Source organism: Marmota monax, unplaced genomic scaffold (genome assembly GCF_021218885.2).
Source record: "Marmota monax isolate L192 unplaced genomic scaffold, Marmota_monax_Labrador192_F-V1.1 WCK01_AAM20220418_F8-fsc00215, whole genome shotgun sequence".
Taxonomy (NCBI): Eukaryota; Metazoa; Chordata; class Mammalia; order Rodentia; family Sciuridae; genus Marmota; species Marmota monax.
In genome coordinates this window covers 624,800-676,695 of record NW_026695214.1, presented here as the reverse complement: position 1 = coordinate 676,695, position 51,896 = coordinate 624,800, and the positions used below count along the sequence as shown (strand labels likewise).

Genomic DNA, 51,896 nt, shown 5'->3' with positions numbered 1-51,896 from the left:
ACAAAACATATAAATGAAAAAATAAATAAAACATCCTGAACATTCTTTACTGAGAAACCTAAGGTTAGAATGATAAATCCTTGTTGAAGTATGTGCACAGTGTTCATGGTCAGTCTGGTGTAGAATGACACTACAGAAGATATGGCCACCGCATTTGCCATAGTACCAGACAGTATTGACATAAGGGCTCTTCAAACATGAGCAGATGATGACATGGACATTCAAGTACATCCAAGACAACAGACCGCTAGCCAGGCAGGTGGATTAGGAGACACCACGTGTCCTTGCTCTGCAGTAAGAGAGGACCTGAGAGACGGGGGTGTCACTGATGATGAGCACAAAGGGGCTGAGTGCTGGGACACATGAGGACACCAGCACAGAGCTGTTCATGACCCACTGGCCTCTCCTGGGGGCAAGAGTCATCCAAATGGTCAAAACAGTGTAGACGGAATAAAAGGCCACGAAGGAGCTCACCAGGATCAGGATGGTGCGTATGGCTCTGGCCTCGTGAGAAGGTGGCGGGTAGAGGACGCGGCTGTGGATGTGCTGAACCTGCTGCCTGTGTCTGTGCAGGACAAGGACCATGGAGCCGCTGGCCCAGGCCATGAGGACCAGACTCAACAAGTCGGGGGAGAAGTACAGGACAGTGTATAAGGTGCTGTGTCTCTCTGGCACTACCCAGAAACAGTACCCATGATTCCCATCCACACTGAGATTTTTCTTATTCAATGGGCCATTCACTATTAAAGGCAGAAACGAATTTATCACGAGATGCAGGGCCCAGCAGAGGAGACAGCAGAAGCCAATAGATCGTAGTGATCTCATCTTGAGCGTGATCCACCTGCAAATTCTGGGGTTTAGCTTTAGGGCCTGGAAGCCATTGAACAGGCACCAAGTGCTGAAGGAGACACCAGTGCTCACTCTATAAAAATAGAAGACAAGTTTACATCTCGTGTCATCCAGGAAACGTTTCCATCCCAGAGCTGCCAGAGTCTGGGGGACTCCTTTAGCCAAAAGAACAATGGAATTGGCCAGTACCACTTGATTGAGAATCAAGTCTGTGGGTCTAAAGTGACGTCCAGTGAGCAAGGTGAAATTATAGAGACCAAGGAGGGAGAAGTTTCCCACGAATCCTACTCCTGTCTGAATGAGGAAAACCATCCCCATATCCATGCTGAGCAGATCACGTCAGCACTCGCAGGGTCGGCTTGTACCTAGGGCAGGGGATGAAGAGATAGACCCATGAGATTAAGTGTGTCGGCATCAATACATCCCCCAATGTAATACTGACCATAAACTAAACCCTCTCAGAAAAATAGACCAAGACTTCATGCCCAGAAACTCAAAGACCCACCGTGAGACCTGTGCTGCACCAAGCTGCAGTGTCCCCCTCCAAGGGGAAAGTGAGCGTGAGGAAGAGCCCTGTGCCCTGACTCAGGTTGTTTCAAAAATACATTTTACAGGGCAATGGCAAGACACAGACATGTGCAGATGATTTCTTTCTATAAAAATGGATAGAAACGTAAGTATAGGGATGGCAGCTGAGAGGGAGGTATGGTCAGAGCACATATCCCTGTCCACCTGGGCACTGTGGTACCTGCAGAATTTTCACAATTGACCACTTGAAAGCATCTACAAGATAGGAAAGGGAGTTTGAAACTCACTGGCGTAGTAAAGATGCACAATAGGTCTACAGCTGTGAGGTAGACCACACAGAGGGGACGGAGAGAACAGGGATGTTTCAGAAGACCAAGCCTGAGATGAGCCAGAGGACAGGCTCAGGCTGCAGTGGAGTCTCCAGGTCTGCCTAGCTCACCCTGTGCTCCACACCTTCCTAGGACTGTGGGAGACTGTGAGTCCTCCCCGCCCTGAGAATTTCCATGGTGTGTATCAGCACAGCCCCACTAACCAGAGCCTGTGGACATTGAGGCTGTCCTGAGACACGACTGCAGACATTCACAGCCAGGAGACTAAGGGTCTCCCACAACCCTAGGATGTGTGCAGACACAGGGGATCTAAATAGATGCTCCGAGCCCTCATGAAGGGCGTGTGCTGCCCATCTACAGTATCCCTGGCAAGAATAGAAATATCATCTTCTGCTTCATGAACAAATGGGGTGGGTAAGTCAGAGAATAGATTAATAGTGGGTGTAAACAGCAGTTCAGCACATTCACAACCTGCTTACAAGCCGGGGTGCCAAGGGGGATACAGCCAGACTGGAGAAGCTGACACCCACATTTCCTTTTGCTCTCTTTCCCTTCCTCCAGTTTTTCTTCCTCATCAGGGTGAGCCACACGTTTTTGCTGAGTAGCCTTTTTATCCCCAAATGGAAAACACAATCAGGCCTTTTCCCTAAGGGATGTTAATGTGACTCTAACAGAACAGAATTCTAAATGGACTCCTGCAGACTCCCTTGGGCTCCACATGCTGACCTGAGAAATCACGGTGGCCACAGCATGGACCTGGGCCCCGGGGACTGAGTGCCAGTCACATAGTGGACAAGATCCCTCAGAGGCTCTGCAGGGTCTCCCCTGACACCCCTTTAGCAGAGAGTCCATTTGTGGGGGACACTGGTGCCACAGAAGGGACACTTAACAAGGAATATATTCCTGCTCAGAGACTCCTGTGGACAAGATGAGAGAACACAGACCTACCCAACAGGCATGGAGGACCCACTGAGGGTGGCCCAGAGCGATAGTAGGCGCTGGCACGGAAAAGATGTGTGGAAAGCAGACTTGAGTGGGTTCCCTAACGTCCAATATGGAGAACCCAGAGTTCTAACCAATGTAAAACCTCAGGATGAAAAAAATAATAAAAGACTAATCTGGTAAATTGACATGGATTAGTTTTATGACTGATTAGAAGCATCAAGATACACATAAAATTTACAACTGTCCAAAGAAGGAAAAAAATCCCTGCTTACCTGACTGTGTGTGCTGTCTGCAGTGGTTCTGAGGCAGCATCCTGCAGGTTGGGCATGGGAGGTGATAAAGTTTAGGACTCCATGACCTCAGCGCCTTGCTGGGAAGTGTTTGTCCTTTCACCTGCAGGTGTAGTGACAGTGCCAGCATGGGGACTGGAGATCACCTGGGCCCACACCTGGGGGCTGTGCATTTCTCTGCAAGCCTGTCCCTGTGAGAAGCCCTTCAGGAGAGGGGAAACAAGTGGGACAGGCCTCACCCTGGGACAAGCAGTGACCCCCTGGGAGCCTGAGCAGAAAACACAGAGACCTGCTAAGTGAGGAGTGGAGCACGCAGCCCTGTGGGTTTCAATCGTGTGATTGTCTTAATGCCTGAGAACTCCTAGGACACCCAAACTCACATCAGGCAGCATGTGGTGAGTTTGGAGAAGCAACCACAGTGGTTCAAATAGGTGGGAGTATCACAAGGACTTATTCATTTGCTGCTTCAAGAGTATTTATTTCCTAACCCACGTAGGTCAGGCACTTTTATGGGCACTGGGATATATCAGCACAGGTGACATTGCAACAGCTTTGTCCCCACATTCTGTCTGCTTTCCTTACTCACATGCACCCCAGTAATTAAGTTGCACAGTCTCTTGTCAGAATCCAGTGGTTCCACCGGAGAGAGAAGGGTAGAAACTACATGCTGTGTAGGTGGGCTCGAGGGTGGGTCCCACACTGATCAGGATGCTCACAGGGGGATCCATTGTGATGGTGCTGTCACAGGAGTTGCCTTAGTGAGTTCAGGAGAAGAGGGAAGATTCCATTCCCATTCCCAATCTTGGTCCCTTTTTTTGTCATAACTGAAAAAGTACTTCTTATGTTATAGTTAAAGCTTCATCCCAGGGTTTCATAAACTGACTTCCAGACCACTCACATATAATCGAATCAAGCCTTTATTGAAGCACACCGGTGGCGGCTGACCAGAACATAAAGCTGTTCCCCTGATCAGCCCCGAACAACTGCAAGGGCCCTCCTTGTAAGCCTGAAAACCGCAAAAGGGATGTTCGGGGGTCCAGCCAATGCAAGCCAGCCAGGTTACAGAAGCAGGAGACTGCAGTCAAGTGGAGGGAAGCCTAACCAATCCCACTTAGCCCAGTCACACCAGTTACAGAAACAGAGCCTGTTACCCTAGTTACAGAAACAATGCCCCATTAGGTAGTTCCGTGTTCTTTAAGGTTTCTATAGCAAAAGGAAAAGAACATCTTGCTCCAGTCACGACTCTTCTACTTGGCATGGTTGTTTTACAGGATGGAGTCATAAAACAAAATGGAGTCACATTTGCTCCTACTATCACATTCCCCACTGGTTTTAGGAGGTTTGATGTCAATCTTGCACATCATTAGGCCTCAGGTTTTGTTCCATCCTTCTGTGTCTAAGGGACTATACTGGGCTCGCAAGACCATAAGTCTGACCTCACCTACATTCTTGTGTATATGGTTTAGGAGGGTTTTTAAGGGGGAGGGTCCTACAGTAATCCCAATCAGGAGAAGTACTAGGGGCCCAACTATGGCTGAAATGATGGTAGTCAACCAAGGGGACCATGAGAATAGGTTTTGGAACCAATTGCCTGAAGTTTCTAGTGCTTCATCTCTTTCCTTTAACCTGTTTCTCACAAGCGCCAAACTGTTCTTTATTACCCCAGAATGGTTTGCAGAGAAACAGGTTTCTCCTGGAGCCATACAAAGTCCTCCTTGTTTCAGAAAGAGACCATCTAGACCTCATCTGTTTTGTTAGACTATTTCTGTCAGAGAGTCTAGTGAAACCTCTAGTTTGGAGATTGACCTTTCTAGTTTTTCTAAATCTATATCTATTTGATGGCTGAGGGACTTCCCAAACCAGCCAGGAGGGGAACTAAAATGGGGGCAGCCAGTCTCTGTTGATAAATCAGTGGGCTCTGGCCTTTTAATAAGTCCAGGTGTTCTTTCCCTTTTATTCCATCAAAATAGTAGGTTACATAGTTCAGAGTTATTGACAGTTTGGAGATATAGGCAAGGAGTTTGAAATGGGACCCAGGAAGCACAATTTTTGGTGAACGGGGAGTTGTCCCACTTATAAGTTGGGTTGTGGAAGCAAGTGTCTCTTTATGGGAGATCACCCAGTGTAATCTTGGGAGCAGTTTCCCAGATACATCTTCCTGAGCTAGACATATTGGTGAACATCTATGTTGACCTTAATTTTTCCTCTAATATTAGGGACCTCCAACTGCCATAAGGGAAAAGGGTGATGACAGTTCTTGCTACTTCCAGCTTAAAGGGAGCGATGTGCAGTGGGCAAGCAGTTTGGAGTCCTTTTTTAGAAACTGAGTGGGTCAAGGAGTCCATGGTAAAACATCTGGTTCAGGAAGAACAGGATATAAATTCACCTGGGGTGGGCACTTCTATGAGAGAAACAAAAAGACATGAGTGCTGAAGTAAGATTAATACAAATAGCAGTTGTAGCATCTGGAACCTGTCCATGAATATCATGAAAATGACAGAAATTAATATTTGTTTACCAGAAGGTGGAAGACCTGAGAAAATGTCCCCATAACAAGGCCTAACAAAGCCTAATAAGGCACTTTTTTAGGGAATGTAAATTTTTAACATTGTAAGAATTATCAGGAATGTAGACACAACATTTATTTAAATTAGTTAATGTCATCTGATTTTTGAAACAAATACCTTTTTGGCATGACCTCTGTGTTCAGTAAAGATCCTTTTGTTACTTAGGGCTATATAATTATATTAATAAACATTGATTACATCTACTTGTGTAGGAAGTTAGGAAGATCTGTAGGCTTTAAACTGACTAAAAACTTCTGGCAGTTTTTTATTGATAGTTATCAGGCATTTTTGTCTAGAATTTTTCTTTGTTGCCTCCAGTTTTACTTATTTTTGAGGATGCTCACACTAGTGCACATTTTAAGTTACATTAAAATAACTGTTGTTTCTTTTTAAATGTCCGGGAATGGTTGTGCTTTGGTTTTAACTGTTTTTTGCTAAGTGTTTAAGACCAAACTGGTAAAACTGAACTTATTCCTATCTATTGATAAGAGTCAGTTGAGTTTCCTCGGAGGACATTCTTGGGGAACTTGTGAGCAGCATTTTAGTTCTGTTAGTGTCATCTGCATTAGAATGGGTCAAGGTCTTGCTGACCATATGGCTTCCCATGGAAGCATCAGGCATGTCTCCCCTTTTTAATGACCCTCCTCTTTTGCAGCATGGAGACTCATTGGCTTTCTGTTCTCCAGGGGTCTCATTAATCTCCCTTATCGGGAGGTTATGTGGCCTGGAGTTGCAAAGCTTTCCCCCTGTCCTGGGTTCAGGCTGACTCAGAGGGCAAGAGCCAAATATTGGTTTCTTTGGCCCCTTTATTTTAACCTTAATATTTAAATTTGGCCTTAAACATCCAGCAAGTCAGTTTTACCAGTTTAAAGTAAGAATGCTGGGCTTTAACTTTAATGTTTATAACTTTACAGTTGATTTTTACATAACACAATATCCTTATTTTATGTATTAATTTATGTAATGCTGAAGACCTGCCTGAAGGCAGAAGATGACACCTTAGCATCTACTGTGATCCAATCACTGTACGCCAACAAGGCAGCTTGCAGACCCAGAGACCCCATTAGATTTTTGGCTATAAAAACTCTCTCTTGCCAGGTCCTCCCCTCTTTCTCTCCTTTTTCTCTCACTTTCCCTGTCTCTCATTTCCCTTTCACTTTTTTCCTCTCTTTTTCCTTCTCTCCCCCGCTCTCTCTTGCACTTTCCTTTCTATCTCTACTTTCCATTCTCTCTCTTTCTTTTGCATCTCTCTCTCTCTCTCTCTCTCTCTCTCTCTCTCTCTCTCTCTGTCTCTCTCTCATGTTAATCAACATTGTCACAGTAAAGGTCTCTTTCTTGGTTGCTCTAAGTGTAGTGGTCACATTTTTTTTAGTTATAATGAAAATGCCAAGTGAAATTAACAATAGAAAAACACATTTTGCTTGTATATAATTTTGAACTTTGCCTGAGTTATACATTATATTTTTTATTTGAGATCACAGTAATCTTTCCAATAAAATTAATCTTTGAATATAACTTTAAATTAACTGAAATCTGGCCTACTTTGAAGTTATTCTGACAAGTTGTAAGGTGAGAGGCAGAGCCTTATCTCAGGTAAGGCAGGGCTCTTCACAAACTTAGGTAAAGTGTTTTAGTTCTAAAGTTGATCTTTGTCTTTTTTTAGTATCATTTTATAAAGTTTACATATATTGTTTTCTGACTCTGCATGAATGTTAGTAGTACAATATGACATACATCTGAAACATTAATTAAGGAAAGGCTGAGAGCCCTTAACATTTTTTTATGTGGAAAAGTGGCAAAATGTTTTATATTATTTAACCTTTAAAAAATTAGGCTTTCATTACTTTTTAAAATATCTTTAATTTTTTGTATTTTAGTATAAAAGGTAACATAAGATTTGGTTACTAAACATCAAATGATATAAATCCCCAATAAAATCTATTATCTTTATAAGTTTAAATTACCATTACAGACAAGTTTAGTTTGGAGAATACCCGCTTGATAAAATGTTCTTTAAACCTTTTTCCTTAAAGACTTGTATACCTGAAAGATATGAACATATTTAATCTGTAAAGAAGAGTAATGTACCACACTTTTATTGATGTTTTTATATTAACCAAGGTTAGCTTTTAAAGGAAAATCTAGACTTTGTAATGTAGGACAGTATTTTAAAATAACAGTTGCTGTTTAGCCACAGATGTATAAACCTTAATTTCTCCAAGATTACTTGTTCTAGGGGATAAACCTTAACAGACATAATGTAATTAATATTTTTAGAAGTTTTTGTCATTTTAACATATAAATATATCAATACATTATTATTTGTCCTTAGGGAACAACCTTGAATAGTTTTAAATATTTGTGTTACATATATAACCAACTTAGTTACATATAAACCTTTTAATATTTGTCTTTTATTTATAGACCTTTATATTACTTAATTAGACCCTTTTGTTGTTTACTTAAATGCATTATAATTATACTTTATCACATAAAGACTTTTTACCTGGAAACGTTTTTCATTAAATATATTTTTATATTTAGAACTTTTAAATAATTTTTTTAACCCATTGATTTTTTTGTTTGTACCTTGAAATAACCCTTATAAACTTTTGAGTTTAGATAAATTAATCCATTTTAATAAGATGAAATATTTGTTATTTACAGTACTTTAATTGAAATACAGTTGAAACCTCTTGACTCCTTGTATATAGAATTATACCTGTTGGGACTTTGTAATTTAGAGTAATCTTGTTTTTATAATAACACAATAATTTCAAATTTCTTTTTTAGTTTACCAATTTGTGAAAACACCAACATTGTTTAAGCATTTTACCTTATGGAATTTAAGGAGTTAAAAGTACTTGATATTATATTTAACAGTCAGCATTTTTAACTTTGTACCAATTAGATGTCTCTAACAAACACATCCATGATTAATTTTATATACGTTTAGATAAAATTTATGTATCTTTTTTTAAAAAAAAAAACAAGGTATCAGACAAGTGCATTGAATAGTATTAGTAATCTTTTTTTGTTGAATAAAAATCCTAGAGACAATGGATATCAGACACTTTATAGACATTAACATTTTAACAGCTGTTTAACCATCTAGAAACAAAACTGTGCATTAGTAACTTTAAAGACATTTGTACTTTTATTTATTTTTCCAATTTAAATTGAACCTTTTAAATTATATTAACCAAAAGTATTTGGATCTATTTTTTAAAAATTTTAATTTATGAGCTCATATGTCAAGTTTTTGTACCAAATATATGTAGACATGGCAATACATGTAGACAGACAGTACACTGGTGCACCCACACAAAGCAAACAGACACACAAAAGCCTTGTAGCTTATTTTTTAAAACCTATTAGATTGTGAGTCAAACCTTGTAAATTGGCCTTAGAATAAAGCAGAGTGTCATCAGAAAAACATATTAACCTAGGCATATTGGATCAAAATTATGAGTTTAACAAATATAGAATTTTAAAAGTTTTCTGATCTTTTTCCTGAGGTGGTCCTGTTCATGAACGCTGAAAAGAGTTGGGGGAACACAGACAAACGAAGGGGGCTTACTTTTCCCTGGAGGAACTTCCCAGAGATGCAGCTTCATCGGTCTCCTTGGGAGAGTCCCCCAGGGTGGGGTTCCATTTTAAACTGGTTTTTCTCGTTTCTTGGATAAGGGCCACCAACTTTTAGCCTGACATTGAAAAATCTTTAGACCATTTTTTAGTAGTTGGGAGTTATTTATGCTTGCAAATACTGAGAGACAAAAGCTAAATTTCTAGACAAAATTATGCTTTTTGTTATACAATTTAGGAATAATAATTTTATAAAACACTTTAGTTTTAATGTGTCCTCTATAGGAAGTCACATGATTTACCCAGTTGGCCATCTGGCCCAGTTTCTAAATGAAGACAATCTCTAGAATGCCTTTATCTTTTTACCTTTAGCCTTTACTTTTGACAATTTTTATTCCTGTTGGCAGCACTTTACATTCTAATGCAAGCTGTAGTGAGCACAGTTAAAACCATTTTAACCATTTTTTCCCATTAGAAACAAACTGAGGTAGAAATTAACACAGAACACAAAGGGAACAAACAAAAACAAACCAACAGACAAAGTCCTGAAAAGTGTTAAGAAAACAAATTAAAGGGGTCAGTAGAACTTCCTTGTCTCTGATGTCGGTGGAGCGAAGGAGTCCTGATGAAAGAAGAGCGGTTATGGGAACAAGAAAAGGGCCCAGCACAACACATGGTCAGATACACACAAGACAAACGGCCGGCCAACAGACACAGGACAGATGACAAACAGTAAGAAGATGCTAGAAAAATGACAAACAGCAGAACAGACACAGGACAAGCAACAATCGATCACACAGGGAGACCTCTAATGGGGCAGAGATCACATCTCCTCTTGCCCCCAGACAGATGAGGCCCCACAGGGAGGCCTCCAGTGGGCCCCAGAAACAGACAGATGAGGTCACACAGGGAGACCTCCAGGGAGACAGTGACGATGTCTGGTCCTGTCCCGGGGAAGGTGTAAGCGACTGAGTCCAATCTGACATTTTCCCCCAGAAGAGTCGACTCACCAGAACTGACAGCCAGCAGGAGGCTTTTCAGAGCGTCCTAGGATGGAATGGAGTCGTCCTCAGAGTGAGGCTGAGGAACATCTCTCAGGAGCTCCCCTCTACTCCGGGGCCGAGGTCCAAAGGCCCGTCATTGGAGGCAAATTTGGCATGAGGGTAGGGAAGAAATTGATCCTGGACGAGCCCCCAAATGTTATAGTTAAAGCTTTGTCCCAGGGTTTCATAAACTGACTTCCAGACCACTCACGTATCATCGAATCAAGCCTTTATTGAAGCACACCGGTGGCAGCTGACCAGAACATAAAGCTGTTCCCCTGATCAGCCCCGAACAATTGCAAGGGCCCTCCTTATAAGCCTGAAAACCGCAATAGGGATGTTCGGGGGTCCAGCCAATGCAAGCCAGCCAGGTTACAGAAGCAGGAGAGTGCAGTCAGGCAGAGGGAAGCCTAACCAGTCCCAGTTAGCCCAGTCACCCCAGTTACAGAAACAGAGCCTGTTACCCTAGTTACAGAAACAATGCCCCATTAGGTAGTTCCGTGTTCTTAAAGGTTTCTATAGCAAAAGGAAAAGAACATCTTGCTCCAGTCACGACCCTTCTACTTGGCCTGGTTGTTTTACAGGATGGAGTCATAAAAAAAATGGAGTCACCTTTGCTCCTACGATCACACTTACAGTCTAATGTTCAAGGACAATATGGACAATGATGCTTCCTCCTTTATTCTTGACTTAGATGAACTAATTTAACAATGTATTATAGGTTTTCTTTATTTCTTTTAGTGAGACTTTTTTCATTCTACTGTATTCTAATTTATTGTGAAATATATGTACACAGATATATACATAAATGCATATTTCACACGTGTCTTAGTCCATTTTGTGATGCTTTAATAGAATGCTACTGACGAGGTGATTTTTAAAGAACAGAAATTTGCTTCTCACAATTCTGAAACACTAAAGTTTAAGGTCAGGTGGTCAGAGGTTCTGTTTTCTGGTGAGGGCTGCACTCTGCTTCCCAGTTGGTTCCTTGGGTGCTGTGTCTTCTGGAGGGGACGATCGCTGTACCCTTACATGGCAGACGGAAGAAGGACAAAAGGACTAACACTCCCCTCACAAGCAAGCCCTTCTTAAGAGCACGTAATCCCTTTAGTGAGACTTATTAGCAATTTAAGGGAGGTATTTTCTACTCTTAGTTTGTTTATATCCATTATAAAGGTGATATTATATTACTATAGAACATGTATTATGTGACTATAATATGTAATTATCATATACAATTATATATGAATATATTATCTGAACAACTGAACTTAATAGGAAAGTATTTTTGCTATTTATCCGTGTATAGAGTCATCCTTCAGTACTGTTAGGGCTTCAGTTCCTAGACCACTGTGGATACCAAAATGGACAGATGCTCCAAGTCCCAAATACAAAATGGTGTAACACTTACATATATCCTAAATGCAACATGCTGTATATTTGGAATCACCCCTATATTATTCATAATACCCAATGCAATAAATGCTATGCAATACTTGCTGTACTTACTGCTTAGGGAAACATGCCAAGAAAACCTGTGTACACGTTCCCTACAGACACAATTGTTTTTTAAAGTGATGTGACCTCTTGTGGCACTCTAGCAGGAGCAATGGGACACCTGTGTATGAGAATAGTGGCTATGTGCTTTCTGCTCAGGTTAACCTTTCATGTCTTGACTTGATGCTTACTAGTTTTCCTTTGTATTTAGGGAATAGTTGGTGATATTTTGAACTGTGTAAAGATCCTGGTCCATACCAGTGGTACTCCCACACTTTTAGCCACCATGATGATTTCTGACCTCAGCCCACATTCATGAGTGGACAGTGTACCATGAGGTAGACTTTTCCATCCTATCAGTTTCCATTTGGGGCCTTATACATTTCATCATTCTATTGATGTGGATTTGTGAACTTTTAATTGTCCAATTTGGTGTAATTGCATTTCTCTTATTTACTCTGATGATCACGTTTCTCCAGATAAGTCAGTGATTTTCTCCCAGTTGGTTTCTTTGTGTTTGATCATGTCACCATTTTCCTTAGCACTTCATCTGGAGCAAAAAAAAACAAAATATAGACCTTAAAGAGGCATCTTGTAAGGTCCTTACTCTGATCAGGAATCAGCCCTTTGTTCCCCACAGAATTTTGCTACCTCTTATTGCAGGATGGTATTGAGGAGCTTTGGTTCAGTCCTTAGATGGGTTTGATTCTGTTGGTGAGTCATGTCTTCAAGGTCTCTCAGAATCTGATGAAACCAGGTTCACAAATGCCATGTCTGCAAAGCACAAGCAAAGCCATTGCCAGAGATAAATGGTTCTGACAGCAGTGTGTGTGTTAAGGAAAATGAACAAGCTGTGAGTACGTGAAGATCAATAGGTCCAATACCCAATACCCAGTTAAGTCTCACAGTGTTCATGAGGCAGTGTATTTCCCATTTGCCAGTTCATTTACCAAATTCATCACCAAAATTAATCAATATGCACTTCCATTAATAATCTTGGATACTCCTTCAGCATAGAAGTTTGGGAGTCTCTTCTCATGCCTCCTGAATCTCTGGACCACCTAGGTGACAAGACATCCAACGGCTCAGAGGCAGGAAGCTGCCCTTCTCACTGCTGTGTTATTCATTAAAACAACAAATGGGCTGGGGAACTGAAGCCTTCCTGTGATCCTAGCTACTTGAGAGTGTGAGGCAGAAGGACTTCACGTTCAAGGCCAGCCTGGGCAACTTATAAACATGCTATCTCAAGAATGAAAAATGGTAAATAAACCATGGAGCTGAGTGTGGTGGTACACTCCTTTAATCCCAGTGACTTGTGAGGCTGAGGCAGGAGGATTGGAAGTTCAAGGCCAGCCTCAGCAATTTAGGTAGGCCCTAAGTAAGTTAGTGAGACCCCATCTTAAAATCATATATCTATGGAACCAGAATACACACACACACATACACACACACACACACACACACACACACACACATATATATATATATATATATATATATATATATATATATAAAAGGACTTGAGGGTGTGGCTGAGTTACCTTGTCCCCTATGTTCACTCTTCAGTGCCAAAATAATAATAATAATAATAATAATAATAATAATAATAGTAATAATAATTCTTCACTGGCAATGTAGCCCAGTTCTAGAGTGACCCTGCATTCAATCCCTAGTAACAGAGACACACACACACACACACAAAATGACTGACTGCCTATTGGAATCTCTTGAAGATATACGTTCTCATGGAACTTTAGCCTATGACTCTTTATAGCAGCTTCTCAAACAAGATGAAGACAAACAAGAGCTCTGTCATAATAATCTAACTGTAGGAAAGTGTGGCCTCACTTGAGTCCCTTGTGAGATGCCATGGTAGTGAGGGTCACCCCTCCTTTGTACCCCACAGGTCCCAGATGAAACCCTGGGATTCACTGATGAATAGCACTGCAGGCTCATGGATTATACAGATTATCTACAAACATGATGGAGCTCTCTGAAATGTAGCTTTCTATCCCTTGGTCAGAATATCCCTGAGAAGGACAAAATCCATCTGCAGGCAATCATAAACAAATGGGGGGGTAAGTCAGAGTAACAGATTAATAGTGGATGAAAACTGCAGTAGAGCACATTCTCAATCTGGTTATGAGCCCGGGTGCCAAGTGGTATCACAGCCAGACTGGAGAACACTGTTAACATGTTAACACTGAATGCCTCGACTACAAATGCTTCCATCTTTGCATGTACTATAAAAGATTAGGCCCCTGCATTAAAGGTTTCCTCCTCTAGTTGAAGGACTTTGGACATCTCCTGCCTCACAGACACCCAGAGAAAGAGAGAGAGAGAGAGAGAGCGCACATGCTGACCGCTTTTATTGAGGAGAAGCCATTCAAATGAGGTAAGGTGTCAGGTTTCAAGGGGCTGAGTCTAGCTTCATGATGTCTGCTGTCAGCAGGTTGACTGACATCTAGGAAGGCCACACCCAAAGGCAGAGTAAGAGAAGGGCGTTTCCATGGAACATTCTATCCCCAGTAGGGCAAGGGGTTAATATCACAAAGAAACAGGTGAGCGTAGCTGGACCCATGGGGCTGCAGGAAGGCAAGCCTACACATGAACACACATTTGGTTGCCTTATTTCTTCCCTTAATATCAAGACTACCGTCTTTAGCAACTTAAGAGTAGCCAGATCATCGGCAGGATGACCCACAGTGCCTCATCCAATCAGGAGAGGAAAAACGCTGGGCTCCTGACATGGGCCTCCCACAGACGCCCATATCCTATACACCCCCACGTATAATAGAGCCAGAAAACAAAGCCCTTTCAGGACAGTGCTCATTAGCTTTGGATTCAATGATGTAAGAATCAAGACACACAATTCCCTTTCGATATGCACAATGCTGATGTTAGTTATCTTGTCATCACTGTGATAAAAAAAAACTATCAAGAACAACTTAGAGGAGAAATCATTTATTTGGGCTCCTGGTTTATCCATGAGCCGTGTTTAGCTACCTCATTGCTCTGGCCTAAGGTGAAACAGAAATTTATGGCAGAAAAGAGTGATGTAGGAAATTTCCTCAGCTAATGCAGTTGGATAGCAAAAAAGGACCAGAGAAAATACAAACCCTTCTAGAATATGTGGTCAGTGACCTACTTCATCCAACTAGGTTTCACCTCTTAGGAGTCCATCCAGCTAAGATGCACCAATCCATCCATTTAAAAAATGGATTAATCCATTGTTGAGTTCAGAGCCCTCATGATCAAATCATTGCCTAAAAGCTCCACATCTGAAATGTGATACACTGAGGAATACACTTTCAGCACTTGAGATTTGGGGAGCATTCCAGATTCAACCACAACAGATGAGATCTTGAAAAATGTATTTAATAAAATTTTCACATTCCCAATAGTACCAAACTTCTGTTTTAACTGAGTTAATGATCTTCTCCAAAAATTCCCTTCAAAATTGCAGACTGAAAAACAATTTCAAAGTGAGTATCTCAAGCCGTTTGCCAGCTCACACCTCTCACCAAATCTCCAAATTTAATAGGATATATATCATAAGTCAATAGAGCACTTGGTTAGCATGGGGAAGGCGCTGAGTTCCATCTTTAATACTGCAGAGACACAGAAAGAGAGGAAGAGAGAACTTATCATTGTGCTTAATAGTTTGGATCAAAAGTAGGGGCTTGGAAAACAGATGATAAAAAAAAGTGGTGACAAAAGCATTTGGGGATAAGTTGTTGAATAGGAGTGAATCCTGCCTGAATGGCATAGAAGGACTTTAATAATGAGGAAGAGAGGGTGACCTGCTTTGTGAATATGAGTCAAACTCTGGCTCCAGTCACCCTGACACTACCCTATAAGACTATGAAGAAAGTGCTAAGGTGGCCAAGTTAGAAGTCATGCATGGCTTCAGCAGCACAGATTCCAGCCAGCAAGGCCCACTGAGTACCCAGTCACTAAAGGCAGATACCAACACTGGATCCACGGTTGATCAGCCAACTACCTGATGGCAGGTTGATTGCCATGATTACGCTGTACTTATTCAATCATGGAAGAAGCAGCATTGTTTTTACTGTAATACATATTTTGAATATAGTGTGCCTTCTCTGCATGTGATGATATACTATCACCTGGGAACATACAGAATGTCTTGTTGATGGTCAAGGAATTCTGCACAGCATTGCTTCTGATCAAGAAAACCACTGAAACTAAATTTATAGACAGTCAGATTCTCCACTTCTGCTGCTGCAGTTACTGGAAGAGGTATACCCTTCTACCTCACTGGCAGCTTTTTATATCAAGGGGTGCCTACCAGCCTTAGTGCTGGTCTCAATATCGGGATCAGATTCTTTGGCAGAGGTGAGCAGGATCTAATTGTTGCAGAATACCCCAGCCATACTCAGCGACTTATTTTCAGGTTCTTGTCTCGCAAATTTGAAGAATGAAATCCACAGTGAAGAGTGAATGTAAAGAGTAGGATTTATTCAAGTGCAATGAAAAGAAACAGTAGTTTGCCACCTACGACGTGTACTAGTCTAGTGGTTAATAGAGATAATGCATAGGGACATTTATCAATATCTGTGTTAATCAGGTATTGGAAAAATGCCAAGGCTATTGGTTTGGCCTGTGGCCTTCTGATTGGTTATGCGCCCCTTTAGCCCTTGAGTCTGTAGCCTTCACTCAGGTCCACCCTGCTTCCTCTTTTCCATGCTCCAGCACAAAGGAGTTGGCTGGAGTGTTTGGAAAGTTTCTAAAGGTTAATTTCATGGAGTGGCCTTTACATTTAGAGAAGCTTTTATGGTGCCCATTGCCCTAACTGCCTGTTTCACTCTTTGTCTGTCCTATCTATTCACTATATCACAGCAAGTAACACATGGCAGTGGTTTGATGTGCATGGAATGCACTTGTCTTCCCATGTTTCTCATCAGCCTGATGTAACTGTACTGAAAGAACGGTGGAATGGCCTTTTGAAAGGCACTGGCTAGTTGGAAACACCTTACAGGTGTTCCAAAAACTCTACATGCTCAGATTCAGTATCTGATACATAACATGGTTTCCCCCATAACTGGGGCTCACAAACCCAGGAATTGAGAGGTGCAAATAAAGGTGACACCACTCTCTAGAACCTTAGTGATTCATAAGCAAATAAATGTTTTGCTTCCCCTTCCTGCAACTTTACATTCTGCTGGCCTAGTGGTCTTTATCTGAAAGGGAGAAATGTCTCCATAGGAGACACAGCAATGATCAATTATTCCATTTATAGGATATTATGACTCCAAACTGGTCACTTTTGTGTGTGTGTGTGTGTGTGTGTGTGTCATGCTGTGATTCAAATCCAAGGCTTTATGCATGCAAAGCAAGCACTCTACCAACTGAGCCATATCCCCAGCCCATTTTTTAAAACATATTTTTATTGTCATAGTTATATATAATGGAATTTGTTACACATTCACACACACAATATAACCATATAAATTGGACAATGCCACTTCCTAGTATTTCCTCTTTCCCCCATCCCCTCTCCCCCTTGGTCCCCTTTCTGTGACCTCTGTTCAATTTTCACTAGATTCCCCACCCCTAACGTATACCTTTCTTTCCCTTTATTCTCTCTAGCTTCCACATATGAGAGAAAACATCACCCTTGACTTTCTGACTTCAGCTTACTTTAACTTAATATAATGCACTCAAGTTCCATCCCCATTTCCTGAAAATGACATAATTTCATTCCTCTTTATTACTGAAAAATTTATATTGTGCAATTAGAACTCCATTGTGTATTGGAAAATGTATTCCACATTTTCTTTATCCATTCATTGATGGACACCTAGGCTGGTTCCATAGTTTGGCTATTGTGAATCATCCTACTTCAAACATGGCTATGCATGTTTCACTGTAGTCGAATGACTTTAGCTTTTCAGGATAAATACCAAAGAGTGGTATAGCTGGGTCATATGGTGGTTTCCATGTTTAGTCTTTTGAGGAACTTCCAGGCTGATTTCCATGGTATCATACTCATTTACAATCCTTCCAACAGTGTAAAGATTTCCCTTTTCATCACATCCTCTCCAACAATTATTATTGTTTGTATTCTTCATGGCTGCCATTCTAATTGGAGTTAGATGTAATCTTTAGTGTATTTTAATTTGCATTTCTCTAGTAGCTAATGACATTCAACATTTTTTCATATATGTATTGTCCATTTGTATTTCTTCTTTTGAGCAATGTCTGTTGAAATCATTTTTCCATTTATTAATTGGGTTATTTGAATTTTTGGTATTAAGTTTTTTGACTTCTTTGTATATTCTAGGCATTAATTCTGTCAGAAGAGTAGCAAGGAAAGATTTTTTTTTTCATTTTGTAGGCTCTCTGTTCTCATTCTTAATTGCTTCCTTTGCTGTGCAGAAGCTTTTAAATTTGATGCCAATGCATTTATTAACTCTTACAATTATTTCCTGTGTCTAGGGTCCTATTTAGGAAGTTGTTTCTTGCACCTCTTTGGTGAAGTGTAAACCCTATGTTTTCTTCTAGCAGTTTCATTGTTTCTGTTAAAATTCTTAGGTCTTTGGTCCACTTTGTGTTGACTTTTGTGCAGATTGAGAGATAATCATCTAGTCCCATTCTTCTATGTATGAATGACCAGTTTCCCCAGAATCATTTGTTTAAAAAGTCTGTCCTTTTTCCAATGTATGTTTGTGGCACCTTTGTCAAAGAGTTGGATGACTGAATTGTGCAGTTTTGAATCTGTGTCTTCTATTCTGTACTATTCTCTTTGTGAATTTTAATGTCAATACAATACACAATATCATTTGGTTGCTATGGCTCTATGGTTTCTATTACTATGAAACCACCCCCAATGGTTTGCTTGCAGATGGCAGATATTTGGATTTGTCACCCTCCATAGTTGCATGAGTCAATTCCTTATAATAAATAAATAATTCAACTTCCACACACATGCACAGAGGCTCACATGCCATTGGTTCTGTTTCTCTGGGGAATTCGGATAAATACGTAAGCTTTTACAATGCTCCTCCCACTGCCTTTTTCTTCCCAAGTTAAAGCACATCCTCTAGAACTATTAATCATTGTGTATTAAGTGTGTGTATTTCCAAAAGCCTCACACACTGATACACCATCTTCTGGGCCAGGTTCAAATTTCTACCAGGTGAAGGTCATGGTCACTTCCTTGAAAGGTACTATGTCTAGCAAGTCAGAGGTAGGAAGTTGGCTTTGGGCTATTGGACATTAGAATCTGTCACTGTCACTTAGAAAGTTGCAGAGAGCCAGGACTTCTGAGGGCCAAGTCAGGTGGACAGCATTTCAGGATGATTGTGCCTGAGAAAAAAGGCCTCTGGTGGGGAATGTCATTTGAGTCTTCTTCAACCCAAAATCCTTCAGATTATCTGTCCTAGCCTGTTCTGCACTCATGTGGAACCCTCATTAAGTCATCAGGTTGTGCCAAGGTGTGCACTCAGCCCCAGGCTCTGACAGGTATCAGTTCTTTATTATGCCTACAGGATGTGGGGTTGTTCTATCCAAGCTAAACTGTGAATGCACTGTCAAGCTTAATACACAGAGATCACGTGACTGTGTGTGCATGTCATGAAATGAAAGAGTATGTATGCACTTTTACAAGTGTCAGTCCACTTGTTCTGCTGTCGGATCTTCCAATTCCAATTAATTTCACCTACTATTTCTGTACCAGTTATGGTGCATACCTGGCTCCCATAGGGTTGACTGACACTATGGAATTATAAACACAAGGGCACATTACCCTTGTAGAACCTAAAAAAGGCTTCCCTTCAACAGTGTTGGGCACTATGTGAGAGTCTATGGGAACTGAAGAAATTCATGATACCCCTCTTCATAGTGATCTGTTTTCACCAAAAACAGAGACATGAAGGCTACACATAAGACTATATACAGTTCTGCAGGTTTTTCTAGGTCCTGGGCAGCAAAGCAAATTAGAGTAAGAAATAATAATTACTTTTACTCATAATATCTGTATTAAGATATTAAAAATGGGGGCTCTGTAAAACTACTGATCATTCACACAGAGCTCAATTTTGTCTCCTCTCATCAGAAACTGTGAATAGAACCACAAAGACTATAGGTAGATTAAATAATAAAGCATTTATTAATGCATAAGCTAGAACAGTATGAAGAAAATTTCATGTTGGTGAATGGGAGACCGATAAAACTTTTCCGTGAAGGTAAGGTAAGCCATTCCTAGAAGACTCTAGCAGACCGCAGATCAGCTCCTCCTGGTTAAAAAATAGGTCAGATATATGTTTTAATCAGTCAGAAAGCAGAAAGAATTGTCCTTGAAGGCCCAAGTTGTTCAAGAATTTCTCCTGGGCATAAGCAAACATGTACCTTCTTTTACAAGCTCAGATGACCAGTGAACACTGTGTTAGGTGGTAGAAGATGCCTTCTGGCAGTGATTTAACTCTGACAAAGGCTCCTGTAAGCTTTACCTGTCCCTGAATGAGTGGGACTCTCACCCCAGTGTGGGTGTTAGGAAGTATGATGTTCAACTTCAGGCAGGCAGTTCCCTCATAGGGCCTAATACTGACCAAAGAAATAGCACAATTCCTGCAGGTATAAGGCCTTTCTCAAGTGTGGACTTTCAGGAGCTAAGTGATGTTAAACCTTGGGCTGAAGGCTTCCTCACATTTGTTGCTTTTGTGAGGCCTCTCCATGGTGTGAGATTTTCGATGAAGAATGAGGCCAGAGTGCTGTGTAAAAGATTTCCCACATTTGCCGCACTCATATGGTCTTTCTCCAGTGTGAACCACCTGGTGCTGAATGAGGCCAGACTTCTGGATAAAGGATTTTCCACACTGACCACATTCATAGGGCCTCAAGCCGGTGTGAATTTTCTGGTGTTCAACAAGGGTGTAGCTCTGTCTAAAGAACTTCCCACATTCACTGCACTCAAAAGGTCTTTCTCCAGTGTGAGTCCTCTGGTGCCGAATGAGTTTGGATTTGAACATAAAGGCTTTCCCACATTCCCCACACTCATAAGGCTTTTCTGCAGTATGCACCTTGTGGTGTTTATTGAGGGTGGCTCTTTGGCTAAAAGATTTTCCACACTGGTCACACTCAAAAGGCCTAGCTCCACTGTGGATTAACTGATGTTGAATGAGGCCATACTTTAGGCTAAATGACTTACCACACTGTCCACACTCATAAGGCCTTGCTCCGGTGTGAATTATCTGGTGTTCAAGTAGGCTGTGGCTCTGTGTAAAGAACTTCCCACATTCGCTACATTCATAAGGCTTTTCTCCCGTGTGAGTTCTCTGGTGTCGAACAAGAGTGGATTTGGACCCAAATGCTTTCCCACACTCATCACACTCATAAGGCCTTTCTCCAGTGTGAATTCTGCAGTGTTCAATGAGGTTGGAGCTTTGGCTAAAAGATTTCCCACATTCACCACACTCATAAGGCCTTTCTCCAGTGTGCACTCTGTAATGTTTAATGAGGGTGGCTCTTTGACTAAATGATTTCCCACACTGACCACACTCATAAGGCCTCTCTCCAGTGTGGATTCTGCGGTGGTCATTCAAGTGGGAGGTCTGGCTGAAAGATTTCCCACATTCACTGCATTCATAAGGCCTCTCTCCATTATGGACTCTCTGGAGCTGAATAAGTGAGTACTTGCAGCAGTAGGCTTTCCCACATTTGGTAGATTCATAAAGCCTTTTTCCAGTGTAGACTCTTGGATGGTGAACAAGAGCATGTTTGTGGCTGGAAGTTTTTCTGCATTCACCCCAATTGTAATGATTTATTCCAATATGAAGATCTTCCCCACACTCAGTAACTGTATTTGGACTCTCACAGTTGGGAACAGACTGGGGCTGGATAAAGTCCAATGTGGCCAAGAAGCTTTTTCTAACATCCCCACAAGTTACAGGTTTCCCTTGGATTCTGCAGCTCTTCATAAATGAGGCTTTTCCCAAGTCTCTCTTCAAGGACATCTCTGAGTTGTGACAATTCTGCTCCTGGTTAAGGTTTGCACATATCCCAGTCAAGTATGGTTCCTGCCCAGGTTGATCAGCCAGGTGCAAAAGGTCTTTCAGAACTGGGACACACAGTTCACAGGGATAAGTCTCCTGGGTAGATACACCTGCCTTTGTAGTCTTGCCTTGTGACAATCCTACAGAAATCTGCTCAGAAGGTATCTCTTCATCCTCCATTCCATGCCAACAAACTGTAAGCAAACAAATTCTAATGAAATACATGTTGACACCATAGTGGGAGTACATTACTCATGTTTTAAAGTACTTCCTGTATAATATGACTTTTGTATGTGTGGTATTAAGGATCAAATACAGGATCTCATAAATGCTAGTGCTCTACCACTGAGCGATGCCCCCAGCCTGATTTTGTGATACTTTAAAAAACTTCTAAGACTAGGAGTAGTGGCACATGCCCGCAACCCTAATTATTTGGGAGGCTAAGGCAAAAGGATCACAAGTTCAAGGCTGGCCTAAGAAACTTAGAAATACCCTGTCTTAAAGTAATAAAAAGGGGTGTGAATGAAGCTCAACAATAGAATGCCACTGAGTTTAATCACCAGAACAAAACAAAGCAAAATGCTTTGCTGAAAGCCTTGCACAATGGCATGCCCCTGTAATCTCAGTTACTTGGGAAGCTGAGGCAAGAGTGAATGAGTTTCCATTTAAAAACAAACTAAATTTTGCTGTCTGGGGAAGAGAGCAAGGCAATTCTTACCAAAGGTCTGAGATGGAATCACACCATTCAAATGCAAAATAACCAATCCAGAGTCCATAATGCAGACTATATTTTCTATATGGCCTTGATACTTCAGTATGCCATAGTCCTCTGCCCCGATCATCCCAAGACAGGTAGTCGTCAAGTATGGCCAAGAGTCCCTTAATCCCAGGGTCCACTGCAATGATTAATGTACCCATCCTGAACTATTTACCATGCCCTACCTACTGGGCAGGAAGTCCAATAAAGACTATAGTTTAGTCTTTTCCCTTCTGCTTCGGCCTCACCACTGGGCACCTTCTCATGTAGGCCCATATATCATGGTACTATTCTCTTGCCACTTTAAATAATAAATTATTCTATCGATGACATTAAACTCTCACTCAGTCAACTCAATCAGTTAAAATCCTGCAGTACACTTTAAAACAGAAAGAGGAGGTCCTATCACATACATATCAAGGAATGAGTCCACACTGTATTGTTCTGAGGATGAGAAAGCTGGAAGCATTTTGAAGCAGTGGCTGCCGGGCAGTATTGAGCCTCTAAAGATCAAAAAGGGTAAGCTATCACCAGACAAAGAACACAAGGCTGAGTTGCACAACACGATGGTGAGGCAGGGCCTCAAATCTACTCCTCATCACTGACTTTGACAAGCCTTTGTCATCTGGTGACATGTGCATGCTGTCCCAAAGGCTAGTAGCATCCAGAACCAGGAAAGTACAATTGGAAAAAGGAATATTTACTGACGTTCACAAACTTCACCACAAATGGTCAGTGTTGGGAGGCAGTGCAGAGGATATGTGGCACATGGAGTACAGAAAGGAGGGAGCAGCAAAAGGCCAGAGACCACAAATAAGGAGTCAGCAAAAAATCAACAAAGATAAGGAAAAGGGCCAGGAGTGGTGCCACATGCCTGTGGTCCAAGCAGCTCAGGAGGCTGAGGCAGGAGGACTGCAAGTTCAAAGCCAGCCCCAGAAACTAAGCAAGGTCCTAAGCAACTTGACACTGTCTCTAAATAAATCATATAAAAGGGACTAGGTATGTGGCTCAGTGATTAAGTTCCCCTGACTTCAATCCCAGGGGAAGGAAAGGAAGGTAGACAGAAACAAAGGCTGACCAGTGGCATCAGCTCCGAAACTCTGGCAGACACCAGGCAGGCTGCTAGTTAGGGTTAGAAAACAGGCTGCTGGTTATGAGGAGAAAATCTGGATGTCATACACTCCCTCGCGGCCACTCATCAAGGCCCAGAGTCCTCTGAGATGTGTGGCATGTTCATCCTATGACACCACCAGGGCTCTCACTTGCTCTCCCTGTGTGAAGCAAGTCCTAAAGGAAAGACAGGCCAGGTAATCCTGCAGCACTGCCCGGAACCACACAGCATACTACAGACCACAGGAAATGTCATCCAGAAGGAGGTGCAGACCTTGGGGAATAGTGACCCAAAGAGGGAGTAGAAAGTCAGGTGAGATCTGTCAGGCTGACTCTGTAGCTGACACCAGATACCTGAGGCCCAGACCCTCCCCTGCGCACTTCAGGGCAGCAAGAGCTAAGGCTTCTCGTGGCAGTGCACCAAGCTCATCCATGCACATGTGCCAAGACAGTGGAGAGGATTTCCACAGGCTCTGGAAAAGGCAGAACTGCCGCTAGAGGGAAAGTGGATAAATAGAGCCCAGCTCAAAACAGTGGGGTGGGGGCAAGAGTCTTACCTAGTGAGGTTACAAGTGCAAAGTTCTCCAACATCACACCAAGGTACAGTACCCGCTGATCCTCATCAAGGAGCCCCCACTCTTCCTGGGAGAAGTAAATGGCCACATCCTCAAAGGTCACACAGTCCTGCCAAGATGGGGAAAATTTAATCAGCTTCTCTCCTAGGAGCCCAAGTCCACTCCTCCTCCCTACCAGTCAGCCTTCCCTTGCTTGTCTTCCTTCCTGCTTTCTAACTCAGAGGAGACATCAATGGTATTGAGTCTCACCGTCTCCTCAAGGTCTGTGGTCACTGTGTCCTCCTTCAGCATCCCCAGGCAGGTGGGCTGGAAGAACCAGCTAAATGGCCTGACACATAGGTCCAGATCCCCAAAAGCCAGGTGATTTTCCTGGGGTCCCAAGATTGTGCCTCTCAGACTCAAATTTGAGCTCATCATCTTTGATGTCCTCAATGCCAGGCCATCAGTCATTTAGCTCACAATCCCCATAGTGTAAACGTCACTCCTTGAACCGCACTTCTCATATAGCCTCGCTCCTCAGCCACCTCCATCCCTGTGTCCCACACCACAGGCATCTCTCTGGTTTGACCATATTACTCAGAACATGGCATCCAAAAAGCTTGGCAAGTTGATACAAGATCTAGTACTACCCAGAACTTTGATAGTCCCCACTGCCAGAGGCAGTCCCTGTCCTGTTCTGCAGGCCACATTAATCCATTTTTACTAGCATAACAAAATATTTGAGGCAAACCACTGTATAAAGAAAGACATTTGGGCTCATATTTCTGGAGGTGCAAGGTCTAAACACTTCATCTGTGATGGCCTTCTTGCTGGCAGTCTCCTCAAGTAGCTCAGGGCATAACATGACAAGACACAGGAAACATGCACATGTCTATGCAATCTCTTTTCTACTTATAAAGCCAGCAGAATCCTACCACAGGCTACATCCTAACAACTTTACATAGCCCGAATCACTTCCCAAAGGCTCAACCTCTAAACATCACAGATTGTTTCCACTGTTAATAAGTGAGGCTGGGATTCACATTCCAACACATGAACCCTTCAAGAACACTCAGGCCACATCCCAACAACAGCTCCTCTGCTGAGCTCCTTGTTTCAACCTCAGCAACCCAGAACGGCCTCAGATTTCAGAAACCACAGCCCACTTCCACTTGTGCTGTACTTGACGTGCCCCGCCTCCAGGAACTGCCTGCCTCTCCTCCTGACCTTCATTCAATGGCCTGCCACAGTAGCCTTACACCTCAGGAATACCAACTCTCCTCATGAAAATTTATGCTGCTAATTTATGAAACTCAAAAGAAACACCACGGATTCTACAAAATTCTTGTGGATATAAAGTATGTTGAATAAGCATTAGTCCTAGCTTCAGTACCTCAGTTACTCCTAGGCCTTCACACTGATTTCATGGCAAACTGCCAGACCATCCTCTCTCCCATACCTTTCACTTCTCTCCCACATCTTTGTGACTCCCACAACTACCACCCAAGGACCCAAGCACAAGACACACCCATGGGTCCCCAGGCTCCTAATAGCATTACCAGCAAACCAGGATTCCCTTTTAATGGTGACCCAAGCTACACCCAGGACAAACACTGACCACTACCTTCTGGATGTGTCCTGAAACCCTCCCAAAAGCTCTAGTCCTGTGTGGTTAACTATCCACTTGAGGTCTAAACTAACTATTCATTGAAATATCTCAGCCTCTAAAGATATCCCAAAATAAAACTGTGAATATTCCAAATTATTGACCCTACTACGAACTTATCCTGCTTAGTGGAGCTACTAGACCCAAACACCCCACTTCCATGAACCACAGATTCTTAAGTAAGAATCTCTCACCCTCAGTATCTATAAACCTGGTCTTTCTTACTTAAAAAGACTGATATAGATAACTCCAGCTACCAATTACATGGCCACCACATTGGTCCAGCCATTATTAGCTCTCACCTGACTGCTACAGTAGCCTTATCTTTGCTCCTCCAATCCCACCCTTCACACCCACAGTCTGGTCTCCATGTTGTAGCCACAGGAAATCTCCATCTTCTAATCCAAAACTTGCATTACTTGTCTCACTCCAGAAGAGACACGGAAAATCTGAGAAAACCATCACAGTGTGATTCCTGTTCTCTAGCTTTCAACTCCCTGCTTTCCTCAACAACTCAGCCCTATGTTCTAGTATTTGCTCACCAATTATCTAAACTTGGGACAACCCTCCACACCCTACTGTACTAGTTTCCAGCAAAAGAAACCACTTCAGATACCCCCTAGTCTAGACATGTGATTCCTGGGCTTGATGTAGTTGCTCAGGACCCAAGAAATAGAGAAGTAACATGAGAAGATCCCCAGAACATTAAAAGATGGAGAGACAGAGTGGGATCAGAATCATGGAAGTCCTGGCACACCCTCTACTCACCTGTGCGAAGTCCATAAGGGTTTTTGTAGTCATAGGAGCCTGTGAGAAGAGGAAGAGAGACAAGTGACCATGGTGGGGGTTCCCCTGACTCAGGCCTCCTTTTTCCCCCCGCCCAGCCCTGGGGATGACTGCATCATGGGTGGCCTCAGTGCCCCAGACCTGGGTGCTGTTAACTACGGTGAGAACTTGCACTAGGACTCCATCTTTGCTGCACCTCGGTGCTATCCCCTTTCCAGATGTTCTAACTTTGAGTTGCGTTTGGAAACTTTGAAAAACTTAACGCAGACCACGCTCTTCCGGGCACAGCCCTCCCTGGCTATCAAAACCCTGAGGACAAGGGTGAAACGCCTGATTGCTGCTGGCTCAACCGTCCTAGTGAAATAGAAACCAGTCCCTTCGGCAGTCACGCTCTCCCACACCCTGGACACCAGCTTGGGAAGTGGGGACCCGCCCCTGAGCCCCGTGTCGTTCTGGACAGGGAGACCTGAAAGGTGGAGTGACACAGGAGGACCGCGCAGCCCCTCGGGGATCCGGGACTCGGGCGGCCCGGGGGACGCGGCGCTTACCCCGCCTGTGTCCTGAGGCGCGGCCACAGCCATCGGCTTCGCCGTTGTGCCGCGAAGACCACCCAGGACCCCTATAGCTGATGGAGCGTGCGGAACCGGAAAGCTATCACTGCGACCTTCCGGGAGCGACGCCGGAAGTCCCGCCCCGAGCTACAGAACAAACGCGGTGGCGCCCTCTGCCGAGCGCTCATTGGCCGGGTCTTAGCGTGGCATCCTGGGTAACGTAGTTCTCACGCTCCGCAGGGCGGTCTGCGTGGCTCTCTGGGAACCACAGCCGATCGGCCTCGCGGGGCGCTGGGAGATAGCGTCACCGCCTTTGGAAAGCGGGGCGGGGCTTCGCACTTCTTAAAGGGACCGCGGCCAAGTTGTCTCTACTAGAGTTTCCACGTGGACGCGGAGAGGCGTGTCCGCCCTGTGCGCAGGCGAACAGCCGTTCGCTCGAGCTTCTTAGCGGGTTTCGGGGGCGGGTCCAGGAGCAGAGACGGGGCCGGAGTCCACTCGTGGTGCAGCAGACCTGGGATGTAGGCGCTGAGCTCAGCCCAGGGCAGAAGTGACTTCCTCCTGAGAAGCTGATCTGCAGACACAAAAGGGAAAGTGGAGAAGCTCTGGGAGAGAGCCTCGAGGGTGGGGAGACGCCCCGTGAGACACGGCCACCAAGACGGCCACCGAGAAACGCCGAGGGAAGGCAGAAAAGAAGCTTGAGGTGCTGCTCCTCCAGGAGGGAGCAAGTCCGCACCCCGCCCGTGGCTGCTCAGGTGGAGCCTGATGCCCAGGCTGGCCAGGGAGGTCTTGCTGCTGGCAGTGGGGACAGTGACGTCAATCCCCCGCCCAACATCCCGGAGGTCCCACGCGGCTTGTCAGCCTGAAGGGTGAATCCAGAGCCCTCGCAGCCCTCCATTCGTGAAAATCGGCAGAGAACAGCACTTAACGTTTCAAAGCTGTTTAGGGAAATGATTTTGTGATCTCAATAAAGGGAGAAGAAGACCCTCAAGTGATAGACTCAAGTCATATATTTACTTTTTTAAAAATAGCATGTTTCCATTTCCTGTTGAAGATCCAATTTGTTATGTGGAGTTTGGTCCCTGGAAGAAATCTGGATTTCCCTGACATCCTGTGGGGAGTGGAAGAGAGACAGATGGAGGAGAGATTCAACTGCAAATCTGGAATGAGCAGTGGGGAACATACGCAGGTACCTCTGGAAATGGAATAGGCCTTAAGGAGGTGATAGAGGAGAGAGAGTTTCCCTTTTGAGAAAGTAAGTATAAGTCCCTAATGGGAGGTGAGAAGAGAAGGGCAAATTGATGAGGAGAGGGAATATTGAAAATAGGGAAAGTCAAATCAAAACCACAAGGGTCCTCTGCACATCTATCAGAATGCTACTAAAACAAACAAAAAACAATATCAAGGATGCGGAGAAGTTGGAACCCTTATATACCTGCGGTGGGAATATGAAATGGTAGAGCTATTGTGGAAAAGAGTCTAGCAGTTCCTCAAAGTTTAGAAACTGCCACCTGAGACCTTGTTTACACATTCTAAAGAACTGAAAGCATGAATTCAGGTACCCGTACACTCAGGGCCGTGGTAACGTTATTCACAGTGTCTGAAAGGTAGAAACAACCTAAGTATCCATCAAAGATCTGTGAATTTTAAAAAATGATACATTCAAACAATGGAATAGTCATAAAAGGAATAAAGTTATATACGACACAACAAAGATGAACTTTGAAAAATATTCTAAGAAGTGTTAGTCACATTCAAAATAACAAATATTTTATTCCACTTTTATGAAATATCTAGAATAGGCAAACTCAGAGAGACAAAAAACAGAGGATACCAGAGGCTGAGGGCACAGGAAATAAAGAGTTACACTTAATGTATACACATTTTCTTTTGGGTTGATCAAAAAAAAGTGTTGGAAATAGTAATGGTAGGTTTACAACATTACAAATTCACTTAACACCATTGAATTGTATTCTTGAAATTTATTAAAATGGTGCATTTTACATTACATGTCATTTACCACTCTGCACAAAAACCACACAAGCAGAGATTTTCTCCAAATCTCAGAATATTTTCCCCTATCACACTATTTCATATTCATGAATATTTCCTTTGAAGCTAGAGCAGTTTGAGTAGTATTTATTTATTTATGCACATAAAGTTTATTTTAGGCCTCTTATAGGACTTACAATGTCTAAGATTGAACTGCCCCATTCTACATAGAATGACACATTTCTATAAAGAATGTGCAATTTATTGCCCTAAACATTAACATATAGTAGAAGGGATGACTGAAATAGCTGTAGAGAACATGGAAGAAGTTGCTTCTTTGTTAGCAGTCCATGAAACCACAGAAACGAGTGTCGCTGTGAATGAGCACCAAGGGACTGAATGCTGGGAAACATGAAGACAAAATCATAGAGGTATTCACCAGCCACTGACCTGGGATTACAGCAAGAGTCATCCAAACATGCAAGACAGAAGAGAATGAGTAAAAGATGCAAAAGGAGCTCACAAGGATCAAAATGGTGCATGTAGCTTGACCCTCAGGGGAATGTCTGAAAGTCCGCCCGTGGATGTAAATGTGTGGCACTCGCTGTCTGTGTCTGTGCAGGAAAAGGACCATAAATCTACTGGCCCAGGCCATGAGGACCAAACACACGAAGTCAACTGTGAAGAATAAGAATGCAACTAGAAACTTTTTAAAGCTATCTGGATTAAGTGAGGAACAGTATCCATGATTTATTTTCACACTTAAATTTTTGCTGTTCATTGCACCAATCACTTTGATAGGAACAAATATATTTATCAACAGTTGCAGGATCCAGAAGAGAAAACAACTGAAGGCAATGCACCTTGGGGATTTCATTCTGAGCTCCAGCCACTTGGAGAAATTGGGGTAAAGTTTTATGGCCTGGAAACCACTGAGGAAGCAGGTGGTGCTGAGGGAAACCCCTCTGGCTACTCTGTGAAAATAGAAGAGAAGTTTACATCCAGCTTCATCCAGGAAGTAGTTCAGTCCAAAAGCTGCCACTGTCTGAGGGATCCCTCTGGAGAAAAGTACCATGGAATTGGCTAATACCAGTTGGTGGAGGACCATGTCTGTGGGTTTTACATTGTGTCCAGTGAGCAAAGTGAAGTTATAAAGACAAAGGAGGGAGATATTTCCAAGGACTCCCACTCCCATCTGAATAAGGAAGATAACCCCAATTTCCAACTTAACAATAGCCACCACATTGCATGCTTGGTACAGTGATTTTGATTGGAATAAAGGAATGGGTAGTTAGACAAACAAAAAGAAATATTACCATCATCTTGCCCAGTAACCTTTACTGCTAAACCTAATACATATTTTCTAAGTTTAAGTAAGCATTAAGTATGTGTGCCTGTGGATTCAGAAGGTGTTCTTGAAAGTTCTACTTGGAAGCAGTTTAAATGTCATCCCACAGGAAGTAGGTGAATGCATTATGGTTCATCTGCACAGCAGATAACACCTGTAAACTGAGCGGGGAAGATCTGTATACTCTGATTTACTGATTGCTTTTTGAAATGAAAAGCCAAGTAAAAAAACTATGTATGGGCTGGGGATGTGGCTCAAGTGGTAGCGCGCTCGCCTGGCGTGCGTGCGGCCTGGGTTCGATCCTCAGCACCACATACAAACAAAGATGTTGTGTCCGCCTAAAACTAAAATAAATAAATAAATAAATATAAAAAAAAAAAAAAAAAAAAAAAAAAACTATGTATGAAGTATCCCAAAGTTTTTCCACATATGTGGAGAAATAAAAATACAGGAACAGAATACATACAGATTTAGAAGAAAATCTTCTAAAATAGTGGCTTTATTTTTGCAAAATAAATATTTCATATAGTAAACATGGTTGAATCAAATTAAATGTTTTAAAAACACAAAATTGAAAAGTGGAAAGAAGAGCAAATATTCAGTTGGTGACCTCTGTGAAAATGAAATACTTCAAGTGAATTGAAAAATATATCATTTCAACTGTATATCCTAGAGGCAAATTATCTGTCAATAAAGCTTAAATTTTGCTTATATATTTTACAAAAGGGTTGATGTATTTTTGAAACAAATATATTAATTTAAGTGGAAAATAAGACTTTCAATGTAAGAGAAAGTGAGTGGTAATATAAATAAAACCTCCATTTGATAGAAACATTCAATATTAACTTATTATTTAAGAAAATGTTTTGTACTAGAGATCAAACTCAGGGACTCTCATTTACTCTGAGCTACATTCTTGCCCCTGAAACACACATACGCACAAATAAATATTACATCAATTTGTAAGTAAATGCATAAAAATATATACTCTCCTTCCTTTCTACATTGAAAAACTGTAGAAATTATAGGCAACCAAATACCAATGCCTATTTCTAGCAACCAGGTTTTGGTCTCTAAAATTTCTCAGTATAAGAAAGAAGTGTCTTTGAGGGTGAAGGCAGTTTATTTCAGATCTAGAGCAGAAACTTTCCAAGATTCTTTTGGAAAATCTGATCAAATAAGGGATGTGAGGAAATTGAGAGAAAGCTGAGGTCACTTGCAGTAGTCTCAGGACCATAGGAAGAAACTACCATTGTACAAAATTATGTAATAGTCACTCTGAAGGATTGATGCTCATAACCGAGCCACATACGGTAGAAGTGACATGACAGTAACTGATAAGGTTTATGCTGGGAGATGTTGGGAAAACCCATGCATTCTTGTGAAAATCAATGGAGGGAATGCTAATCCTCTATCCTACCTATAGCTCTATAGATGCTATTTCATGTTAAGAAATTTCTGTTTGGGGTAAGAATGTATCACACTTCAAAATATTTACCATCACGTATAAAAGATAAAATAATAGAAGTTTCCCAAGATCGTTTTTAGAGAGCCTTCCTCAGAACAATTCCTTCTTCCAAAAGCACTGAAGCTTCATTGTTGGATGGTGAAATATGAGGATGTTTGAAGTCAAGAAGGAAAAATACTATCACGCTGGCGGTGCCTGGTTGAGTTATCTTCTGGCATGGTCATTTCTACCACACAGAGACCTCAGCCGTGAGATGAATGTCCACTTCCATGACTGAGAATTGAAATACACATTTGAGAAACATTCTAGAAACAGGAAATGTTATTAAGATCAATAATATCATCTAGAATAGTCACAAGTCAAGACAGTTGAAATTTTTCTTTTATGTAAGCAATAATCTTAAATGTACAAGCAAAAATACATTAGTAAAATGGGGGAGATTTTGGAGCCAGATTGATAAAGTAATACAAAGGAAACATTGAATGACAACCAAAGGTGGTATTTAAATTATAGAACTTATTTTAAATAATAGCAAAGAAATCTGTTGTCTTAGGTAGATGTCTTTCCAGTATTTTTAGTAATTCAAAGCACACTAATATGTACCTTATTAAATAAAATGTCAATGAAAATGTTAACATTTCCTAATTTCCTCTACTAATATCAAAAGGACAAAACATTTAAAAATCAGTTTAAAGAAAATAACTTACTATGTGTAAAGTATAATAAGAATTGCAGTTTGCTACTGGAAAAAACTAAAAATGTGACAGAACTTGTAATGACCTAGGTTGGCAGATATTTACATAAGAGAGCTTCAGAAGAACTTATATATGGTTGAAGTGAATGATGGCCTCAGGGGAAAGCTTGTTCAATAATCACCACTGAAGTCTGTGAAGATTTAATTAAAACTTTAGAGGTACATTTCTAGCTTTAATCTTAGAAGAAAATAATAAATACTTGATATAAATATATATAATATAAAATCTCTCAGATAAAAATATCGCAGGATATTTTTCATGATTTTGTCTTAGCAAAGTATTACTAACCTTGTGTCAAACCTGATGTCCCAAAAGTTTTTGGTGTTTTCATAAAATGTAACTTTTTTTCTTTTGGTACTGGGACAGGAACCAGAGATGTTCCACTATCAGGTACGTCCCCAACACTTTTTATTTTTTATTTTCAGACAGGGTCTTGCTAAGTTCCTTATGGCCTTGCCAAGTTGCCAAGACTGGCCTGGACCTTCCAATCCTCCTGCCTCAGCCTCTCTCATTGCTGGAATTACAGGCATGTGGCACCACATCTGGTGATATTTGTACCTTTTTTTTTTGAGAGAGAGAGAGAGAGAGAAAATTTTTTGATATTTATTTTTCAGTTTTTTCATCAGACACAACATCTTTATTTTTTATTTTTATTTTATGTGGTGCTGAGGATTGAACCCAGCGCCCCGTGCATGCCAGGTGAGCGCGTTACCGCTTGAGCCACATCCCCAGCCCGATATTTGTACTTTTTATAATAGAAAGTTTTCCTCACTCTCCCACCTGCTTGGGCAAACCCCTCCTGTGGGACTCCCCAGTGTGGGCCCTTGCACATGAAGTGACTGTTTCTCTAGGACCTGTGTGAGTATAGTTAACTTGTACCTCTCCAGTGTCGTGTCTTGTGGCTGCAGCTGATTGTAGTGTGAAAAGATACAGAACACTGCATACTTACAGAGGTTTTTGAAGATCATTCAGATTGCCAATTCATAAAATTTTGCTAAATTTCGCTAAATTTATTTTCCAGAAAAATCATGCAATTTAACATTGAAAAAATTAAATCATTTGCAAAAATATTGCAATCACATCTTAACAAATGGGATAAAGAGAACAGTTTATGTGTGAGTTTGGGGGAGACATCACTTTTGGTCAAGGACTGGACTAGTGATGATAGGACAAAGAGAAGTGTGGGTAGTGGTCACACCCCAGGGACACTGGTTAGCACCTCTCACAGGAGAAGACAGAAGGAGAATTCAGTCTGCAGGGAACTTCCTGGGTGATTATGAAGTGGTGGCCAAGATCCCCAACAATGAAGCATTGTGACCTCTCTGGCTAGCAAGGGGAACAGGGGTGGGGGTGGGGTATCTGAATAAACATGCACCTCACATTCACACCTTTGTTGATTTCTTAAGGATTTTACAGCAAAGTTCTAGTTTTTTTCAGTGCTGCAGATTGAACCCAGGGCCTTGTGCATGTGAGGCCAGCTCTGTGCAGCTGAGCCATATCCCCAGCAACCAGAATATTAGCTTTTAGATTCAAATTTAACATTTTGTAATATTTGAAATTCCAGTAAATATTGAAAAGAGAAATTTGGTGTGTGATAAGTGGAATTAAAAATAGGTAATGAGGGCTGGGGATGTGGCTCAAGTGGTAGCGCACTCGCCTGGCATGCGTGCGGCCCGGGTTCAATCCTCAGCACCACATACAAACAGAGATGTTGTGTCCGCCAGGAAACTAAAAAATAAATATTAAAAAACTCTCTCTCTCTCTCTCTCTCTCTCTCTCAAAAAAAAATAGGTAATGAAATTAGAGCAATAAACTAAAAAGGGGGGGAAAGGTAAACTGCAGGAATCATGTGAAAAAGACTTTATGAAATGAATTTAAGTCTGCTCAAGTATGAAGTCCTGGTTTGGGAATCCATGTTTCCCAGGGCTAGAGAAAACACTTAGGAACCTGCAAATCTGTGAATTGCATAAACATGGTGATGCTTGAAATACAACATAGATTAAAGCTTATATCCCTTTGTCATAGAACATTTGGAGACAGGGATGATTTAAACTAGGTGATTCCTACTTTCAGAGGGAAGGATGTGATGTTCATCAAACAAGTTCTCCAATTAGAATTTTTATTGTTTTTATCTTTATCCTTTTAGGTTGCTTTTTTTTAAAAAAAATGAATCTTGTGATTAGGGGAGAAACAGCAGGAGATTAATAGGAAAATGAGAATGGCAAGGCACGTTGGACATCTGCTTACGTGCCTGGGTGATAATATCACCTTAAGACTAAGATGTCTCTGAAAATTCTTTTGTGAGCCCCCATTAGCCATGCGTACTTTAATGACTCCACACCTGGGACAGGGGATGGGAGAGATCAGGCTGATGGAGGCAGGAAAGGCACCAGATGCAACAGCTGCTCTTGGAAAGAGTGATTTCACACTTTGTGCAGAAATATACCTGTGGCCAGTCACACAACACCCCCACACTACACACTATACACTACGCACACACACCACACTGCACACACACCAAAAACAGAGCACATACTAACTACACACTATACCCACAGACACCACACTACACACTATACACTACACACACACCACAAAACAGAGCACATACTAACTACACACTATACCCACAGACACCACACTACACACTATACACTACACACACACACACCACAAAACAGAGCACATACTAACTACACACTATACACACAGACACCACACTACACCACAAAACAGAGCACATACTAACTACACACTATACCCACAGACAGCACACACACACACACACACACACACGTCCTTTGTTCCTGGGGATTTCCTGTGATAGAATTCTCCTATAAATCAAACACTTATCTGACAAAATACAGATACTTACCAAGTGGCATCTGAGGTGCACACAGTGGGTGTCAGTGCAGTGTCTGTGCAGGAGTGGGGAGGGGCATCTGAGTCTGAAATAAATGACTGCAACTCCATGATCTCACCTCCTTCTTGGGAAATAATTAGCATTTCACCTGTGACTGCAGCAGCAATAAACATCTGCGTGGGGACTTGAGATCATGTTTGGAAAACAACATTGTACAAAGCACCCAAAGCAATTAATATTGAAATGTGGTTCTCCACAATAATTGAGGAAATATCTGGGACCAACTTACCTTTTTTTTCCTCATTAAACTTTTTGTTTTAATGGGTCTCAAAATTCTGTGACAGATTTTTGGTCAAGTTGTTTCCATTAAAAAGTACTGATTTTAAAAACTCATAACCTAAAACTGCCACACACAAAGACCAAAATGGTCTACAAGACATTTCCTTTCCTTCTGAAGGTTGAACGATGCGTAGTTATCATTAACCAGTCTTTTACTGTCAAACCTGAATGGCCAGTTGAGACACACCCTTCTGAGGCCGTTCTTCACCCTGATTAAGCCTGGGGGCAGGGGTCAGGGGTCATATCCCTTTAGCCCTCTGAGCTCTCTGGGCAGACTTGGTGACCTTGCCAGCCCAGCAGCCTTCTTGTCCACTGCTTTGATGACACCCACAGCAACTGTCTGCCTCAGACCACGAACAGCAAAGCGACCCAGAGGAGGAGGGTCAGAGAAGCTCTCGGCACCCTGGGCTTTCCTGGAACCAATCAACGATGGAAGCATCACCAGATTTCAAGAATTCAGGGCCATCTTCCCGCTTCTTACCTGAACGGCGATCCATCTTTTCTCTCAGCTCGGCAAACCTGCCAGCCATGTGAGCTGTGTGACGGTCCAGTACAGGAGCAGAGCCAGCACTGATTTGGCCTGGACGGCTCAGGTCATCACTGGGCAGTGGAACCAGCTGCTTCCATAGGTGGGTCATTTCTGCTGACACCAGCATCACTGCCACGGCGCACATCTTTGACAGACACGTTCTTGACATTGAAGCCCACATTGTCTCCAGGAAGAGCTTCACTCAGAGCTTCATGGTGCATCTCAACAGACTTTACTTCAATTGTGACATTGACTGGAGCAAAGGGGACCCATGCCAGGCTTGAGAACACCAGTCTCCACTCGGCCCACAGGGACAGAACCAATGCCACCAATTTTGTAGACATCCTGGAGGGGCAGACGCAAAGGCTTGTCAGTTGGACGAGTTGGTGGCAGGATGCCATCTAAAGCTGCAAGCAATGTGGTTCCACTGGCACTGCCCTCTTTATGGGTGACTTTCCATCCCTTGAACTCAGGCATATTAGCACTTGGCTCCAACATGTTGTCACCATTCCAACCAGAAATTGGCACAAATGCTACTGTGTCAGGGTTGTAGCCAATTTTCTTCATGTAGGTGCTGACTTCCTTGACGATTTCCTCATATCTCTTCTGACTGTAGGGTGGCTCAGTGGAATCCATTTTGCTAACACCATGATTAGTTGTTTTCACACCCAGTGTGTAGGCCAGAAGGGCATGCTCACGGGTCTGCCCATTTTTGGAGATACCAGCTTCAAATTCACCAACACCAACATCAACAATCAGGAAAGCACAGTCAGCCCGACATGTGCCTGTAATCATGTTTTTGACAAAGTCTCTGTGTCCTGGGCCGTCAATGATAGTCACATAATACTTGCTGGTCTCAAATTTCCACAGGGAGATGTCAATGGTGACACCACGCTGACGTTCAGCTTTCAGTTTATCCAAGACCCAGACATACTTGAAGGAGCCCTTTCCCATATCAGCAGCTTCCTTCTCAAAATTTTCAATGGTTCTTTTGTCGATCCCTCCACATTTGTAGATCAGATGGCCAGTAGTGTTGGACTTGCCCGAATCTACATGTCCAATGACAACGATGTTGATGTGAGTCTTTTCCTTTCCCATTTTGGCCTTCATTTAGCGGGGTTTTCACAACACCTGTGTTCTGGCGGAAAACCCATTGCAAAAAAGGGAACTTACCTTGACTAATGATGATGATTTCTTTAGGGTAAGAATCTAGTGGTGAGACTGTAGCATCATATGGCAGGTACGTATTTGCCTGTACAAGAAAGGTCCAAACACTTTTGTAAATTGGATGCATAGTTTCTCCCTTCTGCCAGCCATGTTTGACCACTTTAGTTTCTCCACATCTGCACCAGCTGGTACTGTCAGTCTTTCCCCTAATTTTACATGTGCTGGTGAGCATATCATACTATCCTGCTGTGGCTTTAATGTTAATTCTTGTAATGAATAATGATGTCAAGCATATATTCATGTGCTTATGTGCCATTTGGAAATAAAAGAACATTCTTGAATATGAATATGTTCATATCTTGAATTTTTACTATTTCTTATTATTTTGATGGGAACTGAATTCAGAGGACTCTACCACTGAGCTACACACACCAGCTCTTTTATTAAACAAACAAACAAACTTTATTTTCAGATAAGTTCTCACTAAATTGCCCAGGCTGGCCTGGAACTTGGAATTCTCCTGCTTCAGCCTCCTGAGCATCTGGGTCTTCTGAAATTTTTAAAGCTGACTGCGCGTACATGCTCTTTACATACTCTCTATACAACTAAATTGTCAGAAGTATAATTTGAAAATCTTTTCTCCTAACTAACTTTCTCATTGTGCTGATTCTCTTGGGAAGAGCAAATTTTAATTTTTCATGAAATCTAATGTATACAAATATAATTTTTCACTCCTCATTTTCCAATTCTATTTAGGAGTAATCACTAGCATAAGATATGAGAAAGTTTCTCCTAGTTTTTATTTGAATATCTCATAATATAGCTCTTATAATAAGTCTAGAATACTTTTCATTTTTAAAGGAAAAGTCCAATTTTCTCTTATGGATATCAGATTATCTCAGCACATTTTCATATAAATTATGCTGACATCTTAATAATCCATGAATTCATGTGTACATGTATCTGATCTATTTCTACATTGTTCCCATGACCTGTGTGTTGATCATTATATGTTATACCTCATTTTCAAATTGATTAGAATTTTGAAAATAAATCTTAGTGTTAACATTATTGATTGACTAATCACAGTTGTACACATTTATAGGGTACAATGTGACATGTTTCTATATATGTATACCATATGTAATGCTTAAACCAAGCTAATCAACATATCCTCCAACTATTTAGCTCTCATTTTATGGTAGTTGTTAAAATTTAAAATAATGTTAGACTTATAGTAAAGTTGCAAGATATAGTATAGAGAGATTTTGTATGTACTTCACCAGTTTGCCCTAAAGTTAATATTTTATGTGCCATCAACAATCATCAGAAGTAGGAAATCAGTCTTGATACAACACCTGACATGAACTATAAACTCTCTTTCGAGTTCCTCAGGTTTCCACTAATGTCCTTTTTCTGGTCCAGAATCCAACCAGGATGCTCCTTAGTCTCAAGTTCATGACAATTTGTTGGTTTTCACTGGCTTTTGTGACACTTTAACTTCTCATGCTTTTGAAGAACAATGGTCCAGTGATTTGTAAAAGGTCCTTCAAGTTGGGATATATGACATTTTTGTCATGGATGGGTTGATGTTATGCATATTTTTCCAGAATGCTCCAGAAGAAATGCACCTTTCCCAGTGGACCATCTTGGAGAGACAAGGTGCTCATATTTAAGACTACTGATATTAACCTTGGTCACTTGCTTCAGCTGGTGTTTGCTGGTTGATCTTCTCTGAAGTTCCTGTTTGCTTGTTTCAATAGGATGTGCCACTGGGAAATGCACGCAGTTTTTACACAATGATAATTGTTCCAGAGGATGTACTTCAATGTGGGGAAAAAAGAGAGTGGAAGGAGCATTGTAAAAGCCTAAATATTGTCAGTATTCCCCAGAGAAACAGAACCAACAGCATGTGAGTCTCTGTGTATGTGTCTGGAAGTTTAATTACTTATTTATTATAAGGAATTGGCTCATGAAACTATGGGGAGTGAGAAGTCCAAAGATCTGCCATCTGCAAGAAAGCCATGTGTGGGGAGTGTTCATTGTGAATGGCAGCAGGATGAAGACTGAGAGAGCCAGTGTTTCTGTTTGAGTCCAAAGGAAGGAAAGAGCTGATGTACAAGGCAGGGCAGTCATGAGGAGGTGTTCCCATTTAGCCATGGGAGGGTTTGTGTTCATGTTCCCCTCAGGCCTTCAACTGATCAAGGCCCACCAACATTGGGAAGGGCATTTTTCTTTACTTATTCAAATGTTAACTCATTCGTCCACAACCTGATTGTCTGACCACATATCTGGGCATCCTGTGGCACTGTCAAGTTAGGACACAAAACTCACCATCGTATGTCCAAACATTGTCAAAGTGGCTCCCATTCTCCTCTCCCTAAACCAAACTTAATATCCAAAATAAAGCCAGTCACAAGCTTGTAATTCCTTCAACAAGATACAAGGCAAAATGCCCTACCTCTTTTCCCAAGGAGGTAGAGCTTTGAGTGACATTTTAACAATACTGACAGCTACAATACTAAGTCAGTACACCTTATGCTACATGATAAGGGAATAAGAGAGGAAAGAAAACACAGATATTTGCAAAACACACACACAGACACAGACACACACACACACACACACACTCAAGGCAACATAAGGAGTAAAAACTCATGATAACTACATTTGTCACTTTGGTAAACAAAGGCTGCACAGTTGCAGAAGTTATTTGAAACTACTTGCCTCCACAATGCGCTCCATGTTTTCTTTGCCTTCTGCAAGTATCTGTGGTGCTAAAGCTATTGACCTCATAGTGTGACCAACAGCTCCAGTTCTGAATTGTTCAGGCGATTCCTAATCCTGCCTGCTGACGTTGCCACAGTTTTTCATCGCCCTTAGCCAGGCACATTAATATAAAGAAGCCCAATGGGACTTACTCTTCCATACCTCCAGTCTAATAGTCCAGTGTCTCTTGTGAGTCAAGACCAACTCCCCTGGTCAGCATGGTAACTCCTGTCTTTGCTCGTTGGTTCAGATGCCTGAAGAATTAGGCAGAAGGGAATGAAAGGAAAGGAGGAGATATGTGGGTAGGAAGAATACTAGAATAAATAGGACATTATTATCCTAGGATATTCTGACCAAGGGATGGAAAGCCATGACACTTCAGAGAGTTCCATCATGTTGGAAGTTAATTTGCATAATCCATGGAATCCCAGTGCTGTTTATCAGTGGATCCCAGGGTTTCCTCCAGGATCTATGGGGGACAAGGGAAGGGTGACCTTCACCACCATGGCATCTGTCAAGGGACTGAAGCCAGGTGAGTCCACACTTTCCTACAGTTAGATTATTATTTTGTTTGTCTTCATCCTGTCTTAAGGGGTCTCAGTAGTTTGCTGAGTGCCTAAGTATGCTGAGAAGCTGCTATGAAGAGTCAAAGGCTGAAGTTATGTGAGAACTCATATCTTCAAGAGATTCTAGTAAGTAGGCAGTCATTTGTTTTTATGTGGGTGTGATACTGGGAATTGAATGCAGGGTCTCTCTATGACTGGAGTACATTGCCAGCTTATTATTATTATTATTATTATTATTATTATTATTATTATTATTTTGGCACTGAAGAGTGAACACAGGGACACTAGGTAACTAAGCCACATCCCCAACTCCTTTTAAGTTTTTTTGTATTTTGAGACAGGTTCTCACTAACTTGCTCAGGGCCTACCTAAATTGCTGAGGCTGGCAGGAAACTTCCGATCCTCCTGCCTCAGCCTCACAAGTCACTGGGATTACAGGTGTGTACCACCACACCCAGCTCCATGGTTTATTTACCATTTTTCATTCTTGAGATAGCATGTTTATAAGTTGCCCAGGCTGGCCTTGAACGTGAAGTCCTTCTGCCTCACACTCTCAAGAAGCTAGGATCACAGGAAGGCATCAGTTCCCCAGCCCATTTGTTGTTTTAATGAATAACACAGCAGTGAGAAGGGCAGCTTCCTGCCTCTGAGCCGTTGGATGTCTTGTCACCTAGGTGGTCCAGAGATTCAGGAGGCATGAGAAGAGACTCCCAAACTTCTATGCTGAAGGAGTTTCCAAGATTATTAATGGAAGTGCATATTGATTAATTTTGGTAATAAATTTGGTAAATGAACTGACAAATGGGAAATACACTGCCTCATGAACACTGTGAGACTTAACTGGGTATTGGGTATTGGACCTATTGATCTTCACGTACTCACAGCTTGTTCATTTTCCTTAACACACACACTGCTGTCAGAACCATTTATCTATGGCAATGGCTTTGCTTGTGCTTTGCAGACATGGCATTTGTGAACCTGGTTTCATCAGATTCTGAGAGACCTTGAAGACATGACTCACCAACAGAATCAAACCCATCTAAGGACTGAACCAAAGCTCCTCAATACCATCCTGCAATAAGAGGTAGCAAAATTCTGTGGGGAACAAAGGGCTGATTCCTGATCAGAGTAAGGACCTTACAAGATGCCTCTGTAAGGTCTATATTTTGTTTGTTTTGCTCCAGAGGAAGTGCCAAGGAAAATGGTGACATGATCAAACACAAAGAAACCAACTGGGAGAAAATCACTGACTTATCTGGGGAAATGTGATCATCAGAGTAAATAAGAGAAATGCAATTACACCAAATTGGACATTTAAAAGTTCACAAATCCACATCAATAGAATGATGAAATGTATAAGGCCCCAAATGGAAACTGATAGGATGGAAAAGTCTACCTCATGGTACACTGTCCACTCATGAATGTGGGCTGAGGTCAGAAATCATCATGGTGGCTAAAAGTGTGGGAGTACCACTGGTATGGACCAGGATCTTTACACAGTTCAAAATATCACCAACTATTCCCTAAATACAAAGGAAAACTAGTAAGCATCAAGTCAAGACATGAAAGGTTAACCTGAGCAGAAAGCACATAGCCACTATTCTCATACACAGGTGTCCCATTGCTCCTGCTAGAGTGCCACAAGAGGTCACATCACTTTAAAAAACAATTGTGTCTGTAGGGAACGTGTACACAGGTTTTTCTTGGCATGTTTCCCTAAGCAGTAAGTACAGCAAGTATTGCATAGCATTTATTGCATTGGGTATTATGAATAATATAGGGGTGATTCCAAATATACAGCATGTTGCATTTAGGATATATGTAAGTGTTACACCATTTTGTATTTGGGACTTGGAGCAGCTGTCCATTTTGGTATCCACAGTGGTCTAGGAACTGAAGCCCTAACAGTACTGAAGGATGACTCTGTACACGGATAAAGAGCAAAAATACTTTCTTATTAAGTTCAGTTGTTCAGATAATATATTCATATATAATTGTATATGATAATTACATATTATAGTCACATAATACATATTCTATAGTAATATAATATCACCTTTATAATGGATATAAACAAACTAAGAGTAGAAAATACCTCCCTTAAATTGCTAATAAGTCTCACTAAAGGGATTACGTGCTCTTAAGAAGGGCTTGCTTGTGAGGGGAGTGTTAGTCCTTTTGTCCTTCTTCCGTCTGCCATGTAAGGGTACAGCGATCGTCCCCTCCAGAAGACACAGCACCCAAGGAACCAACTGGGAAGCAGAGTGCAGCCCTCACCAGAAAACAGAACCTCTGACCACCTGACCTTAAACTTTAGTGTTTCAGAATTGTGAGAAGCAAATTTCTGTTCTTTCAAAATCACCTCGTCAGTAGCATTCTATTAAAGCATCACAAAATGGACTAAGACACGTGTGAAATATGCATTTATGTATATATCTGTGTACATATATTTCACAATAAATTAGAATACATAGAATGAAAAAAGTCTCACTAAAAGAAATAAAGAAAACCTATAATACATTGTTAAATTAGTTCATCTAAGTCAAGAATAAAGGAGGAAGCATCATTGTCCATATTGTCCTTGAACATTAGACTGTAAGTGTGATCGTAGGAGCAAAGGTGACTCCATTTTTTTTATGACTCCATCCTGTAAAACAACCAGGCCAAGGAGAAGGGTCGTGACTGGAGCAAGATGTTCTTTTCCTTTTGCTATAGAAACCTTTAAGAACACGGAACTACCTAATGGGGCATTGTTTCTGTAACTAGGGTAACAGGCTCTGTTTCTGTAACTGGGGTGACTGGGCTAACTGTCATTGGTTAGGCTTCCCTCTGCCTGACTGCACTCTCCTGCTTCTGTAACCTGGCTGGCTTGCATTGGCTGGACCCCCGAACATCCCTATTGCGGTTTTCAGGCTTATAAGGAGGGCCCTTGCAATTGTTCGAGGCTGACCAGGGGAACAGCTTTATGTTCTGGTCAGCTGCCACCGGTGTGCTTCAATAAAGGCTTGATTCGATGATATGTGAGTGGTCTGGAAGTCAGTTTATGAAACCCTGGGACAAAGCTTTAACTATAACATTTGGGGGCTCGTCCAGGATCAATTTCTTCCCTACCCTCATGCCAAATTTGCCTCCAATGACGGGCATTTGGACCTCGGCTCCGGAGTAGAGGGGAGCTCCTGAGAGACGTTCCTCAGCCTCACTCTGAGGACGACTCCATTCCATCCTAGGACGCTCTGAAAAGCCTCCTGCTGGCTGTCAGTTCTGGTGAGTCGACTCTTCTGGGGGAAAAGGTCAGATTGGATGCAGTGGCTTACACCTTCCACGGGACAGGACGAGACATTGTCTCTGTCCCACTGGAGGCCTCCCTGTTCGACCTCAGCGATTGTTGCTTGTCTTGTGTCTGTTCTGCTGTTCGTCATTTCTCCAGCGTCTTCTTGCTGTTTGTCATTTGTCCCGTGTCTGTTGGCCGGCCGTTTGTCTTGTGTGTATCTGACCATGTGTTGTGCTGGGCCCTTTTCTTGTTCCCATAACCGCTCTTCTTTCATCAGGACTCCTTCGCTCCACCAACATCAGAGACAAGGAAGTTCTACAGAGATCTCTACTGGACCCCTTTAATTTGTTTTCTTAACACTTTTCAGGACTTTGTCTGTTGGTTTGTTTTTGTTTGTTCCCTTTGTGTTCTGTGTTAATTTCTACCTCAGTTTGTTTCTAATGGGAAAAAATGGTTAAAATGGTTTTAACTGTGCTCACTACAGCTTGCATTAGAATGTAAAGTGCTGCCAACAGGAATAAAAATTGTCAAAAGTAAAGGCTAAAGGTAAAAAGATAAAGGCATTCTAGAGATTGTCTTCATTTAGAAACTGGGCCAGATGGCCAACTGGGTAAATCATGTGACTTCCTATAGAGGACACATTAAAACTAAAGTGTTTTATAAAATTATTATTCCTAAATTGTATAACAAAAAGCATAATTTTGTCTAGAAATTTAGCTTTTGTCTCTCAGTATTTGCAAGCATAAATAACTCCCAACTACTAAAAAATGGTCTAAAGATTTTTCAATGTCAGGCTAAAAGTTGGTGGCCCTTATCCAAGAAACGAGAAAAACCAGTTTAAAATGGAACCCCACCCTGGGGGACTCTCCCAAGGAGACCGATGAAGCTGCATCTCTGGGAAGTTCCTCCAGGGAAAAGTAAGCCCCCTTCGTTTGTCTATGTTCCCCCAACTCTTTTCAGCGTTCATGAACAGGACCACCTCAGGAAAAAGATCAGAAAACTTTTAAAATTCTATATTTGTTAAACTCATAATTTTGATCCAATATGCCTAGGTTAATATGTTTTTCTGATGACACTCTGCTTTATTCTAAGGCCAATTTACAAGGGTTAACTCACAATCTAACAGGTTTTAAAAAAAATAAGCTACAAGGCTTTTGTGTGTCTGTTTGCTTTGTGGGTGCACCAGTGTACTGTCTGTCTATGTGTATTGCCATGTCTACATATATTTGGTACAAAAACTTGACATATGAGCTCATAAATTAAAAATTTTAAAAAATGGATCCAAATACTTTTGGTTAATATAATTTAAAAGGTTCAATTTAAATTGGAAAAATAAATAAAAGTACAAATGTCTTTAAAGTTACTAATGCACAGTTTTGTTTCTAGATGGTTAAACAGCTGTTAAAATGTTAATGTCTATAAAGTGTCTGATATCCATTGTCTCTAGGATTTTTATTCAACAAAAAAAGATTACTAATACTATTCAATGCACTTGTCTGATACCTTGTTTTTTTAAAAAAAAGATACATAAATTTTATCTAAACGTACATAAAATTAATCATGGATGTGTTTGTTAGAGACATCTAATTGGTACAAAGTTAAAAATGCTGACTGTTAAATATAATATCAAGTACTTTTAACTCCTTAAATTCCATAAGGTAAAATGCTTAAACAATGTTGGTGTTTTCACAAATTGGTAAACTAAAAAAGAAATTTGAAATTATTTTGTGTTATTATAAAAACAAGGTTACTCTAAATTACAAAGTCCCAACAAATATAATTCTACATACAAGGAGTCAAGAGGTTTCAACTGTATTTCAATTAAAGTACTGTAAATAACAAATATTTCATCTTATTAAAATGGATTAATTTATCTAAACTCAAAAGTTTATAAGGGTTATTTCAAGGTACAAACAAAAAAATCAATGGGTTAAAAAATTATTAAAATGTTCTAAATATAAAAATATATTTAATGAAAAACGTTTCCAGGTAAAAAGTCTTTATGTGATAAAGTATAATTATAATGCATTTAAGTAAACAACAAAAGGGTCTAATTAAGTAATATAAAGGTCTATAAATAAAAGACAAATATTAAAAGGTTTATATGTAACTAAGTTGGTTATATATGTAACACAAATATTTAAAACTATTCAAGGTTGTTCCCTAAGGACAAATAATAATGTATTGATATATTTATATGTTAAAATGACAAAAACTTCTAAAAATATTAATTACATTATGTCTGTTAAGGTTTATCCCCTAGAACAAGTAATCTTGGAGAAATTAAGGTTTATACATCTGTGGCTAAACAGCAACTGTTATTTTAAAATACTGTCCTACATTACAAAGTCTAGATTTTCCTTTAAAAGCTAACCTTGGTTAATATAAAAACATCAATAAAAGTGTGGTACATTACTCTTCTTTACAGATTAAATATGTTCATATCTTTCAGGTATACAAGTCTTTAAGGAAAAAGGTTTAAAGAACATTTTATCAAGCGGGTATTCTCCAAACTAAACTTGTCTGTAATGGTAATTTAAACTTATAAAGATAATAGATTTTATTGGGGATTTATATTATTTGATGTTTAGTAACCAAATCTTATGTTACCTTTTATACTAAAATACAAAAAATTAAAGATATTTTAAAAAGTAATGAAAGCCTAATTTTTAAAGGTTAAATAATATAAAACATTTTGCCACTTTTCCACATAAAAAAATGTTAAGGGCTCTCAGCCTTTCCTTAATTAATGTTTCAGATGTATGTCATATTGTACTACTAACATTCATGCAGAGTCAGAAAACAATATATGTAAACTTTATAAAATGATACTAAAAAAAGACAAAGATCAACTTTAGAACTAAAACACTTTACCTAAGATTGTGAAGAGCCCTGCCTTACCTGAGATAAGGCTCTGCCTCTCACCTTACAACTTGTCAGAATAACTTCAAAGTAGGCCAGATTTCAGTTAATTTAAAGTTATATTCAAAGATTAATTTTATTGGAAAGATTACTGTGATCTCAAATAAAAAATATAATGTATAACTCAGGCAAAGTTCAAAATTATATACAAGCAAAATATGTTTTTCTATTGTTAATTTCACTTGGTATTTTCATTATAACTAAAAAAAATGTGACCACTACACTTAGAGCAACCAAGAAAGAGACCTTTACTGTGACAATGTTGATTAACATGAGAGAGAGACAGAGAGAGAGAGAGAGAGAGAGAGAGAGAGAGAGAGATGCAAAAGAAAGAGAGAGAATGGAAAATAGAGAAAGGAAAGTGCAAGAGGGGGGGGGAGAGAAGGAAAAAGAGAGGAAAAAAGTGAAAGGGAAATGAGAGACAGGGAAAGTGAGAGAAAAAGGAGAGAAAGAGGGGAGGACCTGGCAAGAGAGAGTTTTTATAGCCAAAAATCTAATGGGGTCTCTGGGTCTGCAAGCTGCCTTGTTGGCGTACAGTGATTGGATCACAGTAGATGCTAAGGTGTCATCTTCTGCCTTCAGGCAGGTCTTCAGCATTACATAAATTAATACATAAAATAAGGATATTGTGTTATGTAAAAATCAACTGTAAAGTTATAAACATTAAAGTTAAAGCCCAGCATTCTTACTTTAAACTGGTAAAACTGACTTGCTGGATGTTTAAGGCCAAATTTAAATATTAAGGTTAAAATAAAGGGGCCAAAGAAACCAATATTTGGCTCTTGCCCTCTGAGTCAGCCTGAACCCAGGACAGGGGGAAAGCTTTGCAACTCCAGGCCACATAACCTCCCGATAAGGGAGATTAATGAGACTCCTGGAGAACAGAAAGCCAATGAGTCTCCATGCTGCAAAAGAGGAGGGTCATTAAAAAGGGGAGACATGCCTGATGCTTCCATGGGAAGCCATATGGTCAGCAAGACCTTGACCCATTCTAATGCAGATGACACTAACAGAACTAAAATGCTGCTCACAAGTTCCCCAAGAATGTCCTCCGAGGAAACTCAACTGACTCTTATCAATAGATAGGAATAAGTTCAGTTTTACCAGTTTGGTCTTAAACACTTAGCAAAAAACAGTTAAAACCAAAGCACAACCATTCCCGGACATTTAAAAAGAAACAACAGTTATTTTAATGTAACTTAAAATGTGCACTAGTGTGAGCATCCTCAAAAATAAGTAAAACTGGAGGCAACAAAGAAAAATTCTAGACAAAAATGCCTGATAACTATCAATAAAAAACTGCCAGAAGTTTTTAGTCAGTTTAAAGCCTACAGATCTTCCTAACTTCCTACACAAGTAGATGTAATCAATGTTTATTAATATAATTATATATCCCTAAGTAACAAAAGGATCTTTACTGAACACAGAGGTCATGCCAAAAAGGTATTTGTTTCAAAAATCAGATGACATTAACTAATTTAAATAAATGTTGTGTCTACATTCCTGATAATTCTTACAATGTTAAAAATTTATATTCCCTAAAAAAGTGCCTTATTAGGCTTTGTTAGGTCTTGTTATGGGGACATTTTCTCAGGTCTTCCACCTCCTGGTAAACAAATATTAATTTCTGTCATTTACATGATATTCATGGACAGGTTCCAGATGCTACAACTGCTATTTTGTATTAATCTTACTTCAGCACTCATGTCTTTTTGTTTCTCTCATAGAAGTGCCCACCCCAGGTGAATTTATATCCTGTTCTTCCTGAACCAGATGTTTTACCATGGACTCCTTGACCCACTCAGTTTCTAAAAAAGGACTCCAAACTGCTTGCCCACTGCACATCGCCCCCTTTCAGCTGGAAGTAGCAAGAACGGTCATCACCCTTTTCCCTTATGGCAGTTGGAGGTCCCTAATATTAGAGGAAAAATTAAGGTCAACATAGATGTTCACCAATATGTCTAGCTCAGGAAGATGTATCTGGGAAACTGCTCCCAAGATTACACTGGGTGATCTCCCATAAAGAGACACTTGCTTCCACAACCCAACTTATAAGTGGGACAACTCCCCGTTCACCAAAAATTGTGCTTCCTGGGTCCCACTTCAAACTCCTTGCCTATATCTCCAAACTGTCAATAACTCTGAACTATGTAACCTACTATTTTGATGGAATAAAAGGGAAAGAACACCTGGACTTATTAAAAGGCCAGAGCCCACTGATTTATCAACAGAGACTGGCTGCCCCCATTTTAGTTCCCCTCCTGGCTGGTTTGGGAAGTCCCTCAGCCATCAAATAGATATAGATTTAGAAAAAACTAGAAAGGTCAATCTCCAAACTAGAGGTTTCACTAGACTCTCTGACAGAAATAGTCTAACAAAACAGATGAGGTCTAGATGGTCTCTTTCTGAAACAAGGAGGACTTTGTATGGCTCCAGGAGAAACTTGTTTCTCTGAAAACCATTCTGGGGTAATAAAGAACAGTTTGGCACTTGTGAGAAACAGGTTAAAGGAAAGAGATGAAGCACTAGAAACTTCAGGCAATTGGTTCCAAAACCTATTCTCATGGTCCCCTTGGTTGACTACCATCATTTCAGCCATAGTTGGGCCCCTAGTACTTCCCCTGATTGGGATTACTGTAGGACCCTCCCTCTTAAAAACCCTCCTAAACCATATACACAAGAATGTAGGTGAGGTCAGACTTATGGTCTTGCAAGCCCAGTATAGTCCCTTAGACACAGAAGGATTGAACAAAAATTGAGGCCTAATGATGTGCAAGATTGACATCAAACTACTAAAACCAGTGGGGAATGTGATAGTAGGAACAAATGTGACTCCATTTTTTTTATGACTCCATCCTGTAAAACAACCATGCCAAGTAGAAGAGTCGTGACTGGAGCAAGATGTTCTTTTCCTTTTGCTATAGAAACCTTAAAGAACACGGAACTACCTAATGGGGCATTGTTTCTGTAACTAGGGTAACAGGCTCTGTTTCTGTAACTGGTGTGACTGGGCTAAGTGGGATTGGTTAGGCTTCCCTCCACTTGACTGCAGTCTCCTGCTTCTGTAACCTGGCTGGCTTGCATTGGCTGGACCCCGGAACATCCCTTTTGCGGTTTTCAGGCTTACAAGGAGGGCCCTTGCAGTTGTTCGGGGCTGATCAGGGGAACAGCTTTATGTTCTGGTCAGCCGCCACCGGTGTGCTTCAATAAAGGCTTGATTCGATTATATGTGAGTGGTCTGGAAGTCAGTTTATGAAACCCTGGGATGAAGCTTTAACTATAATATAAGAAGTACTTTTTCAGTTATGACAAAAAAAGGGACCAAGATTGGGAATGGGAATGGAATCTTCCCTCTTCTCCTGAACTCACTAAGGCAACTCCTGTGACAGCACCATCACAATGGATCACCCTGTGAGCATCCTGATCAGTGTGGGACCCACCCTCGAGCCCACCTACACAGCATGTAGTTTCTACCCTTCTCTCTCCAGTGGAACCACCGGCTTCTGACAAGAGACTGTGCAACTTAATTACTGGGGTGCATGTGAGTAAGGGAAGCAGACAAAATGTGGGGACAAAGCTGTTGCAATGTCACCTGTGCTGATATATCCCAGTGCCCATAAACGTGCCTGACCTACGTGGGTTAGGAAATAAATACTCTTGAAGCAGCAAATGAATAAGACCTTGAGGTACTCCCACCTATTTGAACCACTGTGGTTGCTTCTCCAAACTCACCTCCATGCTGTCTGATGTTAGTCCGGGTATCCTAGGAGTTCTCAGGCATTAAGACAATCACACTTGAAGCCCATGTATCGACATGATTGAAACCCACTGGGCTGCATGCTCCACTCCTCACTTAGCAGGTCTCTGTGTTTTCTGCTCAGGCTCCCAGGGGTCAGTGCTTGTCCCAGGGTGAGGCCCGTCCTACTTGTTTCCCCTCTCCTGAAGGGCTTCTCATGGGGACAGGCTTGCAGAGACATGACAGCCCCCAGGTGTAGGCCCAGGTGATCTCCAGTCCCCATGCTGGCACTGTCACTGCACCTGCAGGTGAAAGGACAAACACTTCCCAGCAAGGCGCTGAGGTCCTAAACTTTATCACCTGCCATGTCCAACCTGCAGGATGCTGCCTCAGAACCACTGCAGACAGCACACACAGTCAGGTAAGCAGGGATCCTTCCTTCTTTGGACAGTTGTAAATTTTATGTGTATCTTGATGCTTCTAATCAGTCATAAAACTAATCCATGGCAATCTACCCGATTAGGCTTTTATTACTGTTTCATCCTAAGGCTTACATTGGTTAGAACTCTGGGTTCTCCATGTTGGAAGTTAGGGAACCCACTCAAGTCTGCTTTCCACACATCTTTTCCGTGCCAGCTCCTACTATTGCTCTGGGCCACCATCAGCAGGTCCTCCATGCCTGTTGGGTAGGTCTGTGTTCTCTCATCTTGTCCACAGGAGTCTCTGAGCAGGAATATGTTCCTTGTTAAGTGTACCTTCTGTGGCACCAGTGTCCCCCACAAATGGACTCTATGCTAAAGGGGTGACAGAGGAGACCCTGCAGAGCCTCTGAGGGATCTTGTCCACTATGTGACTGGCACTCAGTCCCCGGGTCCCAGGTCCATGCTGTGGCCACCGTGATTTCTCAGGTCAGCATGTGGAGCCCAAGGGAGTCTGCAGGAGTCCATTTAGAATTCTGTTCTGTTAGAGTCACATTAACATCCCTTAGGGAAAAGGCCTGATTGTGTTTTCCATTTGGGGATAAAAAGGCTACTCAGCAAAAACGTGTGGCTCACCCTGATGAGGAAGAAAAACTGGAGGAAGGGAAAGAGAGCAAAAGGA

At 41.4% G+C, this 51,896-nt stretch overlaps 3 protein-coding genes and 1 pseudogene across 3 annotated transcripts; all 4 read right to left on the bottom strand.

Moving 5' to 3' along the window:
• Positions 1-264: 264 nt before the first annotated feature.
• LOC124084138 (vomeronasal type-1 receptor 1-like) lies at positions 265-1,161 on the bottom strand. Its single transcript, XM_046431116.1, has one exon. The coding sequence runs from the start codon at positions 1,159-1,161 to the stop codon at positions 265-267; it is 897 nt and encodes a 298-aa protein (XP_046287072.1).
• Positions 1,162-19,744: 18,583 nt separating this feature from the next.
• On the bottom strand, positions 19,745-27,191 carry Znf416 (zinc finger protein 416). The gene is made up of 4 exons (XM_046430946.1): positions 27,071-27,191; positions 26,505-26,543; positions 24,074-24,200; positions 19,745-21,843 (listed from the first exon to the last, which is right to left on the bottom strand). The coding sequence occupies exons 1-4, from the start codon at positions 27,101-27,103 to the stop codon at positions 20,267-20,269; spliced, it is 1,776 nt and encodes a 591-aa protein (XP_046286902.1). The 5' UTR covers positions 27,104-27,191; the 3' UTR covers positions 19,745-20,266.
• A 2,211-nt stretch (positions 27,192-29,402) lies between these two features.
• On the bottom strand, positions 29,403-31,783 carry LOC124084137 (vomeronasal type-1 receptor 1-like). Its single transcript, XM_046431115.1, has 2 exons — positions 31,723-31,783; positions 29,403-30,313 (listed from the first exon to the last, which is right to left on the bottom strand). The coding sequence occupies exons 1-2, from the start codon at positions 31,781-31,783 to the stop codon at positions 29,403-29,405; spliced, it is 972 nt and encodes a 323-aa protein (XP_046287071.1).
• A 4,291-nt stretch (positions 31,784-36,074) lies between these two features.
• Positions 36,075-37,462, bottom strand: LOC124084135 (elongation factor 1-alpha 1-like; annotated as a pseudogene).
• Between the last annotated feature and the right edge of the window lie 14,434 nt (positions 37,463-51,896).

What these genes read in the sequence shown, in the direction of transcription:
- LOC124084138 (XM_046431116.1), bottom strand. Translation starts at nt 1,161, where the DNA reads ATGGTTTTCCTCATTCAGACAGGAGTAGGATTCGTGGGAAACTTCTCC.
- Znf416 (XM_046430946.1), bottom strand. Translation starts at nt 27,103, where the DNA reads ATGGCTGTGGCCGCGCCTCAGGACACAGGCGGG. An exon ending in CGCCTCAGGACACAGGCGGG is followed by an intron (nt 26,544 to 27,070) that starts GTAAGCGCCGCG and finishes CTCTTCTCACAG; the next exon opens with GCTCCTATGACTACAAAAAC. An exon ending in TGCACTTGTAACCTCACTAG is followed by an intron (nt 21,844 to 24,073) that starts GTAAGACTCTTG and finishes GTTTGCTTACAG; the next exon opens with TTTGTTGGCATGGAATGGAG.
- LOC124084137 (XM_046431115.1), bottom strand. Translation starts at nt 31,783, where the DNA reads ATGGGTTTTCCCAACATCTCCCAGCATAAACCTTATCAGTTACTGTCA. An exon ending in ACTGTCATGTCACTTCTACC is followed by an intron (nt 30,314 to 31,722) that starts GTATGTGGCTCG and finishes CACTGTACCAAG; the next exon opens with CATGCAATGTGGTGGCTATT.